The 60,948-nt window shown below is 38.7% G+C and overlaps 3 protein-coding genes across 3 annotated transcripts in view; all 3 read left to right on the top strand.

Annotated features, from left to right (window-relative positions):
- The first annotated feature begins 225 nt into the window (after positions 1–225).
- On the top strand, positions 226–19,585 carry LOC108699441 (Fc receptor-like protein 3). The gene is made up of 13 exons (XM_018231524.2): positions 226–238; positions 2,635–2,676; positions 4,306–4,566; positions 4,658–4,930; positions 6,697–6,978; positions 9,595–9,876; positions 11,175–11,456; positions 12,471–12,596; positions 14,806–14,828; positions 15,004–15,103; positions 15,283–15,351; positions 16,189–16,214; positions 19,414–19,585. The coding sequence occupies exons 1-13, from the start codon at positions 226–228 to the stop codon at positions 19,531–19,533; spliced, it is 1,899 nt and encodes a 632-aa protein (XP_018087013.1). The 3' UTR covers positions 19,534–19,585.
- A 2,644-nt stretch (positions 19,586–22,229) lies between these two features.
- LOC108699142 (Fc receptor-like protein 4) lies at positions 22,230–46,939 on the top strand. Its single transcript, XM_018231002.2, has 14 exons — positions 22,230–22,326; positions 22,488–22,508; positions 25,762–25,806; positions 27,152–27,412; positions 27,483–27,746; positions 35,003–35,284; positions 36,036–36,317; positions 36,809–37,090; positions 37,870–38,010; positions 39,322–39,349; positions 42,645–42,709; positions 42,895–42,963; positions 43,980–44,005; positions 46,739–46,939. Exons 1-14 carry the CDS (start codon positions 22,230–22,232, stop codon positions 46,856–46,858), a joined length of 1,983 nt encoding a protein of 660 aa, XP_018086491.1. The 3' UTR covers positions 46,859–46,939.
- A 13,843-nt stretch (positions 46,940–60,782) lies between these two features.
- Positions 60,783–60,948, top strand: part of LOC121397353 (Fc receptor-like B) — an 83,955-nt gene continuing 83,789 nt past the window's right edge. The window contains exon 1 of the mRNA XM_041573992.1: positions 60,783–60,813. Coding sequence (XP_041429926.1) covers positions 60,783–60,813 — 31 coding nt within the window. The remainder of the gene's footprint in view (positions 60,814–60,948) is intronic.

Genomic DNA, 60,948 nt, shown 5'->3' with positions numbered 1-60,948 from the left:
CAGTCAGAAACATAGATATCGTGCCTATATTTGTAATTCTGTCTGGAAACATTTTTTCACTTACATTAAAAGAAAAGATGGGGCAGTACAAACGAACAACACCTTAGTGAACTTCCTGTGTTAAAAACTATAAATGAAATATAATGACACTGACTGTATTACCACACTACCACAAAACTCATTTACTCACCTACTGAGCTGCTGACTCTACACACAATGTCCATAATGGCCCTAATCTGTAAGTACATTCCATTTTAGTTTTATTTAGAAATGCATTCCATGACCTTGTACTGTAATTGTCTATGTTAAATATATACACAGTATAAGGTATCGCTCTGTGGTCCAACACTTGGTCCATTAGTTAAGATGCAAAATATAAAATATTCTCAAATTGTTGACTGTAAATAGGGGACAACACAAGAGTTATGCATTTTCACTATAATTTGACATGATCTGGCACGGAGAGATCTTTTAATTATACGAAATAGAAACTGGATCAGGACAAATTCTACTAACTAACTTACATATACAGATATAGGATCTGTTATCCAGAATGCTCAGGACCTGGGGTTTTCCGGATAATGGGTCTTTCTGTAATTTGGTCTTTATACCTTAAGTCTACTAGAAAATCATATACACATTAAGTAAGCCCAATAGGCTGGTTTTGCTTCCAATAAGGATTAATTATATCTTAGTTGGGCTCAAGTACAAGTAACTGTTTTATTATTACAGAGAAAAAAATGTGAACAATTTGGATTATTTGGATGAAAAAAGAGACATCCTTTCTGTAATTCTGAGCATTCAGGATAATGGGTTTCTGGATAACAGAGCCTATACCTGTATAGTTATATAGCAGTTAAGGCTGAAAAATTACACCCATCAAGTTTAAACTTTTATTCAAAAAAGACCAATTGCTTTTCCTAATATGTAAATTTTACTTTTTTCCATACAATTTTTTACAAAATGTTTTAATTTTTTTCCAAATTTAAGGAAAACATTTTCATAACATTTCATCAACATCAAATATTCTTTTTAAAGCATTTCTTCACTTCCTTACTGAGTTTTTCTCTAGTTTCGAGCAGGTAGAAAACTTGTAAAGGTGGTTGTACACGAAAAGACGAGAGGTCGCCAAAATGAGCGGTTCTTTACCCGATATGCCCACCAATAGAAGGGCAATGTCAGGTTAATAAAAACGTTCAACCATAGGGCCAAACTATTATTATTACCAAAGAACGAAGGGCCACATCAACTAGCCGATGCGGCCCTCGATCGCCAGCAAGATCAAACCTGCCCGATCGATATTTGCCCGACTTTCGGCCTGATATTGATTGGGAGAACCATCGAAATGTCCCCCCACATGGCCAGATAAGCTACCGAATTTGTCTAAAGAACCGATATCTGCAGCTTTAATATGCCCGTGTATGGCCACCTTTAGGGGGTTAGTTACTAAACCCTGAATGTCAAAAACCCGAAAAATTCTTGTTTTTTTTGTATAAAATCTGAATTTTTAGAGAAAAAAATCAGAAATTTTTCAGAATATTTTAAACCCCAAGGATGGAAAAAGTCTGAATCCGAAAATCCACCATCTCAGACCTGCCGAGGTTGCATATAAGTCAATGGGAGAAGTCAAAAAGATTTCTGCGCTGTGGTTCCTGCAATAATCTGAATTTTCAGGGTTTTCGCGCAAAAATCCCAAAAAATTATGAAACTCAGAGTTTTCGGGGCGAAAATTAAGAAAAATTTGTAAAATTCTTAATTTTCATGATTTTTTTTTCCTGCAAATTTTTTTTTCAGGAAACTGCATTAATAAATAAGCTGAAAAAAACTGTGCGGATTTGGTCAGAGTTTTTTTTCAGAAAATATTGAGATAAATTCGGACTTTGATAAGTGTGTGCCGTCTGTCTGCCAAAGTGAAAACATGAAATTAAATGCAATGTAAATCTATGAGAAATTTCTATCACTTGAACATATATTTTTTAAATTGTTTTAAAATAAATTCTAAAAAAAAAACCCCAAAACAAATGCTGAACATTCATTACTTGAAGACATTTTTTTTCCATGGTGATATCAAATGAATTTCTTTATTGATGTCTTCTGTGATATTTCCTGTTGTATATTCTGTGAAAACCTTTACCGTACACGTGGAACATTTAGAAGCTTTTTTCTCATGCTGTGTAAAATTTTTATGTATAAAACAGTTTGATGCAACAAATGTTCTTTTAGACTTTATTTTGATACAGTTATTTTATGCAGTTTTATTCATGAGGTAACATGTATATTCCCATGATAAAAAAAACCCCACAGAATTCGTTTTTTTCCACTGTTTTGTATACAGAATTTTCGAACAGTTGCTGCTTTTTGTCCTGGAATTTTATAAAGGAAATTTTAATGCCACATATTTTATACAGCTTTATAAAATAGTTTTTTTTACAAAGAGATGCCTGGCAATCAGAAGGTAATGTGTGGTCTTCACTACCTAGATTTACAGTATATTTTCTTGATTTTTGATCTACAATGGAAGGCAACGCTAATCCATCTAACTTACTTATCATGTTTAGCTTACTTAGTCATTCTTTCATATCTCTGGTGTTGTATCTGTGTATTTAGGCTTACACTAATTCTGTATATTTACAGATCCCTTCACCATGTTGACATCAGTTTTTATTGAAACCTCAGGTAAGAAGAAACTGAAACAATTACCAATAGTAAATAACTTTAGCATATTTTTAAAAAGCATTATATAATTGCTTGTGATCAAACATAGTACTTAAAGGAAGTCTTGTGATTTTTTCCTATTAGATTGATACTTTACTGTGATGCAAAGTAATATTAAAATGTTTTTTTAAAAAAATCATTACTATCCATGACTCTTGTATCAAGAGAAGGTAGAAATAAACACATACACGTAGGTGCAAATGAAAACAGACCATCCCATCCTTCCCATTCAGTCCCTGGTTGCAGGAAGCTGTATATGTCCCAGCATGCAAAGTTGGTTACTAAACAAAGGTCATGTGGCCCTGGTCTGTGCTAAACAAAACTGTATGATTCATTAGTGAATGGAGTGTAGGGATCCACAGGGTTAAATCTCCTACCAGTTTGGAAATTCCCCTACTGTTTCCAAAGATCCCCTAATGGCTAAGGAAGTTGGTATATGTTTCATATTCCCGTGGGTTGGATAGAATTCTCTATTGGACCAGGGAGGTAGTGACTATTTCTGGTTGATGTTTAATACAGTAAGTGTTAGCGTATGGCTCTTTCTCTTCACCTGCAGAAGAAGGTGGGTGGTGCTGTTTTTCAAAAGAGAAAGAGAGAAATTTGTTTTTCAAAAGAGCAAACAGATTTTTTAATGTTTCATTTTGAAATTTGGCATTGGGCTAGACGTGTTTTTAGTTTCCCTGATGCCCTTATGTCATGTGACTTGTGCGCTGGTAAACTTCAGTTGCTCTTTACTGCTACACTGCAAGTTGGAGTGATTTCACTTCCCCTCCCTTTCTTTCCTAGCAGCCTATCAACAGAACAATGGGAAAGTTAAAATGATAACAGCTCCCTGACACTTGCATTCCTAGGTGAAAATGTGAGAATAGTACTCAGTAATCAAAATCCAAGTCCTACTGCTACTCTTCCAGTTACATTGAATATGGCAAACAATAGCTTATCTGAAAGTGGTTCCATTGTGAAGTGCTGGCTCTTTCTAAAAGCACAGGTTCAGGTGAAAATACCTGAGATGGCTGCTTACACTCCAATATCACAGCTAAAAAAATATACACTTGTTGGTTCAGTAATAACATTATATATGGTAATATATGGAAATAAAAACTACACTATAAAAATCATCACAGAATTCCTTTATCAACCTCTGTATCATAAAACCCTGATTTGTGCAGTTAGAGAGGTAAAGTACAACAACAACAACAACACTCCATTCCTCAATACATTAATTGAGGACAAGGCAGATGGTCATAGTATAGCAAGCTCCACTGGAAAGCAGCATGAAACGTTGTTTTGGGTCAAAAAGATTTACAGGAGTATTAGGTGGGAAGGCATTGGGAAAATGTACCCGGGGAATTTGACTGATGCAGTTTTCATCACCAGAGAAAGTAGGATTTAATCATTTTAAAATGACTTGATTTTTGTGGGACAGCACACAGTTGGTCTGCAAAATGGGCATTGCTAGAGAAGTTGGCAAAGGATTTTTTTGGATGTTGTGAAAGTTGTGAATTTTTTAAGACACTGTTATTAGTTTGATTTACCTTATTTATCATGTAGTATTACATGTGGAAATATTGTTTATATTTATGTCTGTAGGAGCTGTTGTGAGACCTGTGATTTCCTTCTCCCCAAACTGGAGCCCAATATTCACAGGAGAATCTGTAACTCTGACCTGTAATGTGGCTCCTACTGCCCAAGGGAACCTGGAATATTCCTGGTACAGGGATGAATACTGGATACCTGGGAATCAGCAGAGACTTGTCATTGGTAGTGGCATAAAGTCAGACAGTGGGGATTATCAGTGTCAGACCGGTGTCAATAAAATAAGTTACCCTGTTAGACTGGATATTAAGTCACGTGAGTAAACACTTTAGAAAAGGGTCCAACAAATTCCCAGGTTGCAAAGGAAATGGTTAATTAATTTTGTAACATTTTTCTGTTATTTCAGTTCGGCTCATCCTGCAGGCGCCCCCTGTTGTTCATGAAGGAGACTCCCTGTCTCTCAGGTGTCACAGTTGGACTGGATATTACACAACAACACCAGTATTTTACAAGGACAATGAGATCATTGAGTCCCCAGTCAGTGAGTCTGAGTTACACATAGGAAGAGTGGATGTTACTGCGTCTGGTACTTACAAGTGTAAAAAAGAATTCTATTTTGATAATCCTTACACGATTGGTTATCGCACTTACACTGATGAAAAATACATTTTAGTCTCAGGTAAGAGCCAATGAAAACCAATGTTGCATTCAATGCAGGGGGACAGTAAATAAGCATTAACATTACATGCGTCACTCACACAATGGTTTCTTATGTTTGCTGGCTTGGTAAAAGCTGTGGTTCAGTGATTCTGTATTCCTGAGTTTTTTTGCAAGGGGTTTGTTTGACATCCAAAGTCTGTGTGGTTCTCCTCCAGGTACTGCTACATTCCCCACAAGCAGGTTAATTGGCTTCTGATAAAACTGACCCTAGTGTGTGTGTAGAGCAGATAGGAACTGTATTGTATATTCAACTGGGGCAAGGGCTGTTGTGAACGATGAATCATTTCTGTTAAGCTTAAAGCACTTGCAATTGTCTTTGTATAGGTCATTAACATATCTTGTTAAAGAGATACACACCATGCTCTCATTTTCATAGGCAGAATTCCATAGGGCAGATTTTTTACCAGAAATCCAATCCACAGGGACATTGCCAATTTACTAACAGGCGCAGATGACAATTCGCTAGTGAACTGGACTGTCGCTAGCGTTCATTCGTACTCTATCACCAAGCGGGATTGCCTGCAAAAGTCCTACATTTAACTTTTTTGGCTTAACAGTTTTCCCCAGACATTTGAGAACATATGGAACATTCATTTTTGTCTTTATTAAGGTTCCTTGGACATGTGTAATAAGAAGTGGCCACTTCAAGCATTTGCACCAACATCTCTACTAAACTTTAATTTACCCGCCCTATTCAAATTCGAATTTTTGCTTGGCACAAACGAACGCTAGTGCATCTTCGCTATGAAATGCTCACACTGCCAAAGTAAGGCTAGCAAAAAGTTGCCAGCGTTTGGTGCCCAGTACGCAACTTTGCACATTAGGGAATTAGCGTTGTGGTAAAGAATTTGCGCCTGGCGAAGTGGTGCGAGGAGTGTGAACCGGTCGCTGGCAATAATTCGCCCTCTAGTGAATCTGCCCCCATGGATCTGGCATCAGTGACCACGTTTAAAGCAAAGAGCAAGACTGAACTTGTTCATGGCACTTCGATTGTTTGAAGTGAGCTCCTCCAGAACCAGCTTTGAGCTTTAATACCTGGTCCACTGCAAGTTATAAAATTGACAACTTTCTTCAAGTCCCATTAAAAAGTATTCGGAATAAAACTATTCAAACTATTCAAAATCAGGTAAACATAAACCTTGGTTGATAGAATCCATCAAACATAACTTGTGCTATGTTAATGTGCATAAGGTGTTATATGAACTTTGCACAAATTGATTCAAAATATACTTACAATTAATGCCAATTTCAAAGTTCAAATGAAATTAATCACCTATAGGCACAATCTGCCATATAATTTGCATTTGGCTTACTGGCATGTTGATAACACCCACAGGGGAAGGCCCTGGAGCTTCAGACCTGTATTTTTCTCCAAAATAAAATACTACTCTCATTCGGCAGCACTGTATAGACGCGTGTAGAAGTGGGTGGTAGTAAGCATGTTATTTTTCGCCTCCAGCCCCCTATCTACTGACTGGTGCAGGCCACAAACGAGTATTGTACTTACAGTATTGCCCACTGTATGTAGATGGTAATAATAGGTCTGCTATGTGCCTACCACTGCTTTGCCCCTTAGAGATCTAGCACTTGTGTCTGGGGTCATCATAAATAACCCCTGAAAAAAGTATTTGAAGATATTAAGTGTGTTATACTACAGTACAGTTTTTGTAATATTAAAATATTAAAAATATTAATAAATCTGGAGCCAAATTGTATTTATTGCAGAGCTTTTTACTGCACCCCAAATAAAAGTGAGTCCAGATCAGGTGACAAAAAGAGATCACATGACCATAACATGTGACACAAAGCTCAGCCCACACAGAGAGACTACAGAGCTACAGTTTGTTTTCTACAGAAATGGGCACAATGTGCAGGGATTCAGTTTATCCAACCAATATGGAGTCCCCTCAGCTCAGCTGGAGGATTCTGGGAATTATACCTGTGAGGTACAAACTCCAACTGGCAGTGTGAGGATGAGGAGTAGTGTGGTACATAATCACATACAGGGTGAGTATAAACAATGGTTGAAATTTCTGATTTACTCTAAGGGGTTATTTATCAAAGTCTGAATACCAAAAACTCAAAAAATATAAGGTTTTTTTTATACTATAGAAATAAAATTTTTAGTGGGAAAAAAAACCTCAACAACCGAGGGTGTTAAAAGTTCAGACTCACACCTGCCAAGTTCACGTGGAAGTCAATGGGAGAAGTCCCAAAGATATCCTGATCTCTGCTGGGTTTCGTGCAGTTATCCGAAGATTTAGTGGTTTTTTGGCCAACAAAAAAAAATCGGAGTCTTTGGGCATCAAATCCGAAAAATCCGTACGATTGGAATTTTTTCACGATTTTATCATGTTTCTTTTTTTCCGCACAGGAAATTTTTGGGAAATTTTATTGATAAATAAGGGGAGAAAATCGTCAGTGCAGATTTGGTCGGAGTATTTTTCTGAAATTATCAGAAATTTTCTGACTTTGATACATAATCCCCTTAGAGTTTTTACGTCGAATGCTCACTGAACCTTGCTCAGATAATAAATTGGCATGCCCCTCGCCCCTCCTCATGAATACATAACTGCTGAACCCAGACACTGCTGTATTCACTGGAAGGAGATCTGGGGCTATTGATCTGTGTGAAAAGCAAAGTGCAAACAAGGAATGTTTTATCTAGCTCATGAATTTCTAAAAGGTCAGTTTTTCAACCTCAGACAGGAAGAGTCTTTTTACAATCAGTTATACTCTAGAGCAGGGATCCCCAACCTTTTGAACCCGTGAGCAACATTCAGAAGTAAAAGGAGTTGGGGAGCAACACTACCATGAAAAATGTTCTTGGGGTGCCAAATAAATGGTGTGATTGGCCATTTAGTAGCCCCTATGTGGATTGTCACCCTACATTGAGGTTCTGTTTGGCAGTACATCTGGTTTTTATACAAACAAAACTTGCCTCTAAGCCTGGAATTCAAAAATAAGCACCTGCTTTGAGGCCACTGGGAGCAACATCCAAGGGGCTGGAGAGCAACATGTTGCTCACGAGCTACTGGTTGGGGACCACCGCTCTAGAGGTTACTCTTGTCTTATCTACTATTATCTCCTTTAAAAAATCTCTAATTGATATGTTTGTATGCCCCCTGTAAATCAAATCAACCCTTACATAGAGACATCATTCTAAAATAGAATCAGTGCAAATATAAAAATCTTTTGTTTTCATTTCTAGAGCTCTTACCCACAAATCAATGTGGGAAGAGCAGGAATAGAAGCAATTTGGTATATATATATATATATATATATATATATATATATATATATATATATACCGTATATACTCAAGTATAAGCCGAGTTTTTCAGCATCCAAAATGTGCTGAAAAAGTCTACCTCTGCTTATACTAGAGTCAGCGGGCAGTAGCTGAGATTGCAGTCACTTTTAATCATTCCTATACCAACAGTTCACTTGGGGAGAGACTGCAATATCCCACAATGCCCTCTGTTGGATATATGAAAGAATAACAGTGCGCCCTCTGTTGGTTATATGAAATAATAACAGTGACTGCAATATCACACAGCGCCATCTGTTGGTTATATGAAAGAATAACAGTGACTGCAATATCACACAGCGCCATCTGTTGGTTATATGAAAGAATAACAGTGACTGCAATATCACACAGCGCCCTCTGTTGGTTATATGAAAGAATAACAGTGACTGCAATATCACACAGTGCCCTCTATTGGTTATATGAAAGAATAACAGTGACTGCAATATCACACAGTGCCCTCTGTTGGTTATATGAAAGAATAACAGTGCACCCTCTGTTGGTTATATCAAAGAATAACAGTGACTGCAATATCACACAGCACCCTCTGTTGGTTATATGAAAGAATAACAGTGCACCCTCTGTTGGTTATATCAAAGAATAACAGTGACTGCAATATCACACAGCACCATCTGTTGGTTATATGAAAGAATAACAGTGACTGCAATATCACACAGCGCCATCTGTTGGTTATATAAAAGAATAACAGTGATGTCAATATCACACAGCGCCCTCTGCACATGGTAGTGGGACAGTGGGACAATGCACACAGTAATCCGTTTGGCAATTCTCTGTCACCATCAACTTTGCAAAGAAGTCCAGTTGATCGCTGGGGGGGTCGCTTTGGCAGAATGTGCGCTGCTGGGAGACAGGGCTGTAGTTGTGTTTAGGCTTATACTCGAGTCAATACGTTTTCCCAGTTTTCGTAAGTAAAATTAGGTACCTCGGCTTATACTCGGTCGGCTTATACTCGAGTCTATACGGTATCGAGATTACAGGGTGAGCAGTAATATAGTAGTTCAGTTGGTATAGTGGAGCATTGTACTTAATGCACAGAGGCCATGGGCAAGTGATAAGAATACAACAGAGCAAATTGACATGTTGGAAAACACGTTTGGAATATAGGTAAATTAAAGTATAAGGTTAAGGGACTAGTGGGCAATGGGTTCATTAAGGTGAGCGCTTGCAAAAAAAAATCTTTATACATGGGCCTATGGCTTTCTAACTAGGTCCTTCTGCATTTAAATTATTTTTCATTCTATGCGTTTTATATTATTATATTACCCCTCCTTACTATATTCACTATACTCTTTTAGAACTGTTCACCTTACCGCAAGTAAAAGTGAGTCCAGATCAGGTGACAGAAGGAGATCACATGACCATAACATGTGACACAAAGCTCAGCCCACACAGAGCGACCACAGAGCTACAGTTTGTTTTCTACAGAAATGGGCACAATGTGCAGGGATTCAGTTTATCCAACCAATATGGAGTCCCCTCAGCTCAGCTGGAGGATTCTGGGAATTATACCTGTGAGGTACAAACTCCAACTGGCAGTATGAGGAAGAGGAGCAATGTGTCATATATCCAGATACAGGGTGAGTATGAACATTTTTTAAAATAATTACATAGACTGGTAGCTTGACATTACTTCTCTGCCACCTTTACTCAGCATTTACTAAAAAGTATCATTTGGAAATGATAAGTGTACTAGTATTGTTTTGGGTAGCCGAGGATGAGTAGGGTATAACAGTGCTTTATTAGCAGGCTCATGCAGCTATTACACAACAGTAAGCAACTCTAACACCACAAGCTGTATAGTAAATATGCACAGTATAAGTCTTGAGCACAGTGACATCTACAGGCCCTTTGTATAAACACCACATATCCCCCCTATAGTAGGAAAGCATTTGGACAACTATAATAAACAGCAACAATTGAACAGTATGCATTTTAAAACACCATTATACATTCTTCACATCTCCTTGGTCCATGCAGGTAGTTTTCTGATTCTCTCAGTACGCCTTATTGGTTCACTTTCTTCAGGCCTATTGCAGTTGACATCAGGAGTAGGAAAATGTCCTTCATCAAAGTGAGCTTCTCCAAAGTCATATCTAACAGGAATTCACAGTCTGTACATTCCCAGCAGTTCCCTGACTGAGAGTTTTAGCCTCTGCCACTGCTGTTTCAATTTGGCTAGCAACTGTAATAGCCTTTGCAAGGGTTAAATCCTGCTCTAGGAGCAGTCTCTCTCTAATGCGAGGTGCGTTTGTTTTTTCCACTATTTGGTCTCTTAGCATTTCATCTGTTAGATTCCCAAACTCACAGGTAACAACCAGCTCTCTCAAAGCTGCTACAAATTGTTCTGTGGATTCTCCATTATGTTGTCCACATTGGCGGAATTTATATCTTTCAGCAACCACATTTATTCTTGGCACAAAAAAGTTCTTTATAGCAGTAAGTGCAGTTTCATAAGTGTCATCAGATAATGGTAATGTATAGAATATACTCTGTCCGTTTGCTCCCAGGCAGTAAATAAGTAAAGCACGCTTTCTAGCAGCAGAAATCTCCCCTTGGTCAGCAGCAATAATGTAATTTTAAACATATGGATCCAAGCAGTAAAAGGTATGGTAGGGTCAACAGGGTTTGGGAGAAAAGGTGCAGGCTGCTGCAGAGGTAGAAGAGACATCCTGTCGCCAATATGTTATTTTTTGGTAGCCGAGGATGAGTATAACCGTGCTTTATTAGCAGGCTCATGCAGCCATTACACAACAGGAAGCAACTCTAACACCACAAGCTGTATAGTTAGTATGCACAGTATAAGTCTTGAGCACAGTGACATCTACAGGCCATTTGTATGAACACCACAAGTATAACTATATTTCTGTTTTTCTAGAGCTCTTCTCTTTCCCACAAATAAAAGTTAGCCTACACCGATTGGTAGAAGGAGATCACATAACCATGATATGTGACACAAAGCTCAGCCCACACAGAGAGACTACAGAGCTACAGTTTGCTTTCTACAGAAATGGGCACAATGTGCAGGGATTCAGTTTATCCAACCAATATGGAGTCCCCTCAGCTCAGCTGGAGGATTCTGGGAATTATACCTGTGAGGTACAAACTCCAACTGGCAGTGTGAGAAAGAGGAGCAAAGAGTCACATATTGAAATACAAAGTGAGTTAAAGATAACCCTCCTCCTAAACTATACAACCTATAAAGTAGGTTAGAGAAATATATAGTAGAATTATATTTTATATTGTATATCATTTAGACTATGTTTTTATTTAGAATAAGTATAACATTTCTAATCAAATATGTTAATTGAATGCTTTTATTTGTTGAGAAAAAATATTTAATCAAATATAAGTTACAAAAAAAAAGTGGTTGATTAAATAAACTCAATATAGACTGGAAGCGGCTGTGACCTCATCAATCAGACTGGAAGCCCATAGGTAGGCAGTACGGAGTTCTGTTGTACCTTTAATATTGATTTCATAGATCCACCAAGCCAAATGCATAAACACAGTGGAGAAAAGGAGACCCAACACAGTTTTCCATTTTGAATTTGTCTCAAGAAAGATATTTGTAGATTGGTTGGTTGTTGTGGATTATGCATTGGGCTCTATAGTTTATTAGAATCGATTGCTTTTTAGAGGGGATAGATGGAGTTTGTCTTATGAGGTTGTTTACATTTGTCCCAGATGCAGGGATGGGCGAATTTGACCCGTTTCGTTTCGCCAAAAATTTGCCCGTTGCCAAAATGTCGCTGACACTATGGGCATAACAAAAAAATGTACGCGCAGCAAAATCTTTTGGACGCACAATGCCATACAAGTCTATGGGCAAAAAAATTTGCCCCTCCCTAGTGTCCATATTGTGCCCCTTACTGCTCATAAACTGAGCACTTGTGTCTGGGACAATGGCAATGGCATTAGAAATGCAGCGCAGGTTAAAAAAATACAAAAGTCGTGATGCTTTGTCCTCATCCTTTTTTTACTCAACTTAACCTACTCAACTTTTATACATTAGTCCATATATGTTGTAAAAAAAATTAACTAGAAAAGGACCTTAGATGGTTCAATAATTCCAAACTAATCCATGTATATCTATTGTATTTACAGTATAAAGCTACATGTAATATTATAATATACATTCATATTTAAAGACAATTCTCATTATTCTTTTTAGATGGGCATCTGGCTTACCTGGTACCAACTCTCTCAAGGATGCTAGCAGTGCTGGGTATCATTGCTATAGTCATCTTTATCTTCAAGTTTCGATCAAGTTGTTGTCCTCTGCATCACTTCAAAACAGGTAACTAAGCAGTGAGTTGTGGTTTTCAGCTTCTGCAACAATATCTGCAGAGGGTAAAAAGCCAGACTTTTTTTTTGATATCCTCTTGCAAAATGTTATTATATAATAACTGTCAGAAAGAGAGAGGATATATTGAAACATCAACATTCTGATGTATCTCAAACAACAGTGGAGGAAAGGAAGGTGTTAGCAACTATGGAACAAAGCAAAGCCACCTAACCCATTATGTTTGAGGTAAGAATGGGGGGTGTAATAATTCTTGCAACAATCCTAGGATGACTAGACATAAAGCTCGCCATAGACGCATTGATATAGTCATACAAAACAATTTTTGGACTGTCTGTGGGTGGTCATTTATTTGATCAGACAAGTCAGGGAATCTCTGTTGGGTTTTGCATGTATTGCCTGATGATATGTGTCATAATTCTTGTGTTAGTAGAGACCATGAAGACATTTTGATGAACATATATCTCTAGTTATCAGATAATAAAGCGCAATGTTCTTTTGAATTCAATGGTAAATGCTACAGCAATAGTATGGGATCAGTTATCCAGAAACCCGTTATCCAGAAAGCTCCAAATTATGGAATTGAGAAGTGGTCCTATAATGACGCTCTACTAATGAAGGTATTTCTAAAGAAGGAGCCTTCCTCTTTGAGAATTTCTGCTGGGGAATATAGTCTGTCTGACATCTACATGTACCTTTACTTGGCACATGGCTGAGCAATCATTTTGCTGTGGGTCAGGCCAAACAATTGCATAGTACAGGTATAGCATCCCTTATCCGGAAACCCGATATCCAGAAAGCTCCGAATTACGAAATGGCTGTCTCCCATAGACTCCATTTTATCCAAATAATCCAAATTTTTAAAAATTATTTCCTTTTTCTCTGTAATAATAAAACAGTAGCTTGTACTTGATCCCAACTAAGATATAATTAATCCTTATTGGAAGCACAACCAGCCTATTGGGTTTATTTAATGTTTAAATGAATTTCTAAAGACTTAAGGCATGAAGACCCACATTATGGAAAGATCCGTTTTCCGGAAAACCACAGGTCCCGAGCATTCTGGATAACAGGTCCCATACCTGTACTGCAAAATATAAGTATATTGATGACAATTTGCAAAGTTATCCCTATAATTCCTGGGTTATGATGGTTCTCAGTTTGTGTTTGCATTCAGTATTCTTCTTTAATTTGCTTAAATGCTGATTGTCACGGCCGGCACCCGATACCAGAACAAATGCCAAGCACCCTGGTCTCGGCTCGGCTTCACCAGTAGTGTGACCACCGTTGGGCTTCGGGAGGAGCCCTCAGCTTACTTGGGTGCCACCTGGACTTAACGAGGGGAACAAGGCGAGATGTTCTGGCTGGCGAAGGGGCACGGTTGTTAGCAAAGTCTTTTGGGCCGAAGGTCACGGTACAAAAGGATTAGGCAGAAGGATGGTCAGACAGGCTGGGTCGAGGCAGGTGGATATCAGAATCATCAGGCAGGCAAATGGTCAAACCGGGTTGTCAATCAAGGGGTTAAGCAGGAGAGTTGTCGTAGGCAGGCTAAGGTCAGGATACAGAGTTCAGAGTAGTCAGGATACAGGCAAGGTCAAACACAGGTAATCAGACAGACAAGATTCAGATCAGATGCACTAGGCTCAGGAAACCACAAGAAACAAGTTCTATCACGGGCAAGGAACAGTACACTGAATGGGCCTTAAATAGTATTAAAAATTCGCGCCAAAACGTGCGCAAAAACGCACTGGCGCCAACACGCCAGCGCGCCTGCGCCTTTAAGAGGCGCGCAGGCGCACCGCGCCGCCCTAATAACAAAGATGGCGCCTAGGAGACACGCGGCGGGCGTCCCCGTCGGTGGAGCGGCGGCCGACCCCGCCGTACAGGTAATTTTATTACGCTGATATCTGTATATGCTGCGATGAAATTTCTCTGCCAGCGGCCTGATTTAACGGTCATATTTTAGGTAAGACCATGTTTTACAGAAGTAAAAAAGAAAATTATAGAGGAAAATTGAAAGATCTAGACTATAGTGATTAATGTTTACAGGTGACAAGATCATATTAATAATTATCATTAATGGGTTTCTTAGAATTAGCTAATTGGTTGTGAAAAATGTTATGTCATTTTGTTCACCAACGTAATTCTTATAGAGTTAGTTGAATGATAATCGAAATGTTTTTCATCACTATATTTCTTCCAGATAGGAACTCATCTAATACCAATGTTAGGTAAGTGAATAGGCAGACTGTTAATTCAGCACACAAATACTGTGGAGATTCATAGTCCAATTTAATTAGAATTAGACCGTTATTATTTTAAATATATCTTATCTGATACCTCTAAAAATGAGCTCCAAACACTCATAACACTGCAAATATTTGTAAGAGTCTTGTGATAGGATAGTACAATAATAAATATTGTTATTAACTGTGCCAGTACAGGGAGTGATGAAGAGATGCACAGTCCACCAATGTTGAATGAAGATATAGCAGACGTGGGTAAGGAAAAGAAAAAGTGAAAATATATATTATTTTTTCAATGTCTAATGATATAAGTTAAGCTCTTAGTAACCTTGTCTTGTGCCACATAGAGAGTTAATGAAGAGAGTGGAAATTAGAAAAAAGGGCAACGACTAAAATACATTTAATTAATTTAGAAAGTCTTCCTCTCTGTGCAGCCAGTTGTGGTTTCCATGTGGAAGAAGATATCTGTTATACCTCCATTTATTTCAGTCACAGCCAAAAAGGTGAGTTTTCACTTTATTACTTTTCTTTTCACTTTATGTTTTTCCTTTATTATTAAAATTCAAAATAGAATAATCAAGCTTGGCCTCTGTATGTTGACTATAGAGATCTGCTCCCTATCAATGTGTCGCTTTCTATTTGTGGAAACATAATCTTATACCAAGGGGCACATTTACTATGGGTCGAATATCGAGGGTTAATTAACCCTCGATATTCGACCATCGAAGTTAAATCCTTCGACTTCGAATATCGAAGTAGAAGGATTTACCGCATTCAAAGGATTTTAATCCATCGATCAAATGATTTTCCTTCGATCAGAAATTACGTAGAAAGCCTATGGGGACCTTCCCCATAGGCTAACATTGGTGCTCGGCAGATTTTAGGTGGCGAAGTAGGTGGTCGAAGTTTTTTTTAAAGAGACAGTACTTCGACTATCGAATGGTCGAATAGTCGATCGATTTTTAGTTTGAATCGTTTGTTTCGAAGTCGTAGTCGAAGGTCGAAGTAGCCAATTCGATGGTCGAAGTAGCCAAAAAAATGTTTTCATTCTAATCGAGCTAAGTAAATGTGCCCCCAAGTGTCTCTAGTAACGGCAGCTCTAAATATCATACTTACACCTATTTTCAAAGTTCTCATTAATCTTCTGAAGAACTTTAATTCATATATAACATATAAACTTTTGTTATTTTTTGGGGAGAAAAATAGTTAAGCACTTTCATAAATATATGCAAATAGCTTTACGTGTCCAACGTATAAATTGTTTTATGAATTATTCATTCTTTTGCTTATTTATATTTTGTATATTTCTATTTGTACAAATTGTGTATGTTTTCTATTAGATTCTCCTGTGCAGAGCAATAACAATGTAAGTATAACTTAAAGCATCTCAGTAGGCATAAGCCTGAAAAACTCCCAGCAATATAGGGCACAGGAATCAATATGTTCCAATATATTGTGTACTGTAAAAGTTGCAGAGGATTGAAAATAGTCACAATGAAAAACGTCCATTGACTTCAATGCGTTTCATAAATTTTGTCTGTTTCACAAATTTTTCAGTGAAACAAAACAAGACAGATAACCCATCACTAATTATTATTAGTAGTTGCAGTAGTAGTTGTAGTAATATATTATTTTATTCATAAAGCTCCACCATATTCCTTGATGATGTAAAATGAATTGGGGAGAATCAGGGCCTTAACTACAGAGGAAGCAGACCCTGTGGCTGTAGGGGTGCCCAGGAGGTATAGGGGGCACCATAAGGTCCTTATTAATGAGCAATTTTGATATATATTAGTAAAAAAGGACAACCTCTGGATATGTTGGGGGCCCTAAAATTAATTTACTGAGCGGAGCAGTAACACCTACAGTAGTTACTCCAGTGGAGCAGGCAAAAACAAATAGAAGTGCTTAAATAAGTACAGGTATGGGATCCATGATCTGGAAACCCATTATCCGGAATTATGGAGAGGTAGTCTCCCATAGACTCCCATAGACTCCATTTTATCCAAATAATCCGCATTGTTAAAAATGTATTTCCTTTTTCTGTATAATAATAAAACAGTATCTTGTACTTGATCCCAACTAAGATTAGGGGGCCCATTTACTTAGCTGGAGTGAAGGAATAGAATAAAAAAAAACTTGAATTTCAAATGTTTTTTTTGGCTACTTCGACCATCGAATTGGCTACTTCGACCTTTGACTACGACTTTGAATCGAACGATTCGAACTAATAATCGTTCGACTATTCGATCATCCGATAGTCTAAGTACTATCTCTTTAAAAAAAACTTCGACCATCTACTTCGCCACCTAAAACCTAAATAAGTACAGGTATGGGATCCATGATCTGGAAACCCATTATCCGGAATTATGGAGAGGTAGTCTCCCATAGACTCCCATAGACTCCATTTTATCCAAATAATCCGCATTGTTAAAAATGTATTTCCTTTTTCTGTATAATAATAAAACAGTAGCTTGTACTTGATCCCAACTAAGATTAGGGGGCCCATTTACTTAGCTCGAGTGAAGGAATAGAATAAAAAAAAACTTGAATTTCAATTGTTTTTTTTGGCTACTTCGACCATCGAATTGGCTACTTCGACCTTTGACTACGACTTTGAATCGAACGATTCGAACTAATAATCGTTCGACTATTCGATCATCCGATAGTCTAAGTACTATCTCTTTAAAAAAAACTTCGACCATCTACTTCGCCACCTAAAACCTAAATAAGTACAGGTATGGGATCCATGATCTGGAAACCCATTATCCGGAATTATGGAGAGGTAGTCTCCCATAGACTCCCATAGACTCCATTTTATCCAAATAATCCGCATTGTTAAAAATGTATTTCCTTTTTCTGTATAATAATAAAACAGTAGCTTGTACTTGATCCCAACTAAGATTAGGGGGCCCATTTACTTAGCTCGAGTGAAGGAATAGAATAAAAAAAAACTTGAATTTCAATTGTTTTTTTTGGCTACTTCGACCATCGAATTGGCTACTTCGACCTTTGACTACGACTTTGAATCGAACGATTCGAACTAATAATCGGTCGACTATTCGATCATCCGATAGTCGAAGTACTATCTCTTTAAAAAAAACTTCGACCATCTACTTCGCCACCTAAAACCTACCGAAGTGCAATGTTAGCCTATGGGGAAGGTCCCCATAGGCTTTCTAAGTTTTTTTTGGTCGAAGAAAAATCGTTCGATCGATGGATTAAAATCCTTTGGATCAAACGATTTGAAGAATTTAATTGTGCGATCGAACGATTTTTCGTTCGATCGAACTATTTGCGGTAAATCCTTCGACTTCGATATTCAAAGTCGAAGGATTTACATTCGGCAGTCGAATATCGAGGGTTAATTAACCCTCGATATTCGACCCTATGTAAATCTGCCCCTTAATTGATCCTTATTGGAAGCAAAACCAGCCTATTGGGTTTATTTAATGTTTACATCATTTTCTAATAGACTTAAGGTGTGAAGACCCTAATTACAGAAAGATGCATTATCCGTAAATCCCCAGGTTCCAAGCATTCTGGATAACAGGTCCAATACCTATATATAAATAAGTATATACTAAGTACAAAGCTCTTCACTAGGTCTATGGGTCGATTTAAGAATGTTCAGAGAACATTCAATTCTGTGATTCAGGCTATTTAGCAAGTACAATCATATTTTTCTCTTAGTTCCTCAAGCCACAATTTTTTAATTCATACAATTTTCATAGAACCCACAAATACAAAAGTACGCCAAGTAAAAGTTGTCGAGGTCATGTAAAAGTCAATGGACGTTGCTTTTCGTTTCTTGCAAAGATCTTTTTGTTTGTGGTGTCAGAGTTTTTTTGGAGATCCCAACTCAGTGGCTATTTTTGTTTGTGCTTTTTATAATCTTTTAATAACTTTCATGGCATTCAGGGTTTTAGAGAAATTGAGTTTAATCATGGTTTCAGAAACCGCAATTACCACTAAAATTCCACCTTCAACCAATGGGCCTCCATGTGTTAAAATAGGGGAGTAGTTTAAAAACAAAAAAAGGGGTGATTAATCAATGCACATTCCCTGGTCCCCTGTTTCATAAGAAATCTAGAATCCATGCAAGTGCATGTATTTACAAAAACAGGGGTTTTTAGTTAAAAAGTTATGATTATAAAATTGGTAAGCCACCATACCACGTCAAGGTAAACCCCATATTAAATGAAATCCTAATAAACTATGAAATCCTAAAAATAAAATATGTGGAATGTTTTTTGAAGTAGAATTGAAATCCTGCAATGCTATTATTTATAGCATTGCAAGATTCTGAGCAGGAATAATCATGGGAACAACTGAAATTTTACAATGGGAAACTTGCCAGAAATTCTGAAATATGCCATGTTATCAAATACTGGCTTTATAAACATAAAGTTGCCTATCACTAATAAGAAGTTTAGAACGTTATCATTTATAAAATTTTTAGCTCCTTGATCAGAGTTGTAGGTCACCTCTCAGACCTCTGAGCATCTTGAGCAGAGTTATATGTATAGTCTGTTCCATAAAATCACTGTTTATGATTTGTTTAGGATATGTCTGTTACATACGCTGTAATAAAGGGAGGCCACAGAAAGAAAGACAAACTGCCAACCCCCAACCAAGAGATCTCCAACACCTCCTGCATCTACGGCAATATCAACTCTGAATAAAGTCAACAAAAGCTTAATCTCTGACTGCTCAATAGAGTAAACTTCTATTTTGAACTAACAAATACAGGAAAGCAGTCATATTAATATTAAAAAAAATTATGTTTTTCTTTACAGTAACTGTCTTTGAAGTATTCACAAATAAGTAGAAATCAAGTAAAATTTGTTGTAAACTAATAAACCTTATGGAATCAGGAACATTCACATTGTGGACATGTAAATAGGAAGGTGCCCTAGAAGATGGCTTGAAGTACTTGGAATGTAATAGAATGTAATAAAGGTTTTTTTTTTTTAAAGGGTTTCCTTGCCAGGGTGTTCCAGCTACTGAGTATCTTCCCATATGACTAAAGATAAGCTCAGGTTCCTCCCAGCTAACAGGTTTGGGTAACTGGAATGTAACCCTAAGGCAAAGATGATGAAAGAAGATGAAGTCACAAATAAAGCGGTGATTAGAGTCAAGAATCACATTAGTAAAAAGTCATTGGGGAATATGCCCTACTGAGGTTCTGGGTAACTAGAGATGTAGAAGGAAAAACTTATTTAATATGTTGCTTTTTAGAACAAATAGGAGAACATTTGTGTCATCCAGAACCCAGAATCCAGAACCAATGCTAGGCTCCCTGGTCACTGCTCTTGCTTCTGCCTTTCACCTCGGGAGGAGCCCTAGGGTAATCGGATGCCACCAGGTCTTATTAAGAGAGGAGCAAAGAGAAGGATCTGGACAAGCAATGGGGCACGATCGTTAGCAAGAATTAGGACAGAAAGCACAGTTCTTGGAATAGACAAAGCGTAGTCAAACCGGCCGGGTCGGTGCAGAAGTTCAATCAGAGCCAGACAGGTAAGGGTCAAAATCCAGAGATCAATCAGAATGGTCACGCAGGCACGGATCAGGATAAAGGAGTTCAGAATAGTCAGACAGCAGGCATGGGTCAGGATCACAGAATACAGAATAGTCAGGCAGGCAGGAGTCAAAAACAGGAATCAAATACAAGAAATAGCACCCAGGAATCTAACTAATATAACCAAATAACGGGCAATAAGAAAATATACAAGGTCCCTTTAAATACCTTTAAATCTCACGTCATTGCGCAATGACATCATGACGCCAGCGTAGTTTACATATAAAACCAGGAAATGTGCGCTGCACACGCCATAGAGCAACCAGCAGCCATGAGGGAAGGATCAATGCAGTGGGCGTTCCTGCCAAGAGCACTGCGGGCGTCCCCACTGGCCCACTAGACCACCGGAGTCTACTCCTGACAACTTGTAACATGTCAGTCAAGTTACCTGGTTTATAACATGCAATAGTAAAGAGGGATGAGCAAGGAAAACTGTTTATATTAAGGCTATGATGAGACAGCAGTCTATCCCAGAATATAAAGGGACAATATTGCATCCCTGAATAATATGTAACCACTCTCCTGTCAGTGTTCAATGTGATGCAAGAGAAGGAGAAGGAAAGTGATTAGGGTTGCCACATGTCCAGCTTTGACCCAGACAGGCCAGTTTTTGGAAGGACTGTCCTGGTGAAAACGTCTGTCTGGATTAGGAAATTTGGACAGAACTTTCAATTGAATGGCACAGTAATCAGCCAATCATGGATCTCCATGTCATAACCCCTCCCCTGACATCATATCCACACCGCAGATATTTCACCCTTCCTGTCCTGAGGTCATCCACCAGCCCCCAATATCAATGGCCCTGGACCCTGAAGTAAAAATAGGCTGCACACCTAAATGTGATCAGAAATTCCTCTTTATTTTTTCTAGCACAGAAGGAAGTCATTTCCATCACACATTTCTGAGTAGAAGTTATGTTTCCTCCTTCCAACTTTTTCCAACCAGTAATCATTTTCCTGACAGTAGTTCAGCAACAGTCACTATAAAGTTCCCCCTCTCATCTCTGTACCCATGAGCACACACAGACGTTATAGCAGTGCACACAACTGATTCTGCTTAAAAATGTCAGCACAGTGCTCTCTGCTTCTAAATGTCATGTACTAGACAAAACAAATTGTGGTTGTGGTCACTATGAAGGCTAAGCACACAGGATGATGTATTTTTGTTCCACAGACCGTCAGTGATACAGGAAAGCACTGGACTTTAAAGCCTGCAGACAAGCACAAAACAGCAGCACTGGTTTCATAGTTTTAGCTAATTTCTCTTTTTTAGACAAAAGTACACCATGGCACCACAATTCCCAAAAAACTAGGGGAAAACAAATAACATCCAGCAGCTAGGAGCTACAATACTTATTATTATTGCCCTTTATTTACATAGTGCTGGCACAAGATGATCATTTGCATCAGTATCTGCCCGAGATTACAATGTAAGGATATCTAACTAATATGAAAGAAATACATCTGAAGTCAGGTTCATCCTACCTTAAAGTCTCCCTCTGTGTAGTCTGATGTTAGAAGTACAATTTTGTTGAAAAATGCTTAGCCAACCTATATAGTAACCATATCCACAATGCACAATTTTGCTAAAATTACTGGGAGTTTTTATTTAAAAGCATTATAATCTACGGAGGCTGAAATATATGAGATATGTTTCCCACTGTAACTTTGCCTGGCAGCTGGACACCTACTGGGTGGGGTTGCATCCCACTGTTTGAGGGCAAAATGTTGGGTTTGAAATCCAAGGAACAACATGCTGGTGTAGCTTTAGATTTGGGTCTGTAACTAGTATCTGAGGGTTATGTCCAGTAAGACAATTGCTAATGGCAATTCCCAGAAAGTTATGAGGGAGTCTGTATGGAAGGAAGAAGGCATGACTGGAAGGCAAGGGGAGGGAAGTGAGATAGGAAGTGGAAGAGGAAAAGCAGGCAGATAGGAGGGGTGAGGGGATAAAAAGAAAAGTACGGGAGAAACCACTTCCTATTCCTACCTCAGAAGCACACAGGTCAGGAGCAGTCCCACCCTTCCCACCCTCTTTTTTCTTTCTGTTTTCTGTTAGGTCGTTGGAGAGATACGGATGGTAAGTGGGGACAGTAGGTATGTTATAGGTCTTCTTTGTCGCAGCATTGGCGGTGTTCCTGGGAAAGAAGGGCGTTAAAAAGGAGGAACTATGAGGGGTTCTGGTGAGAAGGAGGAACATTATATTTAATTAGCCAGCTCGGGCATGGGGCCCCATAGTGGCACAAAAATTGAGAGTACCATTGTGTCGGCGTATTGCGGCTGATGGGTAATCAAAAATTGTGCAGCAGTACGGAGGTACGATGCACAGGATGGTAATCCCAGGACCATCTGCCCCAAGGGAATCTGAATAGGGCAGAAATAATCAGGGTAACAAAAATTCTGTTATGGAATGTTATGTATAATAAAAATGTTAATTGTTTTGTAAGCAGTTCATTTTATTACAGTATTGGTGGTTGAAAATGATCTTGAACTTCGAAAATTTAATAAAGAAGCTGCGGGCATCATTATCCAATAACATTTGGTGTTGTCTGTTTTATTGGTGAGTTTTCTGGGTGAGTGGTCGTAGAAAAAGAAAGAGTGGATTGGTAAGTATGGTTTGATATTCCCGCCACTCCCGGCCTTTAACAGTCATGCTCTGTAGGCCATGCTTCACACTGACATGACGTGGAGTCCTAAAGACTGTTACTATATGTTTTCATGGGAAGGAATATGATACACCTATGCTATGTATATAAGTGGTCTGTATGGCTGGTCAGTATTAGAGAACTATTTTACTGCAAATACTGTAACTAATTCAAGGCATCTCACTGGCTATAAAGTGGTTTACATGGTGTAGACTATCAAGCAATGAATGGGAGCAATCGCTTAATGCCCTTGTGATGCTTTAACACCACCAATGGAATCAGGTATTCCAGGATTCCCACAGCCTTATGGGGACATTTACACATTTGTATTGCCATCTCTTATATTCTCAGATCAGAAGAACGTGCACTCTATCTGTGTGATTTATATCTACACAAGTTAACATTATGCATATTCTTCATAATCTGATAAATATATATACGTATGATTGGTTCAGTTACAGCAACAAAAGAGGTGGGACGGTACAAGTAACAAATAAAATATTTCCTGTGTTCAAATTCTATATATATGTAAAATAGATGCCACTGATTGAGTTGCCGCAGAACTACAGGAAGTCACATACTACTGACTTAAGGCACAATGTCCCTAATGAGGCTCCTAATCCGTAAGTACATTTTATTTTGTTTCAGAAAAAGCAAAATGTCATGTGATCTTCATAATTCAATTTTCTGTTCAAGAAATACTAAAAATCTAAAATACTTTTTACCTTATTTCAAATAGTTGAATTGTGTTCCTCTTGAAATGCTGTTTATCACAGTTGATTGTTTTGCACATTTTATAAAAGTTCCATTATAAAGAATGCAGTGAAATTTTTAATCAGGCATACGCCATGTTAAAACAAGCTTTTCTCCATGTGTACACACTGTTTAGTATAGTATTGATGGAATTCTCTTCTATCACTATTTGGATACAGCAGCATATCATATTAATTTCTGGATAAAGCTACTTAGTTTAGAATTATTTCTGGGACCTGCACCTGATTGACGTCTTTTGATAAAAATATTGCCAGGCAAGAAGGTGTTCATGTTTTACATTGCTATAGTAGTAAGGTGTGTCTTGTTAAGTTCTGGCTCCTATAGGACTACTACAGCCGATTATTAGTGATGGGCGAATTTGCGAAACGGCGCCGGCGTCTCGTTGTTTTACCAGCGAATTTTCGCGGCCGTTTTGCCAATTTATTCGCCGGCTGCAAATCGCGCAATTTTTTCCGCGAATTTGCGCCTGGCGAATAAATTCGCCCATCACTACCGATTATACAAGTAATATACAGTACTCTATTTTTACAATCCAACTACCGATGGAAATTAAAGGAAGCCAGGCAAAGTTCATGGATTTTTCCATGGCAAATCATAGGCTTTGGAAGTCTGGTAGCTGGAAGGTCAAGAGGACCACCACGGTTGAGTAATTCCTCTATTCCACCAAATGTACAAGTAATGACCAAGCATACAAAGCAAACCACCATAGGCACACTATCTGAAGAGACCAAAGTGAGGAAAAGGAGGAAATGAAGAAGAAGGTGGTAAATGTTAGGATCATTTATTTGAAAAGTCACATAATGATGTGATTAATGCTAATGTAGCTGATCTAATAACATAACAACATAAAAAGCTTTTATGTTTGAAATGGTGAGTATTGGAGCACTCTCGGAACAGTTGTACAGAGGGCATTTATTGCCTGTATCAGGGTTTAGGAGATGAGGTGCTCACTGGTATTTTGTACTGTAACAGATTTTTCCAGGCTTGATTTACGGCAGTAGGAACTCCATGCAACTCTTAGCAGGCACAATACATAGGACACTTCTTACTCAGGCGGCCCTCACTTAGCTGTTGGAGGAAGGGTTAACCACAAACATAATCTTTAAATAAATTTCAGCACTAATGGTTCTTCAAAACAGAGGAAACGCTTTATTCAGTGGAATGGTGGGTGCTGAATTAGATGGTGCACAAGTAATCAATGAATGCTTCCAACAATAGTCATTCAGTGGATACTCACAAACTTTCAGGTTTAGAGTTCACAACACTCCAGAGGTAGTAATGCCTGCCTTGGAGCACAATCCTGAGCCCCAGTGAAGCTTACAGTGATCCCACACTCCAAGGATTCCTCTATCCCTGTGCCCGGCCACTTGAGTCCTGATTTCACTGCAGGTTGCTTACCTTCCTGGTCTCCTTATTGGTGCCTCTGACTGCTCTACTAACTAACCCCTGACCCTATTTTTCACTTTTAGTGTGAGTATAACAAAACTAAACTGGCATTTATGTTGCTCCTCTAGCAAGTGGGTAAACCAAAAGAGACTGTGCACATGTGTGCTTCCCTTTTGATAAATAAGAGATATCGGAGTAGGGAATAACTACCTTTGCCAACAGAATACAGGACCCAGCCTAGAGGGCATAGAACTCACCCAAGGGAGGGAAACTAAAAGTTTGCAACACCTCTTACATAGCTAAACAGATTACCAGGGCAGTCACACAGGGAAATCAGATAACTAAGAGAAGTAACAAATGAGTTAACCAAAAGATGAGCAGAAGTCACATGAGTACATGGGTCCTAAAATATTGCTCTCAGCTTACCTCAATATTGCTAATGACTATATAAGCATTTGTGTTACATGCCAAATCTCTGTTATACTGTACATATTTATAATTACAGTAAAAATGTCTGGTTATTTACAGATCATCTTGCTCTGTTCATAACAGTTGTTGTTGTTAATACACCAGGTAAGAACAAGTTCATTTAAATACTGATGTATGGGAGTACAGTGGCTTTTAAACATTGTACAGCTGAAGAAACATAGATATGTACTTTGGGCACAACTGGGAATGGACTCAGTTTTTCCCTCCAGAAAAATTATTTTGAGTGGTTTCCATCTGCTGTCACTGTGCTAGGTGGTTGATGGTGAACAGAAGTGGGCCGGTAACAAGTGGCAGCAGTGATGGTGAAAAGCACATTTGATTGTTGGAAGAGTGGTTTGGAGCCAGCCTTGTGCTCCAGTTGTGATAAAACTACTTTTTGCCAAATAGTACAGATATTCCATTTGTTTAATTATGTTTAATTTTTAGTGCAGCCAGTCTGCATTCCAAGGTATTTGACCCACTGTGAGGGCAATCAAAGCCAGGACCCTCTGTGTGATAAGTAATACAATACTCATAGCAGTCCCCAAGTCCCCTTGTAAGAGTTGTGTATTTTCTGGAACCTATACTGGGCATGCTCACCAAATGGCACACAAGTGGCCCAGCAGCATAAGCTTTGATTGGCCCTATCACAATTCGGGACTGGTTTGGTTCCTATAACAGCCCACCAAGAATGTCATGTGATTGGCCCTTCTGGAAGCTGTCTTTGTGGTTGGCAGAAAGACTCAAACCCTGTTCTGTATTTAAGAAAGGAGCTGTTCCCTTTTTGCCTTACAAAGTTGGCTGACAAGAAAAGAGAGCCTCATTCTCTAAAGGAGTATATGTGAGTCCTACCTGATGCCCACCACATGACCTGGTGCTGTCACACCAGTACCCCTAGGTCTAAATCTTGACTCATTGGTATGTTTTGCATCCAATAAGGATTAATTATACCTTAGTTTGGATCCAGGAACTGTTTTATTATTACAGAGAACCCCAATGGCGATTGGAAACATTCCCTGGATCAAGCATTTGACATTCATTTAACATGAATAATATCATGCAGACTCTCACGCTTATACTGTATAACAGTACCAAAACCACAATAAAACATCCACCTTTGGTTATTAATAGATAATATTAGAACATATAGAAGAGAAACGCCTGAAATTTCAAAAAATGTGAAAAAATTCTCCACCCCAGCCCAGCTTTCCCTGCCTTAACTCATTGTTTCTCACCCAATCACAGCTACATCTGATTCTGCCAATCTTTAAACATAAAGCAGTGTAATTTGGCAGCTGGTCCTTCGGATCCCTTGTCATGCAGCGCTGTGCTTATAGCTCCAGGACTTTCCTTTGTAAAGAAAATTATAAGGTGGTCACATTGGTGAGTTTGAGGATTTATACAGTAAGTGTGAGGATTGGGGCAACTAAAGTAAACTCTGTGTCTGTAGGAGCTGCTGTGAGACCTGTGATTTCCTTCTCTCCAAACTGGAGCCCAATATTCACAGGAGAACCTGTAACTCTGACCTGTAATGTGGCTCCTACTGCCCAAGGGAACCTGGAATATTCCTGGTACAGGGATGGACACTGGATACGTGGTTATCGTCAGAGGCTTGTCATTCAGTCTGCCACAGAGACAGAAAATGGGAATTACCAGTGCCAGGCTGGTGCCGATGAGAGGAGTGCTCCTGTTAGACTGGATGTTTATCGCTGTGAGTTCAAACTATTTAAATATGAAAATGATCTAGAAATACCTTGTATAACACTTTTCTGATATTTCAGATGGGCTCATCCTGCAGGCGCCCCCTGATGTTCATGAAGGAGACTTTCTGTCTCTCAGGTGTCACAGTCGGACTGGATATGAGACAAGGAACTCAGTATTTTATATGGACAATAAGATCATTGAGTCCCCAGTCAGTGAGTCTGAGTTACACATAGGAAGAGTGGATGTTACTGCGTCTGGTACATACAAGTGTCAAAAAGAAATTTATAATCATAAATATGATTATCACACATCTGGAGATGAGCAATATATTTCAGTCTCAGGTAAGGCCCATGGAAACTCATGCAACTGTAAGAACCTGGAGGATCACCGTATAAATAATTATTGCCAGAAAAAGCATTTGCTGCCATTTTTTTATCACCACTTCAGAGCTTGCATAATCCATTCAAGTCATTGGGAAAAATTCAAACTTCAAGTAAGTCACACTGTGAGAAAAAATGCAAAAAAAACCCAGCAAGGAATGATTGCCTATTTTCACATAGTATTTTCAATTGGCGGCTTCCTTTCACATTGAATTGTTATACACAATCACTGGAAAACAATATACAGCTTGCAAAGTGCACTGTTTTTATGTGGTGATGCCTGGCAGTGTCTGGTGTATTTAGTCTTCATATTTTTACACAGCATGAAAAACAGGCTCCTAAATGTGCATTCGCATTGCATGTGGCACTCACAAAATGAATTCCCATTTGTGTTTCACCTAAAGGCACTCAATGTTGAACTTTTGATATCATACACATTTAAAGGGTATTTAAGGTATCTTATTGGTACCTTCCCTTGCAAAGACCACATACCCCCATTTGTGTGCAAATTACTAACTGCTACATTTGCATGGTGGGTCTGCCTCTGTCCAAACTGGTGACGTCCCAAGTCTGTTGATTGCTTTTTTTTGCCTGTAAATAATTTCAATTTTTGACTGCTGATCTCACTAAGCAAAAAGTATTGGTTTCATTTAATTCATTTCGTTTTAGTGATTTTATTGCATTCTTCGTTGCCCTTGATTACTAGTTTTTGATTTTACTAACTTTGCGTGCTATATTTTCAATTTGGGTGACTCTGCACTCCACATACTTTGGTAAATCGATTGAAATCAGGCATCAAACTGTTCAGTAGACCCCTGACATTAATATTTAGGGAGTTTTATCTTCGTATGGTGGGTGGGGCAAATTATGGGGTTAAAAGGCAAGCTTTGAGACAATTTTCATACATTTCATACATTTAGGGGCCTATTTTTTAAATCTCAAGTTTTTATGGTTGATTTTTTAAAGGGGAAAAACAAAAATTTCTAGAGGAAAATTTTTTTAATTTTTAGAGATTTTTTTTTATACTCCTAAAAATCTGAATCCAAAAATACTCCAGCTAAAACCTGTCAAGGTCATGTAGAAGTCAATTAGCAGATGTCCCTTTTAAAATTCGAAGATGTTTTTTGACAGCCTAATCTGCAGTGCTTTTTGTCCTATAATCATAAATAGTCAAGGTTACTGGGCGACAATTTGAGTGCCAAATTAGAAAAAGTTTCACGATTTTGACGAGCTTTTTCCTGCACCAAATTTTCGATCCCATTTTTTTTATAATTGAGTTAAATTCATGGATGGGAGTTAAGTCAACTTTGTTGTAATAAAAAAAAAAAAAGGGAAAATTTGAGTCTTAGCAAATACCCCCCTTAGCATAGCTTTGCCATATGTTACTTTGCAGTAGATACTGTAGCTATATTTGTTCATTTTGCATTTGGCAGAATGTGTATATCCAAAACAATATGGAAAGTACATACTTTCATACACTTCCCCCAAATACCACATAAATTTTCCAAATAGTTACATAGTAATATCATCAAGTTCAACCCCTCCAAATAAAAACCCAGCCCCATACACACACCCCTCCCTACTGTCACATAAATTCTATATACCCATACCTATACTAACTATAGAGCTTAGTATCACAATAGCCTTTGTATTATGTCTGTCCAAGAAATCATCAAGTCCCTCTTATAGTTATTAACTGAATCAGCATCACAACATCACCCGGCAGTGCAATATGAATAGGAGAGGTCTGAATAGAAAGATGAGTAATAAAAAGTAACAATAACAATACCTTTGTAGCCTTACAGAGCATTTGTTTTTTTAGATGGGGTCAGTGATGCCCGTTTGACATCTGCAAAGAGTCAGAAGAAACCAATTGAAAAGTTGCATAGAATTGGTCATTTTATAATATATTAAAAGTTACTTTAAAGGTGAACCATGTAGCAAAATAAAGCAGCAGCATTCTGGTATCTTTGAAAATTTGCAAAACTTTACTCAAATGCCATAGGCAACGTTTCGGGCTACACAGGCCCTTTGTCAAGCCCTTTAAAGGTGAACCAACCCTTTAAGGACTGGAGTCCAAAACTGCCCCCATACTCCAGATGAGGCCTCACCAGGGACCTATAAAGAGACATAATTATGTTTTCATCCCTTGAGTTAATGCCCTTTTTTATACAAGACAGAACTTTATTTGCTTTAGTAGCCACAGAATGACACTGCCCAGAATTAGACAACTTGTTATCTACAAAGACCCCTAGATCCTTCTCATTTAAGGAAACTCCCAACACACTGCCATTTAGTGTATAACTTGCATTTATATTATTTTTGTCAAACTGCATAACCTGCATTTATTAAATAAACAACTTTCATGGTTGGAATGGAGATGAAACATCAGTGAATAGCTCAATGAGTGTTTACTGTGTATGCCGAGTGTTAACTACATATTGGGACAGCTCAGCCAATTACATATGTGGAAGTTCAATCTTGCTAATTTTCATCCTATCGCCCTACTGCTACTTGCCTCTAAAATCCTTGAATGCATTGTGTTCTCATGTTTTACTAACTTTATACACAACCATAACCATAACAGTTTTAAAGGGGACCTGTCACCCTAAGAAATAATTTCAATTTTTTTTCTATCATATTAGTTGAGCAAAAGAAACTTTACTTACACTGTATTTATTATTTAAATTTTGTTTCCTTCTGTTTTGGAATTCTACAATCACAGCAAGCAGGCAGCTGCCATTTTGTGGACACGGTTATTAAGGGAAATTGTGTATCATCCCAAAATCTTGTGTATGCACCAGAATGAGGGACCTAATGTCCATGTGCAGTGCCCTACACAATTATAGAGCCTGAGGAGGGAAGGGGGAATGTGAGGAGAGCTGTGACATCTAGGAAGTGCTGAATGGAAAGTGAAAGTAATTGTCTGCCCCTCCTCTATGCCACGGGCATAGAGGTGGGGCAGGTAATATTTGATTGACAGTTTAGATATTTAAACACCTTTATAATAGGTATGGATGTTTTAATGGAAAAAAATTTTGGGGTTCCATATTTAATTTGGAAAGGACTTATCATTATGCAGCTTTTTATCTGTAGGTGACAGGTCCACTTTTAGGGGCCCAAAATGCACAGCAACCTATCCCCATTATCCAGCTGTTGAGTGGGAGTGTGAGCAGGGAAAACAGCTAGGTAAAATAGTTACTTAAAGAAAAAGCAAACCCTAGGTCCAGGTCCCTTGTTCCATGGGCAGCCACCTGACCCCTCCCCCGTGACCACTAGGTCTTCTTTCTCTACAGCAGTGATCTCCAACCAGTAGCTCCCGAGCAACATGTTGCTCTCCGACCCCTTGGATGTTGCTCTCAGTGTCCTCAAAGCAGGTGATTATTTTTGAATTTCTGGCTTGGAGGCAAGTTTTAATTGCATAAAGACTAAGTATAGTGCCAAGTAGAGCCTCCTGTAGGCTTCCAGTCCACATAGGGGCTACCACAGCCTTTATTTGGCACCCCATGGGACTTTTACATGCTTGTGTTGCTCCCCAACTCTTTTTACATTTGCATGTGGCTCACGGGTAAAAAAGATTGGGGACCCCTGCTCTGCAGCTTGCTGTATGATAGAGCCATTGAAATGTTGCTTTCAACCAAATCCTCTACTGAGACTGCCTTATGCAGAGTTGCAAATGATCTTCAGGTTGCCAAAACCAACGGTCAGTTCTCTATCCTTATCCTCCTTAACCTATGTTTGTGAAGATTCTCATTCATCAAGGTCATGGTATATCTGTAGAAATAGGTCACATCAGTTGGATGACTGGTGAAACGTCTTCAAAGAAAAAAACACAGCAAGTCCAGTTGATTTGACTTATTTCTACAGATACTCCTTGACCTATCTTCTGCATTTGGTATGGTTAATACCCTCCTGGTGAAAATTATATATCTAATCTGTAATCAGGCTGCATCTTGGCTCTATTCTTACCTTTCTAGCTCTCTGTTGATTATGCTAACAGAATATAATTTTCCATTTCACATTGGGGCAGATTTATCAATATGTGAGATTAGAGCTCACCATAGAAAAACTCACCCACTTTCTATTCATTCCAATTGGATTTTTAGAACTGTACAGCATATAACAATTGAAATAAATAGAAAGAGGACAGCTATGCTCAGCTCTAATTTCATTTTTCCAATTTCATGAATTTTTTTTTTTTTTATAAAAACTAATAGCTTCAGCAGAAGTTTTTGATGTAGTAGTTTGGAGTAAAAATACAGATTAACTATTTGAATGTACAGAACATGTTTTCTGTGGTAAACCTACTGTTACAGTATATGTTGGCCTTGGAATCTAAAGTACAGGTATGGGACCTGTTATCCAGAATGCTAGAGAACTGGGGTTTTCCAGATAATGGATCTTTCAATAATTTGGATCTTCTACTAAAAAAATCATGTAAACAATAAAAAAAAACCAATAGACTGGTTTTGCCTCCAATAAGGATTAATTATATATTAGTTGGGATCAAGTACAAGTAACAGTTTTATTATTTCAGAGAAAAAGGAAATCATTTTTAAAAAGTCTATGGAAGATGACCTTTACGTAATTCAGAGTTTTCTGAATGATGGGTTTCTAGATAACTGATCCCTTACCTGTATATTATTTTCAATGGTGCTGCTTTAAAAATGTGTTAATGTTCTTCTGGGAAGTTTTTATCTATGACGGTGGGGACATGATCACACATCTCTGTTGCTTGTGTAACAGGTGGATGGGTCAGGGTCTTCCTAAACTTTCCCTTCAGTTAATATCCACTGGTTTCGGTTCCCGTGCAAGGGATCCAACTCCCAGTAGTCACGATATAATTAGACTCTTTATACTCAGGTGGGGTCCCCACTTATGGTATGGAGGAAGGGATTACCACTTGGTATAAGCACACACAGTATTCACTCTTGATCAAACACACTTTGGACACCAGTGGTTCTTTAAAGCCACCTGACCCCTCCCCTGGTGGTACATTTCTCAGTATTCAGTCACATATTCAAGATGTGTGCTCAGATGGTACACTTCATGAAGCAAGTAGTTGCAGCAGGTCATTTATACACAATTGTATTACTCATGGATACTGCCTGATCCTTTATTAGTCAGCTTTGTGAACTGAGCCACCTTTCCTGCCTTTGGTGCACAATCCCCATTGAAGGAACCTCACAGCTGGTTTTACACTCTCTATCCCTGAGCTTAACCACTTGAGTCCCTAACCTGGCAGCCTTGTCACCGCAGGGTGCTAACCCTTCACTAAACTCCTCGTTGGAGCCTTAGCTGCTCACTAACTTTCCTGAAACTATCTGTCACTCTTATAGTGACCTATTACAGCTGCTGACCTGACACTTTCTTCACCTATACTGAGGCCTTCCTCAACCTCTGGCTCTAGCAGCAACACACCACTTCCAATGGGTGCACTGGACAGAGGCAGAACACGACAACATCGCTATTTATCAACTGTGGGGAACTACTCCCCTCCCCTATGGGAAAAAGGACCCAGCCTAGCTGGCTAACACATTCCCCGGTGAATAGGAAAACCTTTACCCTTTTATATAGCGACATCTACTGGCCAGTCACTGAACTGCAAACAGAATATTTTCACATAGGACAAAGGAAGCAGCTTCCCTTGTGTAACTGAGAACCAAATCTAGGTGTCTAAATTATGCCCAGAGGAACAAAGGACCTAAAGGTTAGCAAAACCTTTACCCTCCTACACTGGTAAGGCCCTGTCTAAAATATGCTGTGTAGTTTCGGCCTCTAGCCCCCAAATGGAACATTATTGAATTAGAGAGGGTCCAGAGAATTGCTACTAAGCTGGTAAAGGGAAAATCTTAGCTATGAGGAAAGAAAAGAGAAAAAAATAGAAAACAAAATTCAGTATAAGAGATGCAAGCAAGTCCTTCGATTTAGAAAACTATAATTTCTGGCATTAATACAAGCAATGCCAGTCAGCAGCATCAAGGGCAAATAAGATCTTGAGCTGTATTAAAAGGGGCAGAGATTCATGGGAGGAGGGGGTTATTCTTCCACTGTATAGAGCACTGGTAAGGCCCCATCTAGAATATGCCGCAAACAGGACATTATTGTATTAGAGAGGGTACAGAGAAGGGCAACTAAGCTGGTAAAGGGAAAATCTTAGCTATTAGGAAAGACTGGCCAAATTGGGGATGTTCACGCTGGAGAAGAGGCGCTTAAGGGGTGATATGATAACTATGTATAAATATATAAGGGGATCATATAATAATCTCTCTAATGATTTATTTACCAGTAGGTCTTTCCAGCTGACAAGAGGTCACCCATTCCGATTAGAAGAAAAGAGGTTCCACCTAAATATTGGGAAGGGTTTTTTTACAGTGAGTTTTTTACATTCCTCTGAAAGTTATATACAGACCTAAAAGGTAGAACTTGATAGACGTGCATCTTTTTTCAACCAAACTTACTATCCCCCCCAACGTTAAGAATATGAAATAAGAAGGCAATACAAACTGAGTTTTGGGTGGAGGTCAGCCATTTTTTTACCATTGAAATTGAGGCAAGGATTCCAACTCCGCTGTGAGATATTATAGTCATAATCATAAAACAGAGGTTACATGAACGCAACGGTATGCCAACAATATATACGTAAAAAGGAACATAAGATTTATTTTACAGAACACATTCTACAAGATACTTACGACAAAATTATTGAGGGAGGGTGTGGTACTTTCTCCTTGTGTGCACTCTCTGCAATGGCGCTCGCTGCAGGGGGAGGAAGTGACATCACTCTTTGTCGCTTCCAAGGGGAGGGAGAGCAGAAGACAGGAGCTCTTCACTGCACCAGAAAAACCTAGGGATGCAACCAGGTGATAGGAAAGAAGGGGCACTGTCAGGTGTTTTCCCTGCAGTCCCTATGCACCTCATTAGGTTCTCCAGCACATGCTGAAAAAGTCATAAAACAATATTTATCTGGTTTCAGCATGCTTGGGAGATATTGGGATTTCCAACAGTTGGATTTTCATTTTTGTTTTTGCTTTAAATCTGTATATTATGAAAAATAGGCATTTATACTGTATTTAGAACATTATATCTTGTTTAAGGACTGGAATCTTAGTGCAAATGAAGTGAAATTCTGCTGGTACTTAAATGGTTAATACTGTGAGATGTTGGTTGGAGATCAGTGGTTGAAAATTCTTGAATTTCGATGTAATTTATTACAGAGCTCTTTACTGTCCCACAATTAAAAGTGAGCTCAGCCCTGGTGACAGAAGGAGATCACATGACCATAACATGTGACACAGAGCTCAGCCCACACAGAGAGACTACAGAGCTACAGTTTGTTTTCTACAGAAATGGGCACAATGTGCAGGGATTCAGTTTATCCAACCAATATGGAGTCCCCTCAGCTCAGCTGGAGGATTCTGGGAAATATACCTGTGAGGTACAAACTCCAACTGGCAGCGTGAGGAAGAGGAGCAGTGAGACATATATCCATATACAAGGTGAGTATAGGCAATTTCTAAAATTGCTGGTTTACTTTATACTTCTAGATTTTAGAGGTCATTTATATTTTCCTCATTCTGCAAGTGCTAGAACATGCACAAGAGCATGCCCCTTAATGCTCATCTAGCAAGAACTTGTACTCAGGAATGTGGTTCTCTACTCCTGAATCTGGTGCAAGGAGAAGACTTCAGCATCAGGAGGAGCAGGCCAGTCCTGCAGGCCAGTATGGTTCATGAGTTTTCTGGCTGCTTTTGCGTACTTAAGTTTGGGATCCCTTTGTATGTTTGTCCAGACGACCTTCTGTGAAAGCTTCCTCACCATCTTGAGGGATGATCTTTGGACCAAGAGTGGGCTACAATATGGTGAAATTGTAACATGAATTTTTTTTTATTATGCTGTCAAAATGCTAATTTCTCATATGCCATTCCGTAGCAGGATGAAGGATTACTTATTTCCTTTCTTGGAGGATATTTCTCATATCCATAGGCACTTATTAGTAAAGTGCATTGCAGAATGCATGGATATATTATTTGTCTAGTGGGACAAAGACATGTGGTCAGTAAAGCAACAAAAATGGCAACATACAAGAACTTTTCATCCCTGCCATAATGGCTAAATCTTCCTTTTATTCTTGAGTGTTCTTTACTCTAAAATATATTCTTTTGACAAAGCAGGTACTGTATAAGGCCAAATCCACAAGTGTTAATCTCAGCTAAAGATGCCATATTAAATGGAATTCTTTTTTTGCAGCATTCTTCTCTTACCCACTAATAAAAGTGAGGCCAGATCAGGTGACAGAAGGAGATCACATGACCATAACATGTGACACAAAGCTCAGCCCACACAGAGAGACTACAGAGCTACAGTTTGTTTTCTACAGAAATGGGCACAATGTGCAGGGATTCAGTTTATCCAACCAATATGGAGTCCCCTCAGCTCAGCTGGAGGATTCTGGGAATTATACCTGTGAGGTACAAACTCCAACTGGCAGTGTGAGGAAGAGGAGCAATGCGGCACATATTCAGATACAGGGTGAGTAGGACTTTATAAAATGTTAGTTAGACTAGTAATTTGCATGTAAGTCCTCTATAAATTTATGGCCACTATTACTGAACATCTACCATAACCATAAAAATTTAATTTGTAAATGGAATCCATAGCATTATAAATATATAATACACAAAAGCCATGAATATCCTGTAAATTATATACTTATAAACGGTGAGTTCTGATGTCATCAGTTATAAACGGTGAGTTCTGATGTCATCAGTTATAAACAGTGAGTTCTGATGTAGTTTCTGTCACATGACTCATTGAAATTTGTGTATTATAATAAATAAAGTACCCCCAGTTGTAAAATATGAGGATATTAGAAGTTACCTCGGAGTTCCATGACCTGTATAAAAACACTCAGCCTTCGGCTTCGTGTTTTTATATGGTCATGAAACTCCTCGGTAACTTATAATATCCCTATATTTTACAAGAGGGGGTACTTTATTCACTATATATATTTTCTTTTCTAGAGCTCTTCCCTTACCCACAAATAAAAGTGAGTCCGGATCAGGTGACAAAAGGAGATCACATGACCATAACATGTGACACAAAGCTCAGCCCACACAGAGAGACTACAGAGCTACAGTTTGTTTTCTACAGAAATGGGCACAATGTGCAGGGATTCAGTTTATCCAACCAATATGGAGTCCCCTCAGCTCAGCTGGAGGATTCTGGGAATTATACCTGTGAGGTACAAACTCCAACCGCCAATGTGGCAAAGAGAAGCAGAGAGGCTCATATTCAAATACAGAGTGAGTTAAAGCTAACCCTCCTCCTAAACTATACAACATATACAGTAGGTTATTTCATTGTTTAGTTCTGCTTCTGCTTTTTATTTAGATATTAGAAATATATATATATATATACTCGAGAAGAATGCTGCTGCACACCAGGATTTATCATGAAAAAAGTTAATGATTTATTTGATCGACGTTTCGGTCCTCACCATGGACCTTTATCAAGATACACCAATAGACAAGTGAAAATAATTTATAGACTCACCCACCAAACAACCACCACCAAACCACGCCCCTATTACAGGTGTGTGAATTAATCAATAAGTAATATTGAAATGTAACTGTTTCATTCTGGGTGACCCCATGATTATGTGGTTCAAGTTTGGTGAGTGTGGTTTCGATGCTCTAAGAGTGGCAGCAGTTTTAAAATCTTCCCTTTCAAAGTCAATTGAAAAATTGGGGTGTTCTAAATGCCTCCCCAAAATGACGGAGGGTGGGATTGCTTAGAAAAGCACAAGACTAAGAATTGTGGAGAATATGGGTGTTGTACCCCTAAAACTGTAGGAGGAAAATGGGAGGCGCTAAAAATAAGAAGAATAAGATTAAGAAGCAGCAGAATAAACTGAAGTCAACGAACAATATGTTGGATTTTTCAAATCAACATACCAAGAAAATAACCTGACATGGATCAACAATCCCAAACGAATACATTTATATGTCTTGCATTTATAAAGCTACATTTAATATTATAATTTGCATTTGTATTTAAAGACATTTCTTATTTTTTCTTTTAGACGGACATCTGTCTTACCTGGTACCAACTCTCTCAGGGATTGTAACAGTGCTGGGTTTCATTGCTATAGTCATCTTTACCATCAAGTTTCGAAACAAACTTTCATCATTTCTAATTTGTCCCCTGCAGCACCCCAAAACAGGTAACCAATCAATGAGTTATGACTTTCATCTTCATCTGCAGAAGGTTAAAATCCAAAGCTTTCTTGATATCCATTTGCAACATTTTTTTTAATATAATAATTCTCAATAAATCAACATGCTGATGTATACAGAACATATTTAAGGACATCGTCAGGGGATATCGTTGTCCTGCATGTGCTGTCCTAAGCAAGAGGAATGCGACATGCTTTTTTACTCACCCATCCTCTGAGGCTGATGTCACACCTCGCTCCTCCCTCCTCAGCCATCAGCTCTTGCTCCTCACTCCTCCCTCCTCAGCCATCTGTCCTGGGTCCTAGCTTCTCCCATCTCAGTCGTCAGCTCTTGCTCCTCACACCTCCGTCGTCAACTATTTGTCCTGGGTCCTAGCTTCTCCCTCTTCAGCCTCAGCCCTGCTCCCTGATTATAGTTTCTTGTTTTTGGCATTTATTTTAGCCAATAGGTGTTTTAGGTTTTTTGATTGCAGCAGTCAAGTTCAAACTACAGCTGAAGAGGGAGAAGCTAGGACCCAGGTCGGATGGCTGAAGAGGGAGGAGTGAGGAGCGAGGACCCAGGTCGGATGGCTGAGGAGTGAGGAGCAGGACCTGACAGCTGAGGAGGGAGGAGCGAGTTGTGACGTCTGCTTTGAAACATACCATACCAGTTTAATTGCCTATTAAAAGACTTAAGCGCAAATAGATGTAATATTGAAATGTCTGCACACATTAAGAAGTATTCCTATAATGACACACCTAATAAAGGTATTTCTAAAGAAGGAACCTTCCTGAATTTTTATGCCTGGGGAATATAGTCTGACCGACATCTACATGTACCTTGACTTGGCACATAGCTGTGAGATCATGTAGCTGTGGGTCAGGCCAAACAATTGCATATTACTACAACATATAAATATATTGATTAAAATTTGTAAAGTCATCCATATAATTCCTGAGTTTCTCAGGTTAAGTTTGCATTCACCATTCTTCATTAATTTGTTTAAATGCTAATTGATATAATACTATATGTATTTGTTGTAATGTAACGTCTCTACCAGTGGCCTGATTGAACAGTTATGTTTTAGGAAAGACCATGTTTTAAGAAGTAAAAAAGAAAATGATACAATTTCAAACATCTACTGTACCTCAATAGTGATACATGTTTACAGGTGACAAGATCATGTTAATAATTATCATTAATGAGTTTCTTGGAATAAGCTAATTGGTTGTGAAAAGTGTCATGTCATTTTGTAAGTTATTCATACAGACTGATTGGAATGATAATCTAAATGTTTTTCATCACTATATTTTTCCCAGATAGCAACTCTTCTAAAGCCCATGTTAGGTAAGTGATTAGGCAGATTGTTTGTTTAACACACATTAATGTTATTTATCAAAGTCCGAATTTATCTCAATATTTTCTGCTACAAACTCCGATCAAATCCGCTCAGGTTTTTTACACTTATTTATTACATTTTCCCGAAAATGTGCTTTGCAGGAAAAATCCGATTTTCACAAATTTTTGGATTTTTTCATCCAATTTTCGAAATTTTCACGATTTTTTTGGAATTTTCACATGAAAGAATTGCACAAAACACACGCACATCAAAAAATCATTGGGACTTCTCCCATTGACATCTCAGGTCTGAGATGCCAGATTTTCAGATTTGGACTTTTCCATCCTCGGGGGTTTAATAAATTCTGAAAAATGTGTGATTTTTTAAAAAAGTCCCATTTTATAAAAAAAAATCATGACTTTTTTGTGATTTTTTTCATTCGGAGTTTAGTAAATAACCGCCATAAAGTTGAGTTTGATAGTCCAATTCCATTAGAATTAGGACTGCATTCATTTAAAAAACAAAATCTTATATAAAACTAGAGAGGTACATTTCCTGAAGAAAATGTGAGTGGTGCTTGCCGTGGCAAAACTCAGGCCCCCCATATATGTTGGGTGTCTTGCCCAGTCGCCCCTGGTGCCTAGAGAGTACACAAAGTCGGTAGAATCCGGATTAAACCGGTGAAATTTAAAGCCAACCAAATTTTACCATTGAAATCAATCCAAACAAACTGGCTATTTTTGGCTCCACCCACTTTTAAAAATTTGCAACCCAGTCACCAAATGGACCAAGTTTGAGCACTCTTACATTAACAGTGTAAGAATGACAGGAATTTAAATATTCCCATTGAATAGCGTTAGGTAAAATTTGATTGGCTGTCTTAAGCTCCGCCCATTTTTCTGAATTTTAACCCCAGTTACCTAGTCATGGTCAGTGCCAAGTTTGGGGCCTCCGGTTTTAAAACTGTGAGAACGGCGGTAATCAAAAATTTTACATTGAAGTCAATAGGTGAAAACGGATTGGCTGTTTATGGCTCCACCCACTTTTCCTAAATGTTGACCGCAGTCACCCAGTGAGTAATTGAGCAAAGTTTGGTACACCTAGCATTTAAACCGTGATAATAGCAGCAGTTTATCATTTTTCATTAAGGTCAAAGGCTGAAATCTGATTGGCTGTTGTTGCCCCGCCCCTTTTTTCCTAATTGTGAACCACAGTCACTCAGTGACTAACATTCCAAAGTTTGGGAATGCTGTCATTTAATGTGTAAAAATGGCAGCATTTCTATTTTTTTCTATTGAAAATCAATGAATGAAATTTGATTGGTTGTTGGTGGCTCCGCCCACTTTTTCTAAACTTGAAGTGGAAACCCCCAGCGACCACATTTGTGATATTCAAGGTCCCTGACATCAATACTGAGAGAATGGCAGCCTTCTTAATTTTTCCCATTAAAACCAATCAAAGAAATCTGATTGGTTGGTTTTGGCTCCACCCACTTTCTTAATTTTAATCCCAGTCCCCCAGTGACCAACTGTGCCAACTTTGAGGACCCTGCCATTAACCGTCTAAGAGCGGCAGCAGTTTAAAATTTTCCTATTTAATTGAATGGCTGAAATTTGATTGGCTGTTGTAGACTCCGCCCACTTTTTGTAAATTTTGGCCGCAGTCACCCAGTGACCCACGGTGCCAAGTTTGGGAGCTCTGGCTTTATTACTGTGAGAATTACAGCTGTTTACATTTTCTCATTGAAGTCAATAGGGAAAATCTGATTGGTTGTTTGCGGCTCCGCTCACTTTTTTGGGTCCCCAAAATAGGACAGAAAAGTCACAACACCCCATTCCCGAATAAGCTGAACGGTTTGACACCTCATTCATGGGTCTGCGACAAACTAATTATTCGATAAATTCCCCATTATAAGTCAATGGGGCAAATTTGGGGACCTCTCCTGCCCCGGGGGTAAAACTTATACCCTCGTGTGGGGTATCATCTGACACAGGTCGCAAACCTCTTCAAATGTGGTAAATTTAACGTTTCTACAAGATTCCCTCTCTGCGCTAGAATCCGTCAAAAGTTGGCCTCAATGTTAATCTATGGGACTTTTCGGGGTGGTTAATTGCCCCCGCAAGGGGCAATTAACCACCCACCCCTTAGAAAAGTCATACCACCCCATTCCCGATTAAGCCGCACGATTTGACACCTCATTCATGGGTCTAGGACAAACGGTGCGGGACTAGTTACGCGCCAAACTTTCATACGGAAGAAGAATAAAAATAAGTTTGCAAGATAACAGTAGTGATGCTTTGCTTCGCAAGCACCACTAACTAAGGATGAGCAAAATATTTTGCCATGTTTGCCACAAAAAAACCACAGTACAAAATGGATCATGAAAAAATGCCCTTGATGTCAATGCATTTGGCAATTTTGTAAATTTACGCGAAACAGGTCAGAGATTCGCCCATCACAACTGACGCCTCTAAAACCCCTCATAGCTCCAATGACTCATATCATTTTCACCTCATAAAATGTTGAAGTTATTTATAGAAACTAGGCTGAGAAGCGCTCCAAAACATGGATCACGCTATTCAGTATAAAGCACACCCATGAGTGCACCTTGAAAGTGTGACTTTAGTGTGTGTGGCCAGGAGTATTCTGCTTGCCCATTGCCACTGAAACACCAGGTGCCTGGAACACTCCCAGTAACTCCTGACACCCTATAACATCTTTGGTCCATTTCAACCAAACGGGTCAGGACAGATCACCTGCTGGGCCCAGACTATCAATTCTTAAAAAAACAATCCGGATCACTAATATGTCTTGCAGCAATAAACATCTTTATTAACGTTCTACAGCCTAATAGTAGAAAATCAATTGTCCGTACTCATTTGAGGTATATCAAGCTCAGTTTAGCACATCTCTTCCCAGAGGTTTGTAAAAGTTACCACACTCCTGTCTCCTGTGTACTGGTATCTCCCTGGCAGGGTTACCCCAGTGTCTGTGAAAACACTTTATTTTCTTTTAATAAGGTTTCCAGGTAATGTATTTGCTGCTACATATACGTCCATTCAACTTTAACTTCCCGCCGTATGCAAATTAGCCAACGCTAGCGCAACTTTGCTTCTCTTGGTGCAGTAACACTAGCGCAACTTCACCAGCATTCGGCACCCTGGACACAATTTCGGATTTTAGTAAATTAGTGTTGTCCTGGCGAATCTACACCTGGCGTAGTGTTGCACTGTGAGAGAAGCTGTCACTGAATTTGCCCCTTGGGGTCTCTACAAGTACAATAATGAACAATGTAATTAACAGTGCCGGAACAGAGAATGAAGAGTTGCACAGCCCAGCAATGTTGAATGAAGAAACATCAGACCTGGGTAAGTCTGGAAAATAAAAAGTAAAAATAAAGAAAAAAATAATTTCTTAATGTCTCCTGATATTTGTTCTTAGTAGGCTTGACTTGTGCCACACTCAGATAAACAGGCGATAAAGATTGTAGAACTTAGGATAAATGACAATGACTAAAATATATTTACATAATTTAATCTTTCTCTCTGTGCAGCCAGTTGTGGTTTCCATGTGGAGGATGATATCTGTTATACCTCCATTTATTTCAGTCAAAGACAAAAAGGTACATTTTCACTTTATTACTTTACTTTATGTGTTTTTTTTATCATGAAAATTACAAATAGAATTATCAGCCTTTGGCCTTTGTATGTTGATTATATAGATCTGCTCCATATCAATGTGTAGTTTTCTATTTGCAACAAATTGGACAAATAATCCTTTACCATAAGAAAACCTAGTAATGGCAGTTCTAAATATCATACATACACCTATTTTCCTCTTGTTATGAGCTTGTAGACCACGTTCCATGTATTGTTATATCCCAAGGGTAATAACACTAGAGAGCAGGTCTGTATTGGGATTCAAAATAAGGATGTGATAGAAGTTTATGATTTAAATTCATATATAACATATAAATCTTTGTTATTTTGTGGGCAAAAAAATATGTAACACGCTTTCATAAATATCCTTCTATATGCAAAGAGCTTTAAGGGGCTGATTCACTAAGGGTCGAATATCGAGGGTTAATTAACCCTCGATATTCGACTGGGAATTGAAATCCTTCGACTTCGAATATCGAAGTCAAAGGATTTAGCGCAGATAGTACGATCGAACAATCAAAGGATTTTTCCTTCGATCGAACGATTAAATCCTTCGAAGGATTTAAATCCAACGATCGAAGGAATATCCTTCGATCAAAAAAAGTTAGCCAAGCCTATGGGGACCTTCCCCATAGGCTAACACTGACTTCGGTAGCTTTTAGACGGCGAACTAGGGGGTCGAAGTTTTTTTTAAAGAGACAGTACTTCGACTATCGAATGGTCGAATAGTCGAACGATTTTTACTTCGAAGTCGTAGTCGTAGTCGAAGGTCGAAGTAGCCCATTCGATGGTCGAAGTAGCCCAAAAAAAACTTCGAAATTCGAAGTTTTTTACCTTCGAATCCTTCACTCGAAGTTAGTCAATCGGCCCTTATGTGTCCAATGTGAAATTATTTTATAAATTATTAATTGTTTTGTTTATTCATATTTTGTATATTTTTATTCATATATTTGTACACATTTTGTATGTTTTTTATTAGCTTCTCCTGTGCACAGCAATAAAAATGTAAGTACAACTTAAAGCATCTCAGTAGGAATTAGCCTGAAAAACTCCCTACAGTGCGGAGCACAGGAATCGATATGATGTTTGAGTGGTTTAGCCAATATAGCACCGATATAACAATATTAGTTGCCACTCCAGCACTCATTAGCTACTATACTTTATACAACAACAGCAAACATAGCATATAAAATGCAAACTTAATAACGGGATATATAAGTGAAGCTAACGTTTCTACCAATGAAATATATGGATTTAAGGAAAAAACATTATTATAAATATAGTTACTATAGTAATGTAAGTACAGGTATGGGACCTGTTATCCAGACTGCCTGGGGGATCTGTGGTTTTCCGGATAACGGATCTTTCTGTAATTTGGATATTCATACCTTAAGTCTACTAGAAAATCATGTAAACATTAAATAAACCCAATAGGCTGGTTTTGCTTCAATAAGGATTAATTATATCTTAGTTGGGATCAAGTACAAACTGTTTTATGATTACAGGGGAAAAGGAAATAATTTTTAAAAAAAATTGGATTATGTGGATAAAATAGAGTCTGTGGGAGAAAACCTTTCATTAATTCAGAGCTTTCTGGATAATGGGTTTCCATATAATGGATCCCATACTCGTACTTCTATTTCTAATAGTATAAATTAGTACACTAGTCGCTGCTAGTCTCAATCCCTACAGATATGGGACCGTTTATCCAGAATGCTCGGGACTTGATGTTTTCGAGATAAAGGATATTTCTGTAATTTAATTTGGATCTTCATATCTTAAGTTCACAAAAAAAACCTTTTAAACATTATGGGGGTTATTTATCAAGGCCTGAATTTACTTCAATATCGGCTGCTACAAACTCCCAAGTTTTTAACGCTTATTTATTATTACATTTTCCCGAAAATTACCTTTGCGGGAAAAGCTCAGATTTTCACGATTTTTTCGTGAATTTTCCCCGAAAGCTCCAAAAACATTGTGAAATTCCCCAAAACCCCCGATGCATCCAAAAATCAATATGACTGTTCCCATTGACTTTTATGCAACCTCGACAGGTTTGAGATGCCGTGTTTTTATATTTGGGCTTTTTAGCCCTCAGGGTTTAATAAATTCCGAAACATTCCGAAATAGTGAATAAAGTACCCCCTTTTGTAAAATATAAGGATATTATAAGTGACCGAGGAGTTTCATGACCAATTTTTTTTTTTCATGACCATTGTTTTTATACAGGTCATGGAACTCCGAGGTAACTTCTAATATCCTCATATTTTGCAACTGGGGGTACTTTATTTATTATAATACACAAGTTTGAGTGAGTCATGTGACAGAAATGACATCAGAACTCACCGTTTATAACTGATGACATCAGAACTCACCGTTTATAAGGATATAATTTACAAGATATTCATGGCTTTTGTGTATTATAAAGGTATAATTACTGTAGTGTAGTGGGGTGCCAAAATGTTAGTTACCACCTGGCCTCATATTTGTATCAGTTAGCTCACACTGTGAATTATGTAGTATGAATATATTCATTATTATTATTATTATTAATAGTAGTAGTAGTAGGAAGAGGAGGAGTGAAAATTTTTTGCCAGGTCTGTGAAAAAAATACCCACAGACTCCATTATACTCTCTACATTGACTTTAATGCATTTCATGAATTTTCACCGTTTCTCAAATTTTTCAGCGAAGCAAAACAGGATTGATTTGCCCCTTCACTAATTATTAGTAATTGTAGCAGTAGTAGTAATAGTAGTAGTATTAGTATAAATATTATTTTATTCATAAAGTTCCACCATATTCCCTAATGATGTACAATGAATTGGGGAAAATAAAACATGCAAAAACAAATAGAGGTCATGAAATAAGTATAGAGTCCTGACCTGAGGTCTGTGGGGCAAATTTAAGAATGTAAAGAGAACATTTGTTTCACGGGTTCAGGCTTTTTAGCACAAACAATCATATTTCTGTCTTAGTTCCTTAATCCTCACATTTTCATTATTTATCAAATGTAAAAGCCATAAAACCCACAAATACAAAAGTACCCTAAGTAAAAGCTGTTGAGGACATGTTCAGTAGAAGTCAATTAAATTTGCCCCTCTTTTTTTGCAAAGATCTACTTTTGTTGTAGTTTTAGAGGTTTTCAGAGATCCAAATTCACAAAATGTCAAGGTTTTTGGATTTGTCTTTCCAGAACTCTCAGCAGCTATTTTTGTTTTTGCTTTTAATAATCGGATCTTTTAATAACTTTCATGGCCTAAGTGGTTTTAGAGAACCAGAGTTTAAACGTTTTTTCAGAAACCTCAGTTACCATTAAAATTCAGCCTTCAATAGATGGGACTCCACGTGTTAGACATAAACTAAAGTAGGGGAGTAGTTTACAAGCCTTGAAATTAAGTCCTAATAAACTATGAAATCCAAAAATAACTGTGTAGTGTTTTTTAAGTAGAATTGAAAAAACATTATATGATTTATAGTATTGCAGAATTCTGAGCAGGATTGATCAGAAGAAAAACCTTGCCAGCCATTTGCCATCTTATAAAAACTATAAATGCTAGTAACAGAAAGAGGCTTATAATAAATTTAGGATTAGAGAACTTTTTTCCCTGTACACAGTTCTGAGAACATTGTTGGCTCCTTGATCAGAGTTGTAGGTCACCTCTCAGACCTCTGAGCATCTTGAGTAGAGTTATATGTATAGTATGTTCCATCTAATCACTGTTTATAATTGTTTAGGATATGTCTGTTACATACGCTGCAATAAAGGGAGGCCACGGAAAGAAAGACAAACTGGCAACCCCCAACCAAGAGATCTCCAACACCTCCTGCGTCTACGGCAATATCAACTCTGAATAAAGTCAACAAAAGCTTATGTGCTGATATCAGGAACTGAATTATCTGACTGAACAAGAGATTCAACTTCTATTTTTCCAACAAATAAATACAAGAAAACAGTCATATTAGTACAAAAGAAATAATAACAAAAATGTAAAATGCAGTTTCTCTGCCATAACAGTGTTTTGTAATACCTGTATTTACAAATAAGCAAAAATAAAGTAAAATACTTTGTAAATAAACTGGATGATGTTGTACTATTGATAGAAATGGGATTATTCCTATTACAGACATTTAAATAAGAGGCACCCTAAATTACGACTTGATAGACCCAAGTACCTGGACGTAGGATATAATATAGGTTTAAATAAATAGGGTGTCCTTTCAGTATTTATTTAGTGGGGTCTCTCATGGGTGTATTGTGTGATCACATTATGGGCAGACACCTTGCCAGCGTGTACCAGGTACCGAGTATCTTCTCATATAACTGCAGATAAATTCAGGTTAATCCCAGCCAACATGTTTGGGCCACTGGAATATAACCCTAAAGTTCAAGAGGGGGGTAACTTGAAAACGGAAGTATACAGAAAACCCACTCATACAGATCAATATCTGTTGTTCGATTCCCACCATCTGCTGAAACACAAATTGGGTGTCATTAGAAATCTGCACCACAGGGTGGAATGTGTGGCAACTGATATAGAGTCCAAGGACAAGGAGCATAAACATCTCAGGGGAGCTTTGAAAGTGTGTGGCTACCCAAACTGGGCCTTTGTCAAAACAAATTACAAGCAGGCAAAGAGAGAGAACTGACCCATATAACTGCACCATCCCATCCACTGCATCCAAATTTCCAAAGTGTAAATAGATAAATAAAACATAACTTTTATTATAAAAATATTTAAAATTATGTCCAGTGAACACACTTAAAAATGAGCTAGTCACAGAGTAGTGATAGACCTGGGCACGATACGTTGGTGCTTGAGGTCAAAACAAATAGGTTATATGGTAGATACACACTACCGATCACAACAGCATATAGCAAATGCAAAGTGTCCCAGTCCCAACACTGGGCACAAAATACAACCATTGAGGGATTCCACTTCCCATGCCAACCCTTTCACCCCCCTTGAGAATTATCCCACAGAGTAGCGATTCGGGCGCACTAGGGTCAACAATAATTGTTAGCCCGATATGGAGGATTAATTAACCCGTGCCAACCCCTTCACCCACTTAGAGATCCCTCCCATCAAGTGGTGTCCTAGGCACCCTTAAACAATGCCCGGAAAAAGTTGCACCTTAAACTTAGAGTGACACACCAAAGCATTACTGCTAACGAAGCTGTTGACCGGATCATAAAGTGCCACCAACCCCTTCATCCACATTCAATTCCCACCCGATCCATGTGGTAAGCCCATTGAAGGTCCCTATCAGTAGTCCTGCCTAACGCGTGTCTAAAAAGTACGCCTGACGTGCGTTTCACCCGCCAAGTTGCGGGCTTTGTCAAAGGCATGTGAGAGCCGGTAAAGCACATATACCTGTATTTATAGATGCAGGATCTGTTTGGCACCATTTGAATGGGCCTATCAGATCACAGTACGTAACAAGGGGGAAGAGACATCGTCGGCATCAGGTAAAAACCTAATATATGCCGATCAGCACCGCCTCCCCACTGTGTATGCGTCCCTTATGACAGACTGTGCGCTTGTCGGCACTTACCTGTCATCCTAGCAGGTACTCGTCTGGCCGACTCCATACGTGTCAAATACACTGCGCTCTCACGGAAAACTGATATATATGTGGAGGACACCGTTTTTTTAAAAGATAATCAGCTTTATATCATGTAGTACGACAAGACAGAATGACATCTGTCTACTACAAACGATACGTGCTTGTTATCTAATCGTTCGCAAGTTGCCCATAAGTTACATATCACTATATGAAGATTGCCTAATTGAAGTAGAAAGATTCAGAAAAAGCCATTATGGATACATTCTTACTAGTCAGTGCAGGATTATAGTGTGTAGATCAGGTATTACAATATTGATACTAGTAACAAAATATGTTACACATCTGTTGTTACAATCAATCTAGTTTGCACATAGCAAAGTGAATGTATATAAAATCACTGTAAGTACCCCATAGTTATATAAAAACATTCATGGTGATACTTTCATTCAGTCCATGCGTTCAGAATGAATATCCATTCGCTCTCCTTAGATCCCTCCCTCTCCTTAGATCACCTCCCCTTATACCAAGGGATACCTTGGAGAGACCCATTGCTTTCAAATCTCTACTCAAATGATTGCGACTCTCAAAAAAATGGCGGCTAACTGGCGACAATCTCTTATTGGTTTTCAATAAATCTACTGCATTTTCTATGCTATGAACATGCTCCAAAAGTCTCTTTTTGAAGACTCGGTTGGTTTTACCGACATAGATTTTATCACAGGGACAAGTTAATATGTAGAGGATATTATCAGTGTTACATGTGAAGCTGTGTTTGATCCAGTGTTTCTTGCCAAATCTATCCACAACAAAATCACGATTACACATATATTTGCAGGCCTTGCATCTACCACAAGCTGAAGTCCCTTTCCTTATAAGATGGTCCCGTTTAGAAAGATGACTTCTAACCAGATAATCTCTTTGTCAAAACAGCAGCAACCAAAACCAACAGTAACACCAATAGAAATAACCGCCCGGAGACACATAGTAGGCGAAACATAGTCATCCGATATGTAGCTGGAGTGTCGGAGAAACTCAGGAGGATTTTCAACAAACACCATGTCCCTGTGTTTTTCAAACCTAGCAACACACTGAGACAAAAACTGGTACACCCAAAGGATCCAACGCCTAAAGAAAAACAAAACAATGTGGTATACGGAGTCCAGTGTAGCGAGGAGTGCACAGATCTATACATTGGGGAGACAAAACAACTGCTCACCAAGCGAATGGCTCAGCATAGGAGGACGAACTCTACAGGGCAAAACTCAGCTGTCTTTCTACACCTAAAAGACAAGGGACACTCCTTTGAAGACAGCAATGTCCAAATCTTGGATAAAATCCAAGATTGGATAAAATCTTGTCAAGGTGGAGAAACCATCCCTGAACAGAGGGGGGGGGTCTTCAACACCACCTGTCTGCTACATACAATGCTGTTCTAACATCTGTACTCCGGCGGTTTCAGAACACTTCACACATCCATACATGCAACTCTCACAAGTAACCCACTTTTTCTAGGAGTTTGACACATTGGTAATCCTATCACTGTAATTACCCGCAGAAAACACACCTCTGAGAATTTCAGATGTCACCTCTTTGAAGAGTTACAATGTGCAATGTGATTGGATTAGTGGAAGAGTTTATATGCCGAGAACTTCCCACACCAGTCAGTTGAACTGAAGAAGCTGCTCTTCTTCAATAATTACTCAGCAATTTCAGTTGTTTTTGAATTACTTATGTTTAGGGATGCACCGAATCCACTATTTTGGATTCGGCCGAACCCCCGAATCCTTCGTGAAAGATTCGGCCGAATACCGAACCGAATCCAAACCCTAATTTGCATATGCAAATTAGGGGTTGGAAGGGGAAAACATTTTTTACTTCCTTGTTTTGTGACAAAAAGTCACGCGATTGCCCTCCCCGCCCCTAATTTGCATATGCAAATTAGGATTCGGATTCGGTTCGGCCGGGCAGAAGGATTCGGCCGAATCTGAATCCTGCTGAAAAAGGCCGAATCCTGGCCGAATCCCAAACCGAATCCTGGATTCGGTGCATCCCTACTTATGTTAGATATAATATGACCTGGATGAATGAAAATCTTCATAGTCATTTTGCCATTCATTTTGGAGAGAATACTCTAAAAATGGTGCGGAAATATGAAAGAACAGCAAGAAAACTGGCAGACTATCGAAACCATCTATGATTTAATCTCAGATGTCGACATCAGGGAATCACCCCTTCTAGTCTACGCCTGGGTTCCACCATAAAAGGTCACAGAGCCAACAAGATTTTACAAAAAGCCCAAAAACATCTACTAAATGTTCCATCTACTAAACACCTCCTTGAAACAGGTGTTACTTGTGAGAGTTCCCAATAGGATTGGGAAAAACCTAATAACATAGAGTGAAAACCTGAACCTTGATAATTTTTCTGGTCTTTCTCCCAAAAAGGGAGTTCTGGGGTTTTTTTTTCGATTTTTCCCAAAATGATCGGATTATTGGAATAAACTCAGCACAGACCACAATACCTTCTATTTGAAATAGGGACCTCTGCCATTGACTTATACAGGACCTCGACAGGTCTGAGATGGTGAATTTTCATATTTGGCTTTTTGTAGCATTGGGATATAATAAATCTCAAACCATTTGAGTCTTTATTATTATTTTTATTAGAATTAACGTCCAGATACATTTGTGGTTTAGTAAATAAGCCCAATATCATTGTTCAACAAAAATTGCTAACTTAAACATCTACAGATTCAATATTTACCCTGTATTTTGTATGATTTGTCATTCTAACGAATATAATTACATTTCAATAAACCAACATTCTTCAACCCTCATCTTCTCACTTCAAAAATAATTACATTTTCCAACCGATAACCACTGCTCTCCATTCTTAGAATCTCTTTGTTTCAAAATGACAATTCTGTCCCCTCCACATTGGCCTTTCTATAATTTTTTGCATTTCTTACATTTAGGTCAAGCTTGTTAGACCACAACAGTATTGAATTTTATTTCACATTTGTTTGCCATTTTAAATGACAATACTTGTTGCTATAGATTTCTGTAAGTTTATACTTTGAAGTATGGAGATCCAAATTACAGAAAGATCGGGAAAACCTCAGGATTCTGGAGAACAGGTACCTGTATAGGACTGACAGCTGAGATTTGTAAATACATTTACAAGAGGTACAGTATGGCTGTATTAATCAAAAAAATAATTTTGATTTCATGTTTAATTTGAAAAGGACACTTATTATACAGCTTTTTATGTCTGGGTGACAGGTCTCCTTTAACAATAAATTGTATAAACCAATTAGGTATTTGTTTTTAATTGGTTTGTTAACTCACAACATGTAAAGTAAATTAAACTGTGAAAGGTTTTTATTTACTCAAAGGGAAACACATAACCACCTTGGCACTGGTGCTTTTCAATGTTTTTGTCAAATGGTCCACTGAGCATTTTTAGAATGACAAGCGCTGGCCTTTTATATTATACCGTTTTTTTTCAAGTTTGGAATCATTTGTTGCAGCATGGAAATTTTTTTTTATTCCTTAATACCCAGTGGCCATTTACATTGCGGTTTAACAGTTAACAGAGGGGTTTGAGCCTATCGCTGCCGCTGAACTCTAACGCGCCACAAAAAAGAATGATGGTCAACTGCTCAAAGCACATTTTCCTCAACTGACCATCTCCTCTCCAAAGATGAATGCGTCAGGTCATTGAAACATTTTTTTTACCCTTACTGATTACTCCTTAGGATACAATTTTCTGAAACAAAATGATAAATGCTATTAGCATATATCTTCTACAGATGTAAAGCTGGTGGCAAACAAGATGGAAAACTGGAGGAGATATCAGCCACACATAAAAATCTTGGTATTGGTTCTTTTCGGGAAATGGTCAACATTTTTATGATGATAAGCGCCAGGACCAAGATTGGAAGGTGACAGTAACTGACTCAACTGTTTCTTTGCCAGCTACTGCATAAAAGTGTATGATTAATTATGATGGAATTTTTTTAACCAATACAGTCCCAATTTAATGAACCAACACTGTTTTTGATGTTTGTGTACAATTTCATCACCTTGTTAAAAGATGACAAAAATGACATCTAATGAGAGGGTGCCATTTTGTTTGACACCTCCACTGAATAAATTACTTACTATTTACTCCCACGCTGGCTCCTTTTTTTAAAAAAATGTACCTGCCCAGGGTACTGTCCATCAGGGAGACATACAGCAATCTAGTCTCGTTTTCCGGTGATCCCTCTAACTGCCTTGTTCCTATGTATGTATACTAAAGCTGTAAAATCTACTTTACTGCACATGGACCCGCCCATGGTAGCACAAAGGATGCCTGGGAAAATTAAAAAAGATGACATCATGCTCTGATGGAAAGAATGACTTTTTTTTTTTTTTTAAAGGAAAACTATACCCCCAAAATGAATACTTAAGCTACAGATAGTTTATATCAAATTAAGTGGCATATTAAAGAATCTCACCAAGCTGGAATATATATTTAAGTAAATACTGCCCTCTTGCCTTGAACCCCCATTTTGTGATGGTCTGTGTGCTGCCTCAGAGATCACCTGACCAGAAATACTACAGCTCTAACTGTAACAGGAAGTGTGGAAGCAAAAGACACAACTCTGTCTGTTTATTGGCTCATGTGACCTAAGACATATAGTTTGTTTGGTATGTTTGTGTGCACAGTGAATCGTACGATCCCAGGGGGACGGCCCTTATTTTTTAAAATGGCAGTTTTCTATTTATGATTACCCAATGGCACATACTACTAGAAAAGTAATTTATTATGAAAATGGTTTATTTACATGAAGTAGGGTTTTTCATATGAGCTGTTTTATACAATATCTTTTTATAGAGACCTACATTGTTTGGTGGTATAGTTTTCCTTTAAACTTCCAATAAATAATTATTGTGCCAATGTTACTTAAATACAGTTTGGAAAGTCAACGTGAGCGTTTTAACTGAGGAATAGTGATGGGCGAATCTGTGGAATTTCGCTTCTCCGAATAATTCATAGCCTATAAAGAGACATGCCAGAGTATGATTAGATCCTGTTGAGAGGGTTACTGAGAGCTAATGGTTTCCTGAATACAAATGTGTAGGCACAGCAACAACAACAAAAAATAAGGAAGTGGCCTAGATTTTTCAAGTATTTCAAGTTTTTAACATATAACGTTTTTGGTGGCAACAACTGTGATGATCTTAGATGGTCCCTACTTGTAAGTAGAATTAACGTTTTCTGTTTTTCTGAAGAGTTCTTTATAAGGTCTTCTTCATAGATCAGATAGTAAATTATGGTAGAAAAAGTCAAAGACAATGTCATTAAGCAGCTTAGCATGGACTGTAAATCAACAAAGTAAGTCGTGTCTTGTATTCAGTTGGGGACTTATTGCAGAAAACGTTACTCTTCAACCTCACTAGAATCTTGGGTGGTGAATTTCATTACATGTGGGTGTGTCACTTTTAAAAACTTGAGTTTAGGAAATTGACGTTTTAGCATTTTTTGTTTGCACATTTAAGATTGTATCTTTTGAGCTGTGTCTCGTTTGATCAGTGCATGTCTTTGGGAACTATTACATAGTACTGCAGTCGTTTGTTAGTCTTTATTGTGCTGGAATTTATATCGGTGATACAGGTACGTATTTCTTTAGATTTGATTCACTGTGGAAACTTGAATCTTCATTATTTACACTACAGTGTAATATGTCTTAAGTGTATTTCAGTAACAGCTTTTGTGGCTGAGAATTTGCTCTTTGCATCAAGAATAACATTAAAGCCACATTAATACAGGACTTGATATTGAGGGCAAGATTGATAGTATATGGCTTGAACTTATTTCATAGGAGTATAAACCTCAGAACAGAAAAAAAGATACTTGGGGGCAAATTCATCAAGGGTCGAATATCGAGGGTTAATTAACCCTCGATATTCGACTGGGAATTAAAATCCTTCGACTTCGAATATCGAAGTCGAAGGATTTTTGCGCAAATAGTTCGATCGAAGGAATAATCGTTTTTTTTCATTTTAATCCAACGATCGAAGGAATATCCTTCGTCCAAAAAAACGTAGCCAAGCCTATGGGGACCTTCCCCATAGGCTAACATTGGGTTCGGTAGCTTTTAGGTGGCGAACTAGGGGGGCGAAGTTTTTTCTTAAAGAGACAGTACTTCGACTATCTAATAGTCGAATAGTCGAACGATTTTTAGTTCGAATCCTTCGATTCGAAGTCGTAGTCGAAGGTCGAAGTAGCCCAAAAAACATTTTCGAAATTCGAAGTTTTTTTACTTCGAATCCTTCACTCAAGCTTGTTGAATGGGCCCCTTAATATCTATGATGATGTAGTACTGTATTTATGAAACATTTCAATATACCAGACTGGTATGCACAAGCTTCCATATATTTAAATACTCCCTGGTTCCTGGGTAGTGAGTTCACTCACAGCCACCCCCCCCCACCTGTTTTCAGATGGAAACTAAACAGAATCTGCACTTGGCCACCAAGACTGAATGAAGACAGGCACTGTTATTCTCTTCATCTGCTGTGTCACATAGAGTATATTGAGAGATCTACCGTACCACTAGGGTTTTCCCCCAAATCCACTCAATCTGGGATATTCACATTAAGCCTGGAGGCTAGTGCTATTGAAATACTCAAGTTTTTCAGTGAGGTAGGTGAGAACTTCTTCCCAATATTTCTTCAGTATAGGACATGACCCTACAGTGAGCATTCGTGTAGTTTATCAACAGCTGCAGGACATTTCTCACATACCCAATAGGTACAGTTTGTGTATATTTTGCTTGTTATGATTTTTGCTATGAATCATATATAGTTAGAATAATCTCTTTCTATAAGGATAGGACACACGTTTTGCAGAAGACATGATCTGCTTCACTGGTTATCAGTTATGGGGTCATTGTTTGGTCCTAGTCCTCTCTGTACTTTAGGGGCGCTTTGTTGTATTAACTCTTTTAGCAGTTTTCTATATAGTTTGGAAAGTACCATTCTGTGTTTTGTGACCTCAACTGAACTCAAACTATTCATGTGCAGTATGTAAATCATTGCTACAGGGGATCAGAGCATCAACTTTAATATTTTCAAATGGTATTGAGGGTTCGTTATGCCAGACTTCCTAAACGTGAAGCATTTCTTCATTCTATGTTTAGCCAGAAAAACATGAAAATGACTATATTTTGCCTACATTTGTTTCCAGAGAGGATAAGGTAAAATGTTGTGAATTCCGTTAACAATTCTAAGTATAAAAGGCATTGACACAGATTTGCTGTAATGCCGCAGGAACTCATTTCCTGACCTACTGACACCCACAGACTTGAAGACTCAATGGCTATAACAGTAATGGTCTTAAAATGTAAGTATATATCATTTGATTTTCACTTTGAAATGAAACCTGTGATGTGATAGTCTAATACCTTGTATAGACTCTATACAAAATATATAGAAGACTAAAACTGGCCATAGACACACAGATCCTATCGTACAAATCGACACACTTTGCCAGATGAAACTTCGCTCAGGCAACGCTAATTCACTAAGTCGCAAAGTTTCGTAGCCGGCGCTGAACGGTTGTGAAGTTGTGTTAGCGTTAATTCAGCAAGCAAAGCGAAGTTGCGCTAGCGTAGGCTGATTTGCATACGGCGGGAACTTAAATTTCAGTGGACGTATATGTTGCAGCAAATACATTACACTACACAAGCCCAGGGAACCTTAATAAAATAAAAAAGAGTTGTTATTTTGCCCTACACATGAGCCCACTGTATAGTTTAGGTGCCATATGTTAGGGGGGAAGTTATTTTGCAGCTATCACCCTGAAAAAAAGGTAAAGACGCCAGCATTTTTTGGGACTTAGAAATTTTTTTTTAGGACACCAACATTTGCAGCAGCACACACAGGTATCTTTAAAGAATTGCACACTCTCAGGATATGGATAAGAGCTAAAGCCTAAATAAAGAAGTAGGTAGAAATGTTGTACAAGATGTTTTGTGCTTCTGTACCAGCCCAAGGCAACAACAGCCCTTTAGCAGTAAAGATCTGTGTCTCCAAAGATGCCCCAGTAGCTCCCCATCTTCTTTTCTGCTGATTCACTGCACATGCTCTGTGCTGCTGTCACTTACTGAGCTTAGGGAGCCACTCACAATATACAGTACACATAGAATAGAAATGTCACAATATAAGGCTGATTAGTCATTAATACACATAATTACTACATGGCAGCACAGAAACCAGTGCAATTAGCATCAGAATTTAATAATCAGCAAACCTGTAGCATCAGCTTATATTACAGCCAGGGAAGCTCATTTTCTGCTGGATAATTAGTGACGAGCCCTAAGCTTAGCTTCTCAACAGCCAATCAAGATTCAAGATGTATTAGGTGTAAAAACCATGAAAACCGATAATGAAAAACGTTGTCAGGCAAAAGTTGTTGAGGTCCTATAGAATTCAATGAGAGCTGCACTAATCCTATTGGAACATTTTAAATCAATTTGGACAATTTGAAAGTTTTTGGATCTTTTTTTGGTGAGAAATGTCAAAAAAACTAAAATTTTTAGAGGTTTTCGAGGTGTTCATATATTTTTAGCTCATTACTTTCCATTTATACTTTTTTTTAGCATCTTTTGATACTGTAACAATCAGTACTCACCCTGGTGGTCTAGTGATGTGGCGGGGACGCCCACCACGCCATCTTCGGGGACGCCCATCACACCACTCCTCTTCATCCACACTGCCAGTCTCTTAGGGCGCACGCGAGTGCATTTCCGCAATTTGTATGCGCATTCATGCTGGCGTGTTCACGTCAGCGCGAAATGGCGCGAAATTCAAATGGTTTAAAGGAGAAGGAAAGCCCCAGGGCGCAAAACCCCTCCCCCCCTCCCGTGTATTGCCCCCCCTCCCTCCTCCCCCCTGGCCTACCCCTCCCGCTGGGCAAATGCCCCTAACTTGTTACTCACCCCTCTGCGCATCTTCTCCCACGCGCGTCTTCTTCCTGCTCTGACCGGCGTCTTCTAGCGCATGCGCAGTAGGAACAGGTACCGGTACAGCTCTATTGCGCATGCGCCGAATGTCACGAAGTGAAATCGGAAAACTTCGTGACATTCGGCGCATGCGCAGTAGAGCTGTACCGGTACCTGTTCCTACTGCGCATGTGCCAGAAGACGCCGGTCAGAGCAGGAAGAAGACGCGCGTGGGAGAAGATGGCGACTGTGAACTCCGTGGACAGGACCTGCGCAGAGGGGTGAGTAACAAGTTAGGGGCATTTGCCCAGCGGGAGGGGTAGGCCAGGGGGGAGGAGAGAGGGGGGGCAATACACGGGAGGGGGGAGGGGTTTTGCGCCCTGGGGCTTTCCTTCTCCTTTAAAAGGCGCATTCACGCCGTAGATCATAGCCCGTTATAGGTTTTCTCCTTGTGAGTTCCTGGTGGTTCTGTGCTGTTAAGCTTCTGAATTCTGTGATCTGATTACCTGTTTTGACCCCTGCCTGCTACTGACTATCCTGACTTCTGCCTAATTCCGCTTGTACTCTGCCTGGCCCGACCCGGCCTGATCTGTGTACGCTTTCTGTCTACGCCTTGTACTGTGACCTTCTGTCCAAAAGACTTTGCTTTACCGTCGTACCCCCTTTGCTCGTTTAGAACCCTTCACTTGGCACCTCTCATAATAAGACCTGGCGGCATCCAATTAGCCGAGGGCTCCTCCCGAGGTGAAAGGCGGCTGTTAAAGGCGGAAGCAAGAGCCGAGATCAGGGTGCTTAGCATTGGTTCTGTATTTAGGGTGCCGACCGTGATAGATACATTTCATGATATTCGAAGTTTTAGAGTTTGTGAGTTTAGTCTTGGTTTCAAAAACCTCTGAAACCACTAAATTTCGAACTTTGTTTAATAGAACTCCACCCTTTCAGTAAAACTTTAATGCTTCAGATTATTTTGAGAACTATGAACTCAGCTGTTAGCCTTCTGTTGTTAATTTTTTTTCTTAGATATCTCTGCACAGGATTTGGACAACATGCAGAGAAGCTTATAGCTGATTGGGGTAATTCAGAATGTGTTAATAGCCCCTATGGTTTTAAATCCCTACATTTCCCTGGTTGCTTGGTAAAAGTCCATGTATTTAATTTACATATCTCTATCAATGGCCCTTCAGCTGATGACCACTTCCCACCACACTTTAATACAGTGTTTGGAAAGGGGTAGTCCTTCCTCTTTGGCCTGCATCTGTTGAACCAGGTGGATTCTCCATGGAGCCTAGTACCACCAGGCACAGTAAAGGTTCTGCTCCCCGTCAGAGACTGTCACCTCTCCAGTCCATAATGAACTCTGCTGCCAGGCTTATACACCTCAGCAACCGCTCCTCCTCTGACAATCCCTACACTGGCTTCCGCTAACTTCCAGAATAAAATTCAAATTAATGACCCTGACATTCAGAGCACTTCATAACTCTGCCCCCCCCTACATCTCTGAACTCATCTCTACATATTAACCCAACCGCTCACTATGCTCCTCTATTGACCTGCTCCTAAACCCTTCTCTCACTCGCATTCAAGACTTTGCAAGGGCTGCACCACTCTTCTGGAAGACTCTCCCACAGTCTGTCCGACTTTCTCCCAACCTTTCTGCTTTCAAGAAATCTCTTAAACTGACTTTTTAAAATAAACCTACCCTTACTCTGCTTAACTACCAGATGCAATACCACATACAGTACTACATCTCTCACCCACTTCATTCTGATTTTGCCCACTCCCACACCTTGTGTCTTATTCCCTTTTCTTTAGATTGTAAGTCCTTTGCACAGGGCTTTCCTCACCTTTTGTAGCAGTATTGGTTGTGATATATGTAACTCCATATGTTCTACGTATGTAATTCATGTGATTTAATTGTATCAACACATTTACTTTACAGTGTTGCCCAACACATTGGCGCGCTATAAATACATGTTAATAATAATAAGTGGGACGCTACCTTTAGTGAAGTTTGGGAGCAAGGAAACTATCAATGAGGTCTAGCTAGTGTACAGGATAGTCACTGTTATAGAACTTTCTAGGAAAGTGAGACAGTTACCACTAGTTACAAAGAGCAGCTTTGAGCTCCACAAGGAGGATAGATGGAAGTATCCCTCCCCTAGACTCTGCTGGCCTCGGTGAAGGAACCACATTACTGAAGAGGGACCGAGACTAGACTTAATTCCTAATGCAGGTCTACTGTAGGGATCCGGACCATGTGAGATATTGAAACCCTAGAAGGTGAACCTTTCAACTCCCCACATCATTCCTACAGTGGTGTCAAAATTGCTGTCTCTATTTGTCTCATTCTGTGATTTTACCAGGCTATTATCCATAATACATGTGGGGGCACATTTACTAAGCTCGAGTGAAGGATTAGAATGAAAAAAACTTCAAATTTCAAAGTTTTTTTTGGCTACTTTGACCATCGAATTGGCTACTTCGACCTTCGACTATGACTTTGAATCGAAGGATTCAAACTAAAAATCGTTCGACTATTCGAAAGTCGATGTACTGTCTCTTTAAAAAAAACTTTGACTACCTACTTTGCCACCTAAAATCTACCGAGCACCAATGTTAGCCTATGGGGACCTTCCCCGTAAGCTTTCTTAGCAATTTCTGATTGAAGGAAAATCATTAGATCGATGGATTAAAATCCTTTGAATTGTCATTCGATCGTTCGATCGAACTAAATGCGGTAAATCCTTCGACTTCGATATTCGAAGTCTAAGGATTTTACTTCGATGGTTGACTATAGAGGGTTAATTGACCCTCGATATTCGACCCTTAGTAAATGTGCCCCCAAGTGTTTGTGAGTGTTCATCCCTATGGCACTATAAATTGAATAACATTGTTCATTTTTTCCCCCAAAAAGCCCTATCATCCTCTATTCTATTTTTATTACTTTTGGCAGTGGAGAGGTTTAGTTCAACAACATCCTCACTTCATCCCTTTCACATAGCAAAGGTCCGTCCTGTTTAAAGAGCACCTAATGTAAGCTCTATTAAATCTAGCTGGAAAAGGCATAAGCTAGCCAAATTAGGGTTATACTATTTTGAGACCTTCAGTACTCAATTTTGAACTGTTTTATTATTTATTAACACAGAAAATGCAACAAAGCAAATACTGTACATTCTCTGCTACATGACCTGCTAATCAATCTGTTCAATTACAGATCTCACCATGTTTACAGCAATTTTTATAGAAACATCAGGTAAGAACATTTTTAAAACAGTTACTTAGAAATCAATTCATCTTAGTGTATTATAAAAACAGATAATATACTGTATAACTGCGTGGGTACAAATACAATCCTTAGAGGAAGCTTTTAAAGGATAAGTACGTCTTA

The sequence above is a fragment of the Xenopus laevis genome, chromosome 8L, assembly GCF_017654675.1.
Source record: "Xenopus laevis strain J_2021 chromosome 8L, Xenopus_laevis_v10.1, whole genome shotgun sequence".
Lineage (NCBI taxonomy): Eukaryota > Metazoa > Chordata > Amphibia > Anura > Pipidae > Xenopus > Xenopus laevis.
Note: the sequence above shows the minus strand (reverse complement) of the source record. Positions and strands in the feature narration are given on the sequence as shown.

Excerpts from the sequence above, each read along its gene's own strand:
- LOC108699441 (XM_018231524.2), top strand. Across the intron at positions 12,597-14,805 it reads TCTGCATCACTTCAAAACAG|ATAGGAACTCATCTAATACC; the intron begins GTAACTAAGCAG and ends TATTTCTTCCAG. Across the intron at positions 15,104-15,282 it reads TGAAGATATAGCAGACGTGG|CCAGTTGTGGTTTCCATGTG; the intron begins GTAAGGAAAAGA and ends CTCTCTGTGCAG.
- LOC108699142 (XM_018231002.2), top strand. The coding sequence starts at position 22,230 with ATGTCCAGTAAGACAATTGCTAATGGCAATTCCCAGAAAGTTATGAGG. Across the intron at positions 22,327-22,487 it reads TGGAAGGCAAGGGGAGGGAA|GTCGTTGGAGAGATACGGAT; the intron begins GTGAGATAGGAA and ends GTTTTCTGTTAG. Across the intron at positions 37,091-37,869 it reads GGCTCATATTCAAATACAGA|ACGGACATCTGTCTTACCTG; the intron begins GTGAGTTAAAGC and ends TTTTTCTTTTAG.